This window comes from Ascaphus truei, chromosome 4, assembly GCF_040206685.1.
Source record: "Ascaphus truei isolate aAscTru1 chromosome 4, aAscTru1.hap1, whole genome shotgun sequence".
NCBI classification, from domain to species: Eukaryota; Metazoa; Chordata; class Amphibia; order Anura; family Ascaphidae; genus Ascaphus; species Ascaphus truei.
Window position 1 is genome coordinate 295,837,544 of NC_134486.1, and position 72,089 is coordinate 295,909,632.

At 42.2% G+C, this 72,089-nt stretch overlaps 2 protein-coding genes across 7 annotated transcripts in view; both read right to left on the bottom strand.

Moving 5' to 3' along the window:
- Window positions 1-9,520: 9,520 nt before the first annotated feature.
- Window positions 9,521-44,263, bottom strand: LOC142493531 (amine sulfotransferase-like). 4 transcript variants are annotated; one of them, XM_075597700.1, is made up of 8 exons: window positions 44,109-44,237; window positions 26,434-26,613; window positions 23,205-23,381; window positions 22,353-22,564; window positions 20,439-20,565; window positions 17,454-17,548; window positions 13,043-13,223; window positions 9,521-9,840 (listed from the first exon to the last, which is right to left on the bottom strand). In XM_075597700.1, exons 3-8 carry the CDS (start codon window positions 23,359-23,361, stop codon window positions 9,716-9,718), a joined length of 897 nt encoding a protein of 298 aa, XP_075453815.1. In that variant the 5' UTR covers window positions 23,362-23,381; window positions 26,434-26,613; window positions 44,109-44,237; the 3' UTR covers window positions 9,521-9,715. The 4 variants fall into 4 exon arrangements, 3 of the variants coding, with proteins under 3 accessions (XP_075453815.1, XP_075453814.1, XP_075453816.1); XM_075597699.1 differs by lacking the exon at window positions 26,434-26,613 and having other exon boundaries at window positions 44,109-44,263; XM_075597701.1 differs by lacking the exons at window positions 20,439-20,565; window positions 26,434-26,613 and adding an exon at window positions 20,750-20,819 and having other exon boundaries at window positions 44,109-44,263.
- An 8,041-nt stretch (window positions 44,264-52,304) lies between these two features.
- The window catches only part of ZUP1 (zinc finger containing ubiquitin peptidase 1), a 22,770-nt gene continuing 2,985 nt past the window's right edge, over window positions 52,305-72,089 (bottom strand). For 2 of the 3 annotated variants that reach the window (XM_075597696.1, XM_075597697.1), the window contains 8 exons: window positions 70,110-70,220; window positions 69,180-69,289; window positions 65,626-65,794; window positions 64,902-65,090; window positions 62,957-63,125; window positions 62,113-62,264; window positions 60,052-60,272; window positions 52,305-52,501 (listed from right to left, as the gene is read on the bottom strand). In XM_075597696.1, the coding sequence (XP_075453811.1) occupies window positions 52,454-52,501; window positions 60,052-60,272; window positions 62,113-62,264; window positions 62,957-63,125; window positions 64,902-65,090; window positions 65,626-65,794; window positions 69,180-69,289; window positions 70,110-70,220 (1,169 nt within the window). In that variant the 3' untranslated portion in view covers window positions 52,305-52,453. Of the gene's footprint in view, window positions 52,502-60,051; window positions 60,273-62,112; window positions 62,265-62,956; window positions 63,126-64,901; window positions 65,091-65,625; window positions 65,795-69,179; window positions 69,290-70,109; window positions 70,221-71,683; window positions 71,823-72,089 lie in introns of those variants that run through there. The other variant, XM_075597698.1, reaches the window with a different exon arrangement.

Sequence of the window (72,089 nt, forward strand, 5' to 3'; positions counted from 1 at the left end):
GGTTGAGATCAGGTGATTGACTCGGCCATTGCAGAATATTTTACTTCTTTGCCTTATAAAACTCCTGGATTGCTTTCGCAGTATGGTTTGGGTCATTGTCCATCTGTAAAGTGAAGCGCCGTCCAATCAACTTCGCTAAATTTGGCTGAATCTGAGCAGACAATATATACCTAAACACTTCAGAATTCATCCGGCTGCTTCTGTCTTCTTTCACATCATCAATAAACACTAGTGACGCAGTGCCATTGTAAGCCATGCATGCCCATTCCATCACACTGCCTCCACCGTGTTTTACAGATGATGACGCACTTACCAGAATTCCCTCCTATTGTCTCTGTACGTTCTCCCTACCTACCAATTAGACTGTAAGCTCCTCGGAGCAGGGACTCCTCTTCCTTAATGTTACTTTTATGTCTAAAGCACTTATTCCCATGATCTGTTATATATATTATCTGTTATTTATTTGATTACCACATGTATTACTACTGTGAAGCGCTATGTACATTAATGGCGCTATATAAATAAAGGCATACAATACAATACAATGTAGTATGCTTCAGATCATGAGCCATTCCAAGCCTTCTCCATACTTTTTTCTTCCCATCATTCTGGTACAGGTTGATCTTAGTTTCATCTGTCCAAAGAATGCTGTTCCAGAACTGGGCTGGCTTTTTAAGATATTGTTAGGCAAAGTCTAATCTGGTCTTTCTATTCTTGAGGCTTTTGACTGGTTTGCACCTTGTGGTGAACCCCCTGTATTTGCTCTCGTGAAGTCTTCTATTTATGGTAGACTTGGATAATGATATGCCTACCTCCTGGAGAGTGTTCTTCACTTGGCTGGATGTTGTGAAGGGGTTTTTCTTTACCATGGAAAGGATCCACCGCTGTTGTCTTCCGTGGATGTCCAGGCATTTTTGTGTTGCAGAGCTCACCAGTGCGTTCTGTTTTTCTCAGAATGTACCAAACTGTTGATTTGGCCACTCCTAATGTTCCTGCTATCTCTCTGATGGATTTTTTTTTTGCAGCCTAAGGATGCCCTGTTTCACTTGCATTGAGAGCTCCTTTGACTGCATGTTGTGGGTTCACAGCAACAGCTTCCAAATGCGAATGCTACACCTGGAATCAACTCCAGACCTTTTACCTGCTTAATTGATGATGAAATAACAAAGGAATAGCCCACACCTGTCCATGAAACATATTTTGAGTCAATTGTCCAATTTCTTTTGGTCCCTAGAAAAAGAGGGGGCTACATATTAAAGAGATGTAATTCCTAAACCCTTCCTCCAATTTGGATGTGAATACCCTCAAATTAAAGCTGATATACTGCACTTTAAGCCCATATTCATTATTTAACTGTAACTTGAATTAAGTTTGGTACACAGCCGAAATAACGAAACTTGTATCAGTGTCCAATTATTTTCGGACCTAACTGTATATCTTCCATATGAACTTCTACAGGGCATGATCTGATCACATAATTGAGTGCATTGTGGCTTTGTTTATTTTCGGGATTAGAAGAGAATCTACAAACATATAATCTATCCTTGTGTATACTTTATGAGGTGCTGAACAAAAAGAGAAATCTCTTTTCTGTGGATTCATCTCCTGTCACGATTGTGCTCGCCACAAACCTGGGTCGGACCGCGAGGCTGAGGTGGGGTTGTAAAAGCACCGACCTGAGACCGCGCAGGCTGATCCGGATTGCGCAGTTCGTAGTCATATGTCGCAGGATCAGGATTGGAGAAGACAGCGTCGTCGTTGTAGAAGCCAGGGTCAGGACAGGAGACATCAGGATAAACATTGTTCAGGCAAGAGTTCGGCAACAGGTAGTCAGGAGAGCCCCGCTTCAGCTTAGGAGCGCGGGGTTGGCCTCTGCGCGAGCGGCGACCATGGCCCATGGTACTGGTCACAGGAGATGGTAGGCAGACCAGAGTAGCACACCGCTTTGCTGCACGGGTGCACCAGTGCTACAGCGCAAGAGTCCTGAGCGGGCTAGGGAATCCTCTGTCTCAGCGCAGGAACCAGGACACGGCCTCTCTAGATTAGGGAAAGAGTAGGCCCCAGGAACCAGGAAGCTGAAGATACACAGGGAAACCTCCGCTACAGTGCAGGAATCCAGGAGACTGAAGGACACAGGGACGAAACCTCCGCTTCAGTGCAGGAATCCAGGAGGCTGAAGGACGCAGGGACGAAACCTCTGCTTCAGCACAGGAGAACAGGAGTGGACCGCTGCGTGAATATAGCAGCCGGTCACAGGAAACAAGGAGCTGAAGTGAACAAGAAGAGTACTCAGCTACAACACAGGAGACTGGAGCAGACCGCTGCGTGAATATAGCAGCCGGCCTTAGGAAACCTGGAGCTGCAGATAACAAGGAGAATACTCCGCTTCAGCATGAGAGACAGGAACAAGCGAGGGCTTGTGGCAGAACAGATAGTGACATCCAGGAAGGACTATGCTCGGCAAGGAGCATTATGGGAAAGCAATACTTAAAGGCCAGCGGGCCAATCCCCGGCGGGGGTGTGAAGGTACTGCTCCAAATGAGTGAATACAAGTCTATGTTGCAGTGATAGGCTGCACAGCTGCAATAGATACCAGAGGGAGTGTGTATTGCTTTGGTGAGTGAATCCAGGCTGCAGCAAACATCAGGAGAGGTGCTCCAGGACTGCACAAGTCCGCAAGGTAAGGCAACCAGTAAACCGCGGAGCGGATTCCTTACATCTCCATCCATGCATCACTCAGATCGAATTCTTTGAGTCCTTATAACGATTTTCTCTCCCCACTTCTAGATGCCAGGGTTGTATTTAAAGCAGGTTTAGATCTATCCTGATATTCATTTAAGGTTCTATTGAAGTCTCTTGCTAAGGTTATATGACCTAGATATTTTTTACCTATTAATCAGAATAATTTTGTGAAGAATGTTCTCTTGTTTTCATTTGGTGCGTAGGCATTGACCAGAGTTATCTGTGTATCTTCTAGGTCCCCTGTGAGTAATAAGTACCCTCCATCAGGGTCCCTTCTTATCTTATCTACCTTAAATAGAGAGTTCCTTGCAAGCAGTATGGCCACCGCTCTTTTTTTCTTCTTCTGCGGATGCTGTAAATACCTGGGGATAGTGTTTGTCCCAAAATGTTGGTGAGGAGCTAACAGTGAAATGTGTTTCCTGTAGGAATATTATGTCACCTGATAACCTTTTATATTCTGCCATTGCTATCTTCCTTTTTGTTAAATTATTCAGTCCCTTGGTGTTGTGTGATATCAATTTCAGTGCCTTTCCTTGAGCAGCGACCCGGAAGGTATTCTTACACATATTGTTGCAATGAAAACATTTAAACATTAAAGAAATGAAAAAACATACAGTATAGGGGATAATCCAGGTGACTAACAAAGCCTGGATTCGTTTGTTCACTTTTCGTAAACCTCCGTTCTCTGAGATCGTGCAGTAGCTCTAATCCCACACATACCTCTGAGTGTGTGAGGACCGTTCGGTGGTCACAGGCAGCGGGTCTGCCTAAAAAAATCAACTTTTAATTTTTAACATTTCTAACATCTCTTTTTTAAAGTATATAAAGCACTGTGATCAATGTTAATTGAACAAACACAATTCAACAGGCAAAACAATACATATAAAATAGATTAACTGAAACCTTATTTCGTTATGTTTTTACTCTAACGATAACTTTATGGAAGTCGACCTTATCTTAACCTTATTTATTGCTTTCCATGCCTTCTTCCATCTAACTTCTCTGCTTAATTTCTGCTTACTAAACTCCGTTTTCCCCCTACTTTTAACTAATCTAACGTCGCTCTCAAGTATAATGGTAATTCTAGTCTTCAGATTATCCGCTAGTCTAGGAGGATTCAAATATAACACTGCTTAACTTTATCTGGTTCTGTTATTATAGATTAGATTTCCCCCGCTTTTAGCTACTCTAAAGCTGCCCTCAAATATCCTGGAAATTATAACCTTCAGGTTAGCCGCTAGTCTAGGGGGATTTAGAAATATAGCATTGTTTATCCTTATCTGTGTAAGGAGCCGCAGGTCATGTTCTACCACCCGCGGCGTCCCCTTACCTTGTGCGCCCTCAGACGCCCCCGCACTCACCGGCTTCTCCAGCCCAGCTCCCCCTCCTCTTCCGGGTCACGCGCGTTGGCCCGCCTGCCTTACAGGGGGCGCGCGGACCCGCACTACTTACCCCCGGCACGCAGGAGATAGCTCCGCCCCCACCTATCGTGCCTGTGCACTGCGTGCTCCTCAGCCCCTGGGTCACCCCAGCCAGCCTCCCAGGTCCCTGCCTCCTATCAGGACCAGCCCCCGGGTTGCGCCCCCACTCCACCCTCCTCCTGATAGGTGCCTGCATACTTTTTAGCTCTGACTCTCCATTCCCTCAGTGCTCTGCATAGCTCCTGTACCCTTGGTGCTGTCTGCTTCTGCTAGGCTCCTCTCTTCTTGTTTCAGCCCCTGAAGTTCCTGACCTTGGATTGTCTGCGTACCCCCTCCAGATCTTGACCTTGGCTTTGGATTTCGACGTTGCGGACTTCTCTACCCCCTCGGATTTGGCATACGGACTTTCTACGACGCTGCACTCTCTACTCCTCGGACTTGGCTAAATAAACTTTGACTACGCTGTCTTCCCAATCCCCGGACCAGGCGCACGGACATTCGACCACGCAACTCTCTCCACTCCCAGACCCTTGGCTTACGGACACGACCATTCTATCCAGGATTTGGCAAGAACCACTACTCTCTTTTCTTGCTCCCGGTCCAGCAATGCTTGATACCACACTCCAGGCTACTCTCCGCTGCTGTGGGTGTGTGGTATCATCCCCTTCCACCTCAGTACCAGGGTCTAATCTGGTTTGCGGGCAACCCGAGCGTTACATTATGCAGAGCCCAATAGAATCAGACCCCCCTGAGGTGGACGATACCCTGACCGCCATTTCTAAACACTTCACGTTTTTGGATAATCAGGTTACCACCCTTAATCAACAGTATGCTACATTGTCCGCACAAATGCCTCAGGTTCATGCCACCAGCTCTGTTACTCGCCCCACTGTCTCCACAGAGGGAGCTGCCACACCTGAGTTACGGATCCCCACGCCAAGCAAGTATGCTGGAGACACACTTGCATGCCGGGGTTTTTTAAACCAGTGCGATATTCAATTCGAAATGTCTCCCTCTCGCTTCCCCTCTGATCGCACTAAAGTGGCATACGTCATGGCTCTCCTCACTGGGGACGCTTTAGCCTGGGCTCCGCCCATTTGGGAATTAAGGCCTGAATTCACGTACAATTTTGCACACTTTAAAAGGGAATTTCGGCAAGTTTTTGATACGCCTGGACGTAGGGATGCGGCCGCTTCTTCCTTGTTCCACTTCTCACAGGGGCGGAAGTCCATAGCAAGGTATGCTCTGGAATTCCGGACGATCGTGGCTGAAACGGATTGGAATGATGGCACCCTCTCAGCGGCCTTCTGGCAAGGTCTTTCGGAGTCCTTGAAGGATGAACTGGCGGCTCGCGAGAGACCATCGTCGTTGGAGGGACTAATATCCTTGTGTATTAGAGTGGACCGACGTCTTCAAGAGAGGCGGGCCGAACGTCAACGTCTTTGTGGCAGGACGGCCTGTAGTCGAGGTCAGGCAACAGTCCACACGTGTAGTTTCAGGATAAATGAAAACGTTCAATGGCTTTATTTCTCCACAGCAACATAACATGCGGGTACACTGTCCCTTTAAACAAAGCAAATCCTGCTCCCCATTGGGAGAAACTGACTAACACAGCAGGCCTATCTAGCAGGCTGGCTGGCTAAACCATAAGCAAACCGTAAGAGTCTTTTAAGCAGTCAGAAAAACAAAGGAAAAAGTCTTACTTTGGTTGCAGTAAGTAGTGTGCTGTATCCATCTGGCTAGCAGCACATATATCCGTGTGCTCTGGTCTGATAGAGCCAGCTACATTTAATATTCAAGGACTCCTTTTCCACAGGCTCCGTACCAGAGATTGGCGTAAAGCAGATGTGGTGCCTATATTTAAAAAGGGAGCTAGATCATAACCGGGAAATTACAGACCTGTAAGCCTGACTTCAAAAGAGGGGAAGCTACTTGAAGGGATAATATTCAGGAATACCTAATGGAAAAAAATTATTAGTAATAGTCAGCATGGATTTATGAAGGATAGATCATGCCAAACTAACCTTATTTGTTTCTATGAGGAGGTAAGTAGGAATTTAAACCAGGGTAATGCAGTTGATGTGGTCTACTTAGATTTTGCAAAGGCTTGTGATATGGTTCCACACGAGGTTTGTGTACAAAGTAAAGAAAATTGGACAAATATATGATCCTGAATTTAAAACTGGTTGAAGGATAGACAACAGAGGTTTGTCATAAATGGAACTTTTTCAAGTTGGGCTAAAGTCGTGAGTGGAGTACATCAGGGGTCGGTACTGGGACCAATAAGCTTTTTAACTTGTTTATTAATGATCTTGAGGTTGGCATAGAGAGCAAAGTCTCCATATTCTATGAGCATGATGCACCCACTGTACCAATGAATGGGGGAGGGTAGGGGTAGACACACGTGGGGACCACCCGAGGACACCCGGACACCCACAGGAACCCCCCGAGGACCCCCAGACACACGTAGAGACCACCTGAGGGCCCCAAGACACCCACGGAGACCACCCGAGGGCCCCCAGACACCCGCGTGGACCACCAGAGGACCCCAATGGTGCCCCCGGACACCCGTGGGGACCACCCGAGGGCCCCCAGACACCCGCAGGGTTCACCCGAATGCCCCCAGACACCCGCAGGGACCACCCAAGGGCACCTAGACACCTGCGGGGACCACCTGAGGGCCCCCAGACACCTGTGGGGACCACCCAAGAATCCCCGGACACCCGTGGGAACCAGCCGGGGACACCCGCCGGCCTCTTGTATTAATGCTGTGCAAAAAAACATAAACAATGCTTTTATTCATGGCTCAATCTCTTTTGTGCTAGCCCTTAGCTGGTGAAAAGAAATAGTGAGCTTTAAAAGTACGATTCACTTATCACTGCTTTGTGAATTGCACAGCAGGCAGGATCGCGCTATAAAGGCATTTATCTCACTTAAAAACACTTATCACTGCTTTGCGCATAGTCCTCAAAATGTGTATTGGGTGATTTTGAGATTTAGAGTCAACGTACTGATTCATATGAGATATGTAACACCACAAATCATAGCTATACGAGTACTGTATATAAAGCTTGTTATAATTAATTACCACTGTGTTATGTCTATTCACTAAAGTCTCACACAACATGTACCACACACTATAAGAATTAAACAGTAACCCATAGGACTCAGGCTCTCACCTCAGTGATAGGCCATATAATCTGAGGTAAAATAAAGAGGGGTTACATCCACATATCTTTTCTATTCATTTTTCGTATTACAATCAATTCACTGCGCCCCAAAAAGTCCATTCCTGCTTTTAGTTTTTTAATAAATCTAGAGCGCTATCGGGGTTGGCAAATAATCCTGATATTTAAATTGTCCCTTTCTTTAGGTAATACACAGATTGAGCTGTAACCCCAGAACAACATGGCTGAATCCTCTAACTGAAGCATGATTATGTTTGAGGTGGAAAATACAATTTACATAGGATGTTTTTTTCCCAAACATTTTTAAAACATGATTTGTAACCAGACCTTAAAAGATTGTGAAAGAAAAGTGTTTTAGCGCAAATATCTTCACAGTATCAAAAATCCTTGTGTCTTAAAGTGAATGTATCGCCCATAGATTGAATGCAGCTCCAAATACACAAACTGTAATAAGGATCTGTAATAAAATATACCAGGTGAATCAGAGCACCCTAATTCACTTTGGCCCTTCAAAAGATATATTGAGGTTTGCATTTGGTAATACAGTTAGCGCAAAGATTTAAAAAACAAACAAAACACACAATTGTGAGCATATTCAAGTCTCAGATTAACCTGCCTTTCCCCATAGTCACTCAGCATACAATGATTCCACTACAGCAAGGGGTAAGAACGTGCAAATTAGAACTCTCAGTGTGGCACTTTTGACTTCTTATCCAATTTAATATGGTTCCATTATAAGCTTTCAGTATTTCTTTACACAGATTGTACAACAAACCTACTCACATACAGCTATGGAAGGATGGTTACTAGCATTACATTGTGAAGCTGGTAGTTGCTACAAACTAGTTACACAAAGTAAGTTATGGTGCATCAACTGATGCACAAAAGGTCCAAACAGCTGTCTGTGACCAGGTTTGCTGACCATGCACTTTAATCCAGGCTATGATGAAAAAGCTGTCATATGGCAGGCATTAGGTTATAAAGAATGATGTTAGAATGGATAAGAAACAAAAAGTGACATACTGTGGGCCCGATGCACTAAGCTTCATTAGGCTAACGACATGCAATAGAGGCATTCCCCCGGTTATTTAGGTCATACTTAAAGATGGCATTACCGTATCCATACCATGAAATATAGGTTACTCTTAGGCAAGGTATGCTTAATGCCAGGTTATTGGAAGTTAATGCAACATAGTGCTACCTTACTGTACTTAACACAATATAGGGCTAATTTATGTAAGGCAATGTAGTTTTAATTTAACCTGATGGTAAGCCCATGCTAATTAGTTGGAGAACAGCCATTGTTTTTGCATATCATTAATTTTGTGGATATGCATTCAACGCAGGGAAAAGAATATCTGTTACTTATTTAGGTAACCTGGCTGCAGTGGAAGCATTGTATGCCATGCGAATATGGGGCAAAGCAGGTTTGTGGTCCTGTCTGGGGCATAGGAATATGCTCAGAAGTAATCTTTATCATTGCTGTATGCCAGTGGTAAGCAACATAATATACCCTAAGGGCCGCATGTGTGGCCATTAAACCCTAAAAAGGGCCACACATTACCCACATATACTGTATATGTGTTACACAGACAGAATTAGGGCAGTCCAGTCAGCATCGACATGCCAGCGCACTGATGGAAACTGTACCACTGCTCTACTTACAATTGGAACTAGTGATGAGCACGATCATTAGGCAGCAAAAGGAGTGGGAAGAAGCTATATCCACAACAGCAAGATCTCCACTCCCTCTGCACTGCTGAGAGCAGGCAGCTGGATTAACCCGTGGTTGGGGGTCACAGGTGAAGCCCCCACCATGGGCTTCATGTGGCCCCTAAGCTGCCTGTTGCCCACTAGTGCTCTACGCTGTCCGGTGGAGGGTTTGTGGCACTTTTTTACGCACCATAACTTATTTTGTACACCTTGTTTGAAATTCAGGTAGAAAGTGCATTATCTTCATGCAAAGAAAACACTAAATACTGCTGTGCTGTCACAAAGAAGTCAGGTAGAGTGTTTAACAGTTTAACAGTGGTTTGCTATGGACCTGATTTAAACAAGGCATTGGAGTACAGGCGCCCTGAAGGCAAACACTAGCTTGGTTTAAATCATCAGAAGATACTGTAAACAGCTGCACAAGTTAGCAGAATTAACTCATTTATAGTAACTCAATTATTTTTTATTTAATTTTTATTCATTTACTCATTATTCAGAATGAATGGGTTGCAGGCAGACACCCCTGACAGTGAAGGAATTGTAATTGTGCAAAATGACTTAAAGGAGCCTGGATTTAATTTGCTTGCTCCAGGAGCACTATCATTATTTTCAGTCCAATCTGTGATTTCCAAACAAAGACTCTTCCAGGGTTCATTTTTCTTCATGAATATCCCAGATTAATTTGAGCGGAAAATCGTTAGTCTTCTCCAGAAAAACCTTATCAAACCTCTCGTTCTGTGCCACAGTCAATATATTTTTCCAATCCCCGATGGTGCCTGGTCAGGGATACAGAGAGATGTGATAAATAGATCACATTACACACAGTACATTTACCAACCAGCAATACATTGAGAATTAACATTTAATATCCCAAATATTATTCTGTCTCTTCAGGCTCGTTATTTAAATCGAGGGGTTCCCTTAATCCAATCGTATGGATGGTGCAGTAGGTACGAAACACAGGAAGAAATAGAGTGAGCACTCAATACCCCTATGTAGTAATGATGGTGTAGATAGAGTGAATGAAAATGTAGTGTTTTAATTGATAACTTAAAATATAGTGAGCAAATCAACTAAGAACAGTGAAATTTTCAGATTTCATTCTGCAAATTAAAATGTCACCAGAGTCTGAATTTCTATAGGTATATGGTATCTCTTTATACCAATTGAAGGGTTCAATAACAAAGTGGTAATTACTGAGCTATGAGCCTGCCGCTTTCTAATAATGTACTCTCATAATGTTTGGCTACGGCTATTATGTGTAACAGGGTATGTCCCATTGTGCCTCTCTTTCCCCATAGTATATCTGTTATGTAAGTCCCTAATAAGTTCAGGGCATTAACAGGTTAAACTGTGGGCTCTTGACACCCCTTGTGCTCCTCCTTTGATGGACAGTAGTGCGGTGATGACTCATGGCCTGTGTGAAGCCTATCAGGGATAGGTACAGTCCATGGGCCCGCCCCTGCTTGCTAAAGAAGAGGTAGAGCCAAAACGTATTCAGTCATGCTCTGGAGAGAGAGGAGAGAGCATGGGCTGTCAGACTCTCCCATTGCGAGGATGAGCTGGCCCACCCCAGGCGTAGGCCTGGAGAACATCAGACTCATTGCCCCCTACTACCGGGGTATGCACCATCTAGAGGGATCGGAAGTCCTCTGGATATGCATTCACTGTATATAAGAAATGCAGTAGATGCGATACAATAAAGACCCTTCTTCATCTTTCACCTGCCTGAGTGTCAGTTCCTGGGTAGAGTGGAATAAGTATGCAGTGGTGGGAACTGACCTCAGGACACCCACGAGCCCTTTACTGCTGGAGGTGTACAGCACCAGAGATGAGAACTAAAGAAGAAGAAAGTAGCCTGTCCTGGTCTCAATGTAATGCAGATCGCTCCCAGTCTCCTGAACCAACAGGTAAAGCACCACACACCCATGTAGTAGTATGTAAATCTCCCAGACGGGTGGGGGGGTGTGGATTTGAGACAAGAGACACATTCAGCTATACCTGGCACTGTGTGTTAGACGTTTACATGCATCAGATAAGTGGGTGCCTAAATGTGGATATAATACAAGTAATAACTGTATGGTATAATACAACTCTCATAGGTATGGCACCTTTTAGTGTCTGCAATTCAAATTCATACATGCCTTAATAGGTCAATGGGTTGCAACGCTAATTGTTGGCCATTATAATATACTTGGTATTTCCACCATGAAATCACTGCAATGACAGTGAAAGTGATACTGAGATAATGAGCTGTAATACGGGAGTTATTTCTGCATGTAATTGACAGTGAATCTGGCGTTAACTTAATGAAATGAAAGCCTGTTCCTGTATGGGTTAGCGTAGCGTTTTATCATTTATTTAACACTGCTTAGTGATTCTGAGAATAATTCTTAAGCTACCCTCAGCCACGTGGCCCCTTCCTATAGAATCTGGGCCTGTCCTGCTGTCCGAATTAAAAGGCGCTGATTTTAAAGAATGCATCAAGGCCAGAACAGAACTAGAGCAGACCAGTCCCCACAAAACTCCACTAATGAAGCGCTAATGACAGGACGTTATCCCAATCATTAAAGGACAGTATTTTCTCTGAGATTAAGGCTATTCACAAAGCTAATTGTATGCAAAAACCACGGCTGTTGTATATCTAATTAGCATAGGATTAATGTCATGTTCATTTAGCGCTGCAGAGAGACAGAGACACACGGAGAGACACCTGTGCACAAGAAGGAGTACACCTGAGATACATGCCAATTTGGACATGCACAATATATTTAAATGACTTAAATTAGCATATTTCCCCAGTAACTCAGATGTGCTCCTTATTGAGCACAGGTCTCTTTTCACATGTTGTTTAAAGGTGTGTTTGGAGTTGTATACATGCATCTTCAAACTCCAGCAAAAAGTTGTCTGCACTGCCCTTTTCGGCCAAAAAAATCCCCGCACTTAACACTGCGTCCCTGAGCTTTGAAATGACCCATTAGCACTTATAAAGGCATTAACACTGTGTTAAGGAATTAACGAGCTCTGTGAATCTTGGCCAAAGTGTTGTGTTGAATCTATCTTTTGTGCCTGGTTTCCACGCAGGGCTGGGGTGCCGCTGCTCTTCGTAACCAGCAGGGTTGGTGCAGAACAATTGGTGTGTTTGTAGTAGTATCTACTAGAGATGGGGATTCATTTTTTTTGTGCCGTATTGGGATGTGCCTCGGATCGGCCGGTTCCTTTGGTCCGCGGCTTTCTGCGGATCAATATCTAATAGGGCGATCACCATCTCGAATTTTTATTTTAGAGAGCAATCCAAAATCTGTTGTCAGATTGTTCAAGAGAGAAATAGAGAGAGACAGAGAGAGAGAGATAAATACAGAGAGAGAGAGAGAGAGAGAGAGAGAGAGAGAGAGAGAGAGAGAGAGAGAGAGAGACAGGGAGACAAGAAGAGAGAGAGACAGAGAGACAAGAAGAGAGAGAGACAGAGAGACAGAGAAACAGAGACAGAGAGAGAGACAGAGACAGAGAGAGACAGAGAGAGACAGAGAGAGACAGAGAGAGACAGAGAGAGACAGAGAGAGACAGAGAAAGAGAGAGAGACAGAGACATATAGAGAGAGAGAGAGACAGAGACATACAGAGCGAGAGACAGAGAGACAGAGAGAGACAGAAGCAGAGACATACAGAGACAGAGACATACAGAGACAGAGACAGAGAGAGACAGAGAGACACAGAGAGAGAGAGAGAGAGAGAGAGACAGAGACATACAGAGAGAGAGAGACAGAGAGACTAAGAGACAAGACAGAGAGAGATAAAGGATCAGTACAGCCAAATACACATTGAAATAATATATATTCCCAAACTATTTGAAACTGTCAACCACAATAAGAAATTACAGTGTAGATTGAATCACCACATCTCCATATCCAGTACAGCTATTGGAATTTGGAACTAAAGTTTCTTCTTGTGTGAGCACATGCACCTGTGCCAAATGTACCTTTGCGAACGAAAGCTCCTTTCTTTTTGTTCAAGACGTCGTCCGGAATAAATGTATAATTTGCAACTGTATCATGTTTCATGTTTTTGAATGTGGCTTTTTCAATAACAGTTGCCAGTGCCTGTTCATCAAGCTCCTTTCCCACAAAGCGACAGATTTTTAGCACACTTGACCTCAGATCCTGAAATAGGAACAATATTTATGCACTTAAACATTTTCTGAAAACTGCATATGCAACGTTTAAATGTTACACTATAAAATATTTGGAAAAATGAATCACGATGTATACCTTTAAAAAAAAAAAAAGCCATTCCAAGTTGCTCATTCCACAGACATCCCTAAATCTGTAAGGTTGATCAATTATACCCACATTTAAAACACCAAATCCCATCTTTCCCTCCTTTCTTCAACACATTGTTGGAGATATATACATTATTGTTAAAAATGAGAAAATTACAGACATTTGCATCTGGCGAAAACTTTGCTAAGCTACGAAAAGTTTGCAAAAATTCACCAACTGACATAATATTACATACAAAGTACCTTAATACCAAATACACAGAGTATTAGTATTGTTTTAAAAAAATGAACAATTATTCTTTGGGGCTATTCATTAAACTGTGCTTGTGCTGATAGGGCATTATCTCATGGGAACTTCCACTGAAGTCAGTAGTAGATTCCGTGCAAAAGTGACCAGATTTGCACAATCAGTTAAAAGAATCAACTTTGTCTATGTTGCCTAGCCTCCGGCCGCTACTTCTTTTCTGGGGCCCTACCAGTGTAAGTCCTGTTAGGTGCAGGCAGTGGATGGGTTAATTCCTTCAGAAAGGCCTTGTGTGCTTTTGCAGCCTTAGAGCCATTGATGTATCTAAGGGCGAGCCTAGCAACAGCCAGAGAGTGTCAGCCTGAGGGGTGGATACTGATTGGGCCATATACTGGATGTGATGGCCTATCAGTATCCAGATCTGTCTTGTTATGAGACAGAGTTACAGTCACACCCAACGGGTATAAATACTGGCACTCTCACTGTTTATTGAGTACCAGCTACCCTGGGTCTCACTAGGAGGCCTCAGGAGGAGTACCATTACCATCACCAGGCCTAATAGGAAAGATATGCAATGCTGTAAGATCTGAAGCTGCAAATAAACACCATTGTACCATCATCAGTGTAATTCACTGTCTGAGAACCAATAAAAGGTGTCAGTATGGACCATTCTTCCACCCAAAGGACCCATGCTGACTGGCGGCGCTGCAACCACGAATAAGGTACCCGTGTAAACCCTGTCCTTGTTTTGGGAGTGCGTTACGTTCTCTTTTACATTATGTGTAGTGGAAAGCATACCCCGGAGTTCTTTATCTGTTGTAAAGCGGAGATAATGCTGGTTATTGAATATGAGACAGACAGACAGGATACTCCAGGCCTTTCTAATGACATGCACACAGTTTAGACAATGCAGTCAGGATTCTCTTGGTTAGTAGAAGTCGATTCTCCTCTTCGGAACAAAGCATGCACCACAGTTAGTATTTACATTGATAATGAAAGGAGACATCAGTTACATAAAGTTTTGTATCTATTTTCTTCATAATACATAACCACAAGCTTCGCATGCACCCTTTCCGTCCCTTTAATTGGTCAGTCATACATCAAATACATATAACATCTCACATTATTCCCCCTCACAGTGTGCATACATCAGTCTTTCTGCTTACAGTATGCACACAGACCCCTGTTACTGTATGTCTTTCACTGGGAATTATCTGCAAAATGATCCTCTGATGCCTATTATTCTCTTGTACAGGGGCGTGCAAACTTTTTTGCTGCGCCCCCACTGCCTGTTCTGCTCCAGTGGTGCCCCCCCCCCCCTTAACTCGTGTGGCGTCAAATGATGCCGCGGGTCATGTGAAGTCACGTTACATGACCCGCTGTGTAATTTGAAGCGTGTGACATCACATGACCACGCGGCGGTTTCCATGGACACGAGTCATGACGCCGGAAGAGTGAAGGTAAGTTTAGAGTTGCAGGGCCTCACACGATCCCCCGGCATTTCATTTCAATGCCTTGGGGAAGAGCGCAGGGCCCCTGCAACACCGCGCACCCCCCAGAAAAATGTGCTCTAGTACAGCAAAACATTACGGGGTATATGTACGAAGACCATATTTGAAGTTTTATTGTGGGTCAACTTTAGTGCGTAAAAGTAGTCCAAAACTTAAAAAAATGTGCGTCTTATGTATGAAAGACATTTAGCGACTTATACATGTCATGCACAATTTGTAATTTGATGCATTGTGTCATGTTGAATATCTGATTGATACAATTTAAATAAAAACAGAATTATATATTTTATATTTATAACTAGTGTTGGTAAATATAAATGATCAATGTAACATTAGTTATAGTAACTACATTAAGAAAATACATTTTGTTAACCTGTATAATGAAACACATTTTCTGTGCCAAATAGATGTGTTTGATGCAGAGAAACTTAATTCTGCTTATATAACTGGACATTTTAGAGTTTATGCCAGATTCAACTTGAACTATTTTGACGCACATTCTACTTTTTGGGGAGTGCTGATCTGCAAATCAACAAATAGTCTTTGCTCCAATATTTCACGATTCTGCAATTACGTTATATAATTTGAAGGAACTTTCTTAAAGCGATTTAGGATACGTTTGCCCATCTCTAAATTATTTATTTTACTTGATTTAAATGCCCTTTGTTGGATTAGTTTTACTCTTCTCTGATTACAGCATATTCTAGATTTTTAGTTGCTTAAGTTGTATACAAGGATCGCTTCTTGGCCTTTTGGCTAAGATCAGAATTCACTTCTTGGCTTGTGGCTAAGACCAAGTGCAGTACTAATCCTATCAGGGGCTTAAGTAGGATGCTCAATTGCACGCACTTGGTCCTAAAGCTAGTAAAGAGGTGGGATAAGCCCCAGGTCCACATGTCTCCTGCGCCTTTTGGCTATGGAGGGATGGTATTCTTACAACCAGCCCATTAGGGCTGGGGTGCTCCGGCACAACCCACAGGCTAGTCACCATCCCTCGAAAGAGGGAAAACGACCTGACGTGAACTCCATTGCGGGCCGGTTGGCCAGAGGGAGGAAGAGACGGATGTCCTGGGTTCACTTGACAGCAATCTAGCTGCTGTATTTAAAAACAATTGAAAGCGGAACTGAAACAAAGAAAAGAAAGGAATCAACAGGTTAAGTTGCAGTTAAATTTTAGCTGCAGCATAGTAAGAGGGATAGAAGTGTATGTTATCTACAATCTTCTGTATGAAAAACAAAAGGACCCTGCAATAAAGGCAGTGTGCTTATAGGAGAGAATAAATGGGATGCCATCTATTGTATTAAAGTATGTAACAGGATCTGCCTATAGTGGAAAGATCATCAATTCTGTCTTGGGCATATTGCGTTTTACTTTATGGTGGGGCATCCAGTAGCATATTGTTGATGGGTTTTGAGTTATATTTGATATTACTAAAAGGCAAATGAATAATGAGCTCACTGTAATAGTGTAGGAGCACTCACTAGTCTTCTCAGTTGAATAATAATATTGCTGTGTTTGGGTGCCCATAGTTCGAAAGTTCATCCTCGGAACTGTTCTTATAAATACAGGATAGCACTCCCAATTTAATTAAAATGATAGCTTACCTTATTGAAACATTCTCTTCAGAATACAAAACACACATATGACCCTGTCTCAAGTCCTGTACATGGCACTTCTACCCATTGCTCCGAGAAATGGTGTTAAGAGCTCATGGTGATGGCGGTCCATCATGGCCAGCGTCTACACATTAGGTCAAGTAAGCTAACCTTTTAAATGAATTTGCATTGCTGTGACTATCATGTACAGGCATACCCCGCTTTAAGGACACTCACTTTAAGTACACTCACGAGTAAGTACATATCGCCCAATAGTCAAATGACAGCTCACACATGCGCCTGTCAGCATGTCCTCAACAGCAATACCGGCTCCCTACCTGTACCCAAGCTGTGCACGAGAGGGGAGACTATAGAGCCTCTTACACATGCGTTATTAACATCAGTTATTCACGTATATGATGATTGCAGTAGAGTACATACTTCAATAAGTGGAAAAAAGGGAGTGCTTCACTTTAAGTACATTTTCGCTTTACATACATGCTCTGGTCCCATTGCGTATATTAATGCGGGGTATGCCTGTACTTACAATATGTGCTCATCAAGAAAAATAGTATATAGAATTAAAAAATGGGGGGTAGAAGTCCAAGCCCTGTGGGACACCAAATAAATGTGATCATTTTATTTATGACTTTATTCACTCTGATTCAAATTATTGACGGAGCAACAACGTTTTTAGAAACTACTTTTAGTCTGTGCACTACAATCATAATTTAGGTATATACTGTAAACAATCCCTTACCATTATCATTTCCTCATATGTCATAAAAAGAATATTGAAGTCTTTCTTGTTGGCGTACCAGCTCGTGACATGATCAAACCAAGAACCATAAACCACTGTAAGGAATAAAATGAATTTAATGACAAAGTAAAGATACTTTTCTGCACACCGCAGGCATATTAGTCACATGCAGGTCTGCACATTCCTCCCTAGCTTCAAGTGATTCAGGGAGCTATTAATGCCAGAAATTCTAATTGCGACCTGCTCCTTTTGCAACAATAATGAATGAACATGAGCGACTTCATGTACTAGTACAGAACCACCACATTCATTATGAACTGCTACCATGATAGTGTGCTATTTTATGCAATTATTGGAATAGAACATGGTGTATTGAACACACATACCTTGAAGTTATCAAAGTGTGTACATTTGCAAAATTGTGTTTGTCAATAAGAAATGTTTGTTGTAGAGCTCAGGTAATACATAAAGGTTAAATAATACATACAAATACTAGCATGTCTTGGTACTAATGTTGTTTATGAAGGAATTCATATTATTTCAGATAACCTAAATACAGGACAGATATACCAAACTATTTAATGGGCATTACCAATAAGCAAAACATTTATTTTAGTTTACCAAGAATGAGTGGTATTTTAGCTTGTGTTGCCTTACTGCCCATGGGGATCTTTGCAGAATGATGCAAATGGGATTTCATTGAAATTCAGAGATTCTCAGTAGCATGAGTTTAGTACTGTATGTGAAGTTCTGATCATAGGAAAACAGGACCGTGTCCTTGCAATGATGAGTGTGAAGTGATAGACCTCAGCTATAGCTTCAGTGGCAGCTCCATAGACCCCACACAAGTTAATTTCATCTCCATTTAAAAGCAGTGGTTTATTTACAAACGTACAATTCCACTTTATTTTTAAAGGAACAGTAATTTATTTTAGACTTTTCTGTTCGGCTTTTATAGCATAGAGAATACATCTTTGTTAAATATGGGCCATTATGCAAGCCTCCAATATTTTGTATCTAGTATGTCATGTCTAAATCAATTCAACCTCTGTGTACAAAGAAATTTCCAATTTGAGACTGCGCCGATATCTGGCTTCCTGGTATACTCAAAATCAATCATTCCCGCTACTCCAACCTTCTCAGATGATCCAACGGGGTAAACAATAAATATATAAAAACAAAAAAGGGAGTGCAAGAAGAAAGACTGATTAACTAAAAATTGTAAACACTTTATCAAACAAAATAAATCTATGAACACTTACATTACATATAAAACAATTGAGACAGCAGGATCCCCACACCGTGGACTGGTGGTGCCCAAGCAGTCCCTTCAGGCAGATGATAAACAGCAATTATACCAATAGCTAGATGGAAAGGAACAGCAATATAGGAAGTCCTGTGGCAACACAAGAAATGCTATGGAGCCTCAGCAGCGCGCTCATGGCTTACGGGGGTGGTTAGGGGAGGGGCCGTGTCCGGACGTCTGTTGTCACAGCTTCCTGCGTGTAGACCTTGATTACCTCAACGCGTTTCGTGCAATTCTACGCATCATCAGGAGGTTTGTCTAACGATCTGGGTACAGCCCTATATATACGGATCAGTGTTTTCCCATTGGCCCAGATCCATCAATAAATTTCATGATAAAAATACTCTCTTAACATATAAAACCAAACAATGACAATTGACTCACTAAATTTACAACAATAAATAAAACGACAAGCAACATCCCATACAGGAACTCCCATAAGGGAAAAAACCGGTGCACTGCGTCTCACAAAAAGAAAATAGTGATATGATAATCAAAAGGGTTTATTTACAGTAGATAAAAACATGGACAAAAAGTACTGATGCAGACACTCTTACACGTTTCACACGCAGGGTGCTTTATAAAGTATAAGAGAAATCAATATATGTACTTGAGAGGATTATGTCCGACCTCTGTGAACAGTAAATATCTAATTGGGATAGGGAGTCCCCTTGAAGTTACAATCAAGTGGCTGTAAATATGAACCAATCTAAATGTAATCTAAGTGAGCTATTCCAAATATATAAGATGGGGTACAATTTATGAGGATGTCATTTTTATGTGTTGTGAATTGTTTGTCGTTTTATTTATTGTTGTAAATTTAGTGAGTCAATTGTCATTGTTCGGTTTTATATGTTAAGAGAGTATATTTATCATGAAATGTATTGATGGATGTGGGCCAATGGGAAAACACTGGTCCGTATATAGGGCTGTACCCAGATCATCGGACCAACCCCCCGATGAAGTGTAGAATTGATCGAAATGTCTACACGTTGGACGCTGTGACACGGCCCCTCCCTTAACGAGCACACTGCTGAGGCTCTGTTGCCACAGGACTCCCTTTCCATCTGGCTATCGGTATAATTGCGGTTTACCATCTGTCTGAAGGGACCGCTTTGGCACCACCAGTCCATAGTGTGGGGATCCTGCCATATCAATTGTTTTATATGTAATGTAAGTGTTCATAGATTTATTTGATAAAGTGTTTACATTTTTTATTAAAGTCTTTCTTCTGGCGTTCCCTTTTTTGTTTTTTTTAACCTCTGTGTACAAGACATTAATTATTATATGTTACCAAAGTAAAAATACTCATCATCCTTTCAGGAACTTTTGCTTATTTTTAATGCAAAATGACAAATTCTGCCAGTTTCTCATGCATAGATAAATTGTGTACACATCTCTAATAGGAATCAATGAGTTGTACCTGGTTGTCACTGAGAAGATCATTTCATATTTAAACAATACATTTTACTCTGAAATGAACATGCTTCATTGTATGTTAAGGATATAATTATTTATAGTGCATGTTTTAAGGTGGCACTTTAACTTGGCCCACCTGCTTGGGACCTTGGTCTCATCAAGCTATTAAGTAATAATAATTATATTATAGTCCTGAGCAATCCTTTTGTTGGTGAGAGAAGAGTAAAAGAATTAAGCATTGCCCCTAAAGTAAATATTACCTTTCCCTGACAAATAGTTCTCCATGAAATCATCCATATTGTCTGTTTGCGGCGCTTTCACCACGATTTTATTGAAATGAAAATATGACACCAAAGTATCTTTTGGATTCCTGGTTACATAAATAACCTGTAAAGTGTAAAGGCAACTGTTACCTGAAACCATTTAGTATTTGCTTTTTAAGACATTTTCATACAAGTTACTAAGCATCAGACAAGTAGTTTCTTTCTTTTAATTAAAAATTCCTGGGTGAAAAATGTATTCCATTGATAGTTACATAGGGGAAGGTGTTGAAAAAAGACATGCGTCTTACCAGCTCTCCGGCATCGCCTCATCTCTGCGACGTCACAACGTCGTGTTGTCAAGACAACTATCAGAAGATGCTGGAGTAGAAGCCGGAGAGAAGGTAAGAGGCAGTTACAGAGGCCCCGCGCTCTACCCTGGCAATCTATTAAAATGTTGGGGAAAGCACGAGGCCTCTGTAAGAGCGGGGCTCGGTTCCGCGTCCCCATTAGAAAATGTTGTGCCCACTTGCTCTAAGACAAAGGTGTACATGTATCAATTAAACTGCAACTTTAATTCAACACAAGGGATAATAATGAAAGAAAAGTATAAACTAAAAAAAAAAAAAACAATCCTCAACAGGCAGTCTGTGACATATTGTAACATACCCCAGAGTGGTAATAGTATCAATATTGTTACAAGCAGCAATGGTAGAAAAATACTCGCATCGATCAGGCACAAGTATTCATAGTGGCAATTGTAACATCCAAAGCAAGCTAGCAGCTACAATACGGCTGCATAAGCCCTGTCCTAATAAAATAATTACCACTACTATTACTTGTCTTATTAATGTGTGTATTTTTCTACAATTCCTGCTTTGATCAATATTGATACTATTATCATTCTCAGAGGTTTGTTACAATACTTGTTGTTACGTCCCTCAAGGCTGGTTACAGACTGCCTGGTCAGGACTGTTTTTTCAGTATATACGTATCTTTCATTATTATCACTTCATTCTTCTTCATTGTTGTTGAATTAAAGTTGCATTTTAATTGATACATATACACCCTTGGTTTAGAGCGCAGTAAACCGTGACTATTTCTGCTCAAATGAACAATTGTTGATTCCTGTATGCACCTCTACCACCTCATTCACTTTATGTAATTAGCAGAGCAAGAGTTACATAATAATAATAATAATAATAATAATAACATGTTCTAGTATAGCGCTGCTAGTTTTACATAGCGCTTTACAGAGACATTTTGCAGGCAAAAGTCCCTGCCCTGTGGAGTTTATAATCTATGTTTTTGGTGTCTGAGGCACAGGGAGATAAAGTCACAAGGAGCCGACACCGGGAATTGAACCAGGCTCCTCTGCCTCAAACTCTCAGTGCCAGTTTCTTTTACTCACTGAACTACTCCCTCTGCCATCGTTTTTACCTACAAGCTGCCCTAATAATTCTCCTTCTCCTATGACAGCTGATTTTTTGTTGTTGTTACGATCACAATTACAAATCTTAGCTGTGCAAATTATTATATGTGACCATGTATGTGATTTTACCCAAACGATGCAAGGACTGTACATATATATCCAGTAGTGTAAAGTGGTTTTCTAGGATGCATTGCCAGGGCACAGACCCTCACACTGATATGGAAGCAGAAATAGTCTTATTTACCAAGCAATCCTCTGGCTTCTGAACACATTTTACAGACCATTCAAGTCAATGGTCTGCAAGGTGTTTTCCAGCACAGAAAAGTGTCTTATGACAGGAGAATGCTTAGTAAATATGGCACATTGTGTATTATTGATCATCTAGGCAATATTAATGTCGCCCATGCACCAAGCAATTTGAGATGGTCCAAAATACGCCACGCATAGAATTCAGAATTTGCTTTTTACAGTAGAATCCTTACTTTGCCTTTCTTGTTCCTCAGGTCATTAGGCATTAGAAAATAAGGTAGGTGGGAGGTAAAGTGGCGTGGAGAGGGGCGACTGTTAGAATCCTCCGTAGTGGGAAGTTTGGTTTCAAGCCATGGGGCCCTTTCAATGTTGTTAATGGATTCTGTTCCATTCCGGTGACCTTCATTCAAAATTAAACTCATAATCTGCTGCATCCAAATTGTTCCTGTAAAAGCAAGGTATAAATATGTACTTTATAAAAAAAATTCAAATATTCATTAGATTATATGCTGAGCTATAGTAAATGAGAATGTAGGTATAATGAGTGTTGTTGTTATTACTATTATATTGTAATGAAATAAAATATGGTTCTACAGCATTACACCTCTCATTTATTTAGAAGACTGTAAATGTGTTATTTACTAACCCATTATAAAACCATTACCTTTATTGGCTTTATGTTGCTATTCTTAAGAACTTTTATTGGAATAATATGAAATATTATGAAAACATAAAATAACATGAAAGCTACTCATACAGTAGGTCGTTTTTGTTTGAGATTAGATTAGTCATCAGAAATGAACCACTCTCCTTTATATATTATTTTAGAAGAAGATTTCAAGTCTTGTTGGAAGAATAAAAAAAAACTGTTCAACAGCTGAAGCTACAGTATGAAGATCTGGCATTTGTTACAATGAGGCAAAAGTCACAACTGTCTAAAAATCGAGTGATTTAAGTGGTTGCTTCTTTTTAATACAGTTGACAATGTCATGTAAATAATTCATGATTACTGTCCAGGTAGAATTCATTGTTGATTGGTTAATAACAAAGATGGGTCCATATGAAAAAAACAATAATACATTTACCGGATTTTGGATAAGTAACCACATAAATATCACTTTCTCTGATCTCAAAGTGCTCCAGTGAATCTATGTATTCTGGTACAAGAAGTTCAGTTTGCAAGTAAATTCCTCTGTGCTTGATCATAAAAGGGACAGCAGGCTCACTGGTGGCTTGGGACATTATTCTTCTACACCTAGAACCTAAAAAAAAAGAAATGATTTAAGAAAACTCACTTGGTATTAAAATGAGTACTCACAATAACAACGTTGTTCTGCTTTCTATGCTCTAATCATACTTTTGTTACCTGTCTTCTCACTGCCTGTTACAGGAATGTTGGCACAAAATATTGAGTACTGTATAGAGGTCAGGGTAAAGGCTTTTTATTGGAAACAGGCAGGGAGTTGACTACACAATTAATGGCTGAGCTTCCAGGACGAGGTGAACTGCTGGCTCACTCCCATAATCTTGATATCCCTTGTACTTTGCTTTTTTATTCCTTTACCATTCTGAAATTTCTGATTTGCCAGCTCTAGTTTTTCTCTTTTCTCACGGACTTTAAATTTGTATACTATACATATGTGTTTTATTCCAAAACACAGGAGCACAGATCTGAAATAAATATGGTACAGTAGCTACAGTATAATAAAGGAAAATTGTGCTGTGCTAACCGTAATGGGTGCGCATGACTAAATGGTGCACTGTGATAAAAACACTTAAACTTAAATGATATAGTGTATTTAGGTGGCTGCCAATCAGTGAATCTGACCACCCTGGTCAGATAAAGAAACTATAGTGAAAAACAGATACTGTGCTAAGCCTTCTTACTTTCTTTAGTATTTCCTACCTCTGAGGATTTCATTAATCACTAACCATAATGTTAAATATTGTTCTTATTATACAGTATTACACTGTTTGGTATGTTTTTCTCATATGATATGCTAAGTTCAACGTTGATCTTAACATCAAACATTGGAGCAACTGGACATTTCTATTGAGGACATTGTTCACGGTTGTATTACTAAGACACATAGTACAAGTGTTTCTGATTTATTCAATTATGTTTTTCCATTAGTTACAGTAGCAACACTTGTAATTCATTGCTAGTGAATTGTTATTTTAACAAGGTAGGTTCCAACAGGAACTTGAAAAAGTCTACTATATAGAACTCACTGTAGAAAGAAGGTAAGTGGTCTGATAGTCCGTGACATTCTAGATATCTCCACAAGGGGGTCAATAGACATGAGGCTGACCATATATAATATATATGTCCACATAGGATTAAAAAGTCAAAACAATAAAATGTTAATAATAATATACCAATGCAGCGGCCGTTATTTGAACACCACGCAGTGTATACATCGGAATACCCATGTCATGGTATGTGATTTCTTCCAACCGTACCGCCTAAAGACACGTGTTGACTCGGGTTTTTATCGGTTTCAGAAAATTGCATTTTAGCGTTGTCTGCAATACTGTCGAGAAACTCAAGTAGGCAATCGCTAGTTGTTGCCTTAAAAATCTAATAGCAATTCAACCTGTCTTTTATTGCCGTACAGTTCTGCGAGTGTGTGTGTAATTGTAATTTGAAGATTAACGTTTACGAGTTCATACTGTATAGTGTACATGGGAAAGAAATCCTTTCTGAGGCTTCTTAGCCATACACAGATTAAAAATGAGGACATAAAAGTATTTTGTACAAATTAAGTGTATTTGTACAGGATAAAAAAGGGAAAAGGAGTAATACAAAAATACAACGTCGCTTCTTCTTCCAAATGTGAAAAAAAAAATTCCGCTCAGGCATGTACAGTATGTCTAATTGTAACATGGTTGAAACGCGTATGCGTGTTATCACATTTAAGCGCATGCGTGTATGCCTCATTGGAACCTTGTTGAAATGCATATGCGTGTCATCACATTTAGGTGCATGCATGTATTTCAAGTCAGAAAAAAGCCCTTCTTGGGGATTTGGCGAGAATGACTCCTTCACACACATTCAATCTGAATTTCAAATCTGGAAAAAAAAAAAAAAAAACATTCTTTTTTTTCGACATGGGCTTAACAATTTTTGCCCTTCTTACAGTACAATCAATCCCTAGCTTTTTAATTCCACAGGAATATATACTGTACTTTATGAGGTGAGTGGTATACTATAATTTTTGTTTGAGGGGTGGAGGGTTCAAAAGATTTCTTTGAACTAATAATCCTATATACACTGGTAGCACCTCCCCCCTTCTCCCCCCACCTCACACACAAAGCCTAACAAACAAACCAACGTGAATTGAACTGCTTATCCACACCTCCCCCCGAAGCCATTCATTACAATGTTTGAGGCTTTGTTTACAGTAACTGTGTAGAGTCTTCTTGTGGCCGGTTTCACACACACATGCGCAAGCGCACGTGTGATAAGCCCTTCTTGGGGAGGATTTGGTGAGAATGACTCCTCCATACACATTCAATCTGAATTTCAAATCGGAAAAAAAAGGAGACATTCCTTTTTTTTTCTCCCCGAGACATGGGCCTAACAATTTTTGCCATTCTTACAGTACAATCAATCACTAGCTTTTAAATTCTACAGTAATGTATAATATACTTTATGAGGTGGGTGGTATACTGTAATTTTTGAGGGGTGGGTTCAAAACATTCTGAGGAACTGTTGAAAAGATTTCTTTGATCTAATAATACTACATACAAATCCGGGCTTGCAAAGCTGCTTGAAAATGTTAGTAGTAGCACATCCCCCCCCCCTCCCACACACACACACAAAGCCTAAAGCCAAAGGTATTTCAACTGCTTATCAACACCTCCCAAAGAAATTCATTTTGTTAGAGGCTTTGTTAAACTGTGTAGTCTTCATGAGGCAGGTTTCACACACGCATGTGCACGTGTGATAAGACCTTCTTGTGGAGGATTTGGCGAGAATGACTCCTCCACACACATTCAATCTGAATTTCAAGTCTGAAAAAAAAGGAGACATTCCTTTTTTTTCTTCTCAACATGGGCTTATTAAAGGACTGATTTTAATAAACCATTATGTGAACCATCTTTTTGATAAGTTAACAATTTTTTGCCATTCGTACAGATCACTTCCTTTGTAATTGTACTGTAATGTATACTGTACTGTAAAGTATATTACTGTAATTTTTCTTTGGGGTGGGGGTGTTCAAATGATTCTCATGAATTTAAAGAAGGAACAATTGTATTTGTACAGGATAATCGTGGAAAAATTAATGATACAAAAATACAGTAGGTCACCTCTTTTTCCAAATTTACAATCTTGTCTTTATCTTCTTTGTAATGGCTGTATTGCATTCTGTAGTTCTTTTGTCATTGAGAGAGGGAGGGGGGTTAGTGTAAATTACTGACTGTTACTACAGTATACACACAGTACAATACTTTTGCACATGTCCCCCCCCTTCCTGTAGTTCTGCAGCTCTAAAAAGAAAAGAAAAAAATGAGTGCATTAAAGGCATTGAGTATTTCACAATATTGGACTATAACTACTGTCAAACTACTGTATATACTGTACAGTATAACTATATAACTACAGTATATTTACAGTATATACTGTAACTCTATACTGTATACAGTATAACTATAACAAGTTATGGATTGGAGCACTGTATCTTTCCTGCAAGTATTGGGGGGATGGGGTAGTTCCTGCACTTTATCTTTGCCCAGCTCCAGACATGCACATGTAAAACAGAAATAGAAATAAATGATTATACAGTACCCAGCATTAAAAACATTAAACAATGAAACAATTTAAAACAATCATATTTTTTCATCTATCAAGCAATATTTCAAGCTTAATCCTACATGTGTGTCTGTATGATGGGAACAAACTTCTGATAGGCTTTTGAGCCCCATCCTCTCCCTACCTGTCCACCAATTGTATCTACTGTACTGTAGTAACTGCACAGTCAATCATATTGCAGGACTACATTTTCAATAATTGTACAAGAATTAAATTAAATTAAATAACCCTGAGCAAAGCGATTGATTAAAGGAGAACGGACCGATCTGCAGCTTACTGTAACTAATCACTTGTCTGTGTGCATATTGTTTTGATGCATATAGAGCAGGGGGGCGCAAACTTTTTCCCTGCGCCCCCATGCCGGCTGTCCCCTCACTCCCGCGTCCCCCCCAACCCCAACTTACCCGCGCTCCGGCGTAATGACGTCACGTTGCCATAGCAACGTGACGTCACATGACCTCGCAGCGTCATTTTGACGCCGCGTTGCCATGGCGACGCAGGGAGGAAGCCGCCGGAGCCACGGTAAGTTATGTTTACAGAGGCCCTGCAGCTCCCCCGGCACTTAATTTAAGTGCCTTCGGGAAGCGCGCGGGGCCTCTGTAAATCCCGCGCCCCCCGTCGGCAGTGTCGCGCCCCCCCTGGGGGTCGCGCCCCACAGTTTGCTCACCGCTGAATAGAGTACAGTATTGTTTTGAAAAAAAACAATATTTTTTTAAACACGGCAGCTTGAACTGCAGCTTTAAACTTAATACTGTACTGTGTAGTGCAATATAGTATACTGTAGTACATTATATTTACCTTCATTATAAACTTTACCAAACGGGTGGAGATGAGCCACTGTTACTCCCGTAGTCTGCATTATAATTGACAGGTGACAGCTGGTCTGCTACACCTGTAGTTGACAGATGATGAAGTTGGAAATCTTTTTGGTACACGCAAGCTTGCTGGTACAGTACTTGTACATGAAATTAGACTGAGGCTGGTAATTTTGCAGGTATTCTGGCGGGGACAGGAAGCAAGGATTGCCATTCACCAGGTTTTCAATGACGGTCGGACCGTTATTGTAAGCCGGTGCTTGCGCTGTTGTTGGCACATTGCTGGATTGAGATTGACAAATCTTATATGGATTAAACTCGACCTTTCTCCTTTTGAAGTTGCCATGATCAAACATACTGTAAAAATCTGGGACCACACCCCAATACCCTATTCTATCTCCGGGCGCAGGGTCAATGCAAAAAAAACATTGATCGCTGCATAAGGTTTTTCTTATCGAATGCTTCCACCCATGAACGTCAGGTGAAAATTTGTAAAAATCAAAGTTCAAAATTACATAATCATACATTTCTGCGACAGTCTCAATGTTATCTGCTGCAGCATTAATTGTAGAACATATTAAAAATGCATAACTACAGTCAGGTTTTTTATACGTGTGCGGTGTACACATGATGTCAAGTCCAGTCCAGTCAGCAATTGTACAGGGATAAGAATGCAGAAAAAAGCACAGAGCATTGATTTTTAAAGGTTTTTATTATGAAACGCCTAAATTTGATAACGTCTTCAAGTACCAACGTCAATTCACAATGGACCACTGTACTTACATTATCTGTTTTTTAAACACCTACAAATCAACACAGTAGCACAGTACTGTACACATTACAATTTATTAATTTCTGCCACCTGGCAGATACGCGAAGAATTGCACCCAATGAAATCCGTAACCATTAAATTAAACAGATCAACCGTGGGTGCCTGGCGGCGTGAATACCGCGTGGAGTACAGCAGAGTACACAAAAACGGCTCCGTGATTTGTTTGAATAACGGCCGCTGCATCTGTACTAATAAACAGGTGAACATATAATACACAGTGTGATTAAAAGTCCTCATGGGAGGCTACCGCCTAGGTGTGTATAGAATATAACATATACCTCTGTTTCGTTTAATAAGGCCACCAATTGTAGTATATACAGGAGGTGGGAGGTATAGTAGTATGATTGATAGAGACACACAAACACTTCTAAAAGGTGCAGCAGCACAGTATATAACTCACAGGCTGAATCGCCCAATAAAATGTACACATATCAATATAGCCAAACCAGGTAGTAGAATTCCTCACTGGATTTGTATAAATATACATATACATGCCACAGTAAGGATAGGATAATAATAGGTGTATATATCCATAGTACAACCACATTTGCTACTAGAGTGTCAGCCAAGGCTATGCAAATAGACACAGTGATTATCTCTCACATATCCAGCATGAGCAATCCCATAAATACAACAAGACAAACAAAGCTCAATATCAGAGATGCAGCATGTAAGAACTGATGTGTGGAATCTAATGCATAGAATATATATGCAGAGAACAAACTTAAAATATTTATTGAATAATACAACACATAACAGGCCTGCATTTATAGGCTATATAATATTGTGACAATAGATGGCATATGATAAATCTATCAGATAGAGTATTGGTATAGTAGATCAAAATTGCAATACAAGCCATATTGTAGTCTGCTGCTGCACCAAAGTGGCGGCGCCTCACTTCAAGACAACACCATCGTGATGTCATCAATCCCCGACACACGGTTCGCATAACACGCATGCTTCATCAGGGGCAGGAGGAGTCAATGTGACCAGCTAACCTTCATTTAAATACTGGCGCTTATAAGGGGCGTTGGTATGACTAATGTGCATAGCGCTAAGTAATAGGATACATCAGCAAATAGGATTCGAGGATGTCCAGGAATATAAACAAGTAGGCATCAAATTACGGTATATACATAAAAAATAGTACCAGGACCCGGGCAATGGGCTAGATAAAGGGCTATTAAAAAGAACCTTATGCCAGATAAGATACTGTAGACTACCTATCCACCCAATGTTGGAATATTGTAGGCTGACACATAATAATTAATAATACTTGTCAGAGCATGCCAACATATATTTAGGTCAATCTACACATATATAACAGTCAAACTATATAATAGTAGTAAGCAGGAGATTGAGAAATTATAATTATCAAGGCTAAAATAAATATATACATATATTATAATATAATGAATATAATAATTGTAACAATATAATTAAATAAATGAATAATGTACTGTAGGATTGTGCTTAGTCTGGAGGATCTGCCCCTAAGGTCAATACAAATCTAAAAGGTTTAAGACCAAAGAAAACAAACACACTGTCTAAATACTAAAAACCATATATAAACCTACAAAAAAAGTGCCTAAAATATAACTAAATGATAAAGGGTATGAAGGAATGTGAGCCCCTTAGGTGATCTGCCCACAAGTTCAATACTGATCATAGTGAATATTAATAACTATATCCCTGGATCCCCCTAAGAAATAGTTAAAAAGGGTAATGTGAATAACCAAATATGAGGCAAATAAAATGCCAAATAATATACTGATAACAGTGATACGTTGTGTGATAAGTAGTGAATAATAAATAATTAATTACATCAAGTGAATTAATATGTGTTAAGGTAAAGGTGCAATGTTAAGTGTAAACAAACCAAAATATAAATGTAAATGTATCCAAAGTTTAATATTAATTAATTAATAAATCAATAGCAATGTGTTTGTGCCTATATAAATATAAATCTATGTCTCCTCCATCACCTCAATTGATGCTACATGAGGAACTGTGATTTGAAATAAATATGTAGATGCATATTTCCAATGAAATTAAAGATATGATGAATACAAATTGCCTTCATTCAGGCCAAAAGGACTCCGAGTTTGTAACGTATCTTCCATTTACATTCTTTCTATGATAGGCATCGGTCCCAGTCACCTTTCCTATTACCTTGTGGGATATGTTCGATCCCTGCGAAGTGAAAACCCTTTGTATTGCCTTGATGTACCTGGAACATGTGCCTAGCCACTGGAGGGTCTATAGTGTTCCTAACAGATCCAATATGTTCTAAAATACGGGTCTTCGGGTCTCTAATTGTTTTACCCACGTATTTCATTCCGTAGTCGCATGTTTTTAAATATATAACTCCAGTTGTCTGGCAGTTAATAAAGTCTCTAATCTTGAAGGTGGCCTGATTCTTAGAATCTGAGAATTCTTTAGTATTTTTCATTACCCTAAAGGCCTTACATCGCTCACATGAAAATGATCCCTGCGGTTTAGTACCTACAGTAGCTACGTTTTCTTAGGTGTCACACTGTGTGACTGTGCACTAATCTGTCACATAGGTTTTTGTTCCGTCTTTAGGTCATACGTGGAGCCTGATTTAAAACATGATTATTTGAAACATCTAATAAAAGATGCCAATGTTTTTGAAAATGTGTTGAATACTGCTCCATTGATTATTAAACGTACTAGGTGATTAAGGGGTTAGGGGCCATTAGATTGTATTTGTTATTGTATTGTTGATGTCCTCAGTGGACATGGACGGTGATGAGGAAGGCCTTCATTCTGGCAGGAGTAATGTGCAAGTTTTATTAATAATAATAATATGTTCTTGTATAGCGCTGCTAGTTTTACGCAGCACTTTACAGAGACATTTTGCAGGCACAGGTCCCTGCCCCGTGGAGCTTACAATCTATGTTTTGTTTTTTTTGGCGCCCGAGGCACAGGGAGATAAAGTGACTTGCCCAAAGTCACAAGAAGCCAACACCGGGAAGTGAACCAGGTTCCCCTGCTTCAAACTCAGTGCCAGTCAGTATCTTTACTAACTGAGCCGCTCCTTCTCCCTAATTTATTTACTTTATGCTGCTGGTTGATGTTTTATTTTAAATGCACCATTATCCATATCTGAATAATGGTAATTTTGCCCATTACTGTACTGTATGTTTTAGGGGGGTTGTTGTTGTGGGGCACAGTATGTGGCTTGTGTATTGGTACAGTAGGTAGATATTTTAATGTTTATTGTGGTTAGAGGGATTGAGTGAAGGGGGTAGTGGCCACAGAGTGGGTGGTCAGGCCTCGGTGGGTAGTGGGAGGGGCTAACCCTTTCGTCACATAGTGGTTACTACCGCTAAGGTAAAGAAGGGGTTAACCCCTCCCAATGCCCACCCGAGAGGCCTAACCACCCATCCTGGGGCTATTACCCCCTTCACTCACCCCCTCTGCCAATAATAAACCTGATAGTCTGCCTTAACCCCTTCATTGCCTTAGCGGTTAGTCGCCAGGGTAATGAAACTGCTTACAATTTATTTTTATTTATAGTGTACGTGAGCAGAGGGTCTCCTGAGCTGAACAAAGTTTATTTCAGCCTTGGGGACCCTCTACTTACTGAGTTACAGGCCCCGTTATGGGGTGCCGTTATCCCCGCCATGTTAAAATCCACGTGGGATCTAAACACAGCAGAGGGATACCGACACCCCATTCCTGGGCCTGTATCTCAGGAAGTAGGAGGTCCCCGAGGCTGAATCAACTTTGTTCAGCTCCGGAGACCCCCTGTTCACGCACATTATGAATAAAAATAAAATGTAAGCAGCTTCATTACCTTAGCTATCCGCTAAGGTAATGATTTTTGGGGGGAAGGAAGGAGGGGTGTTTGATACTAGTGTGCAGGAACAAAGGATCTTCTGAGCTGAAAAAAGTTGATTTCAGCCTCGGGGACCCCCTTCTTCCCGAGTTACATGCCCTATTATGGGGTTCGGGTATCTCTTGCAATGTTAAAATCCCACGGTCACATGACCACACAAGATTTTAACATGTCAGGTATACCGGCACCCCAACTGGGCCCTGTATCGCGGGACGTAGGGGGTCCCCGGACCTGAAATCAATGCAGTTTAGCTACGGAGACCCCCTGCTACAATACTGTAGTATTAAAATTAAATAAAACCCCCACGATTGCCCATCTCTTACTGCGCATCTCTTACAGACAGGTAGACCCCGGTAGGATTCACACAGCAGTGACCCCCCGCTGTGTTAATCTGATGGGCCATTTAGTCTGCCGCGTGCCATCTCGGACCACCACGCACTATAGTGCATGTTTCAACCCTAGAAATGGTCAGATAACGGCCGCTGCATCTGTACATGGAAAAATAATGTGTAAATTATATGTTACAAATAGGGTAAAGCAAAACATATCTATATATATAAAAATGAAAATATTGTTTTGTTTGCTGAAAACATTGTATGTTTGCTGTGCTTATGGGCAATCTGATTGGTCCGTTGGTCTGTCACTCAGCCTCTGGTCAATCAGATTAGTCCGTGGCCCAGCCCCGCACCCGTACGCCTCTCATTGGCCTGTGTGGTTCTATGACCTCACATACCCAACTACCACAGCAACGCCTCCATCTGCCGCTTCCCCTGTTTGTGATACCACTGCACTGGATCCCCTCTCTCCCCCAGACACTACAGGATCCAATCCCACCTCTGCTACCGCCGGGTCTGGACCAGACCCCCCTGCTGTGAGTAGCGATCCCAGGAAGGGGAAGTGTGATCCCGCTGCTGACCTGACCATACACACACAGGCATATTGACATTCAAACTGTACACACACAGGCATGCACACATTCAAACTGTACACACACAGGCATGCACACATTCAAACTGTACACACACAGGCATGCACACATTCAAACTGTACACACACAGGCATGAGGAGGTTACTGGTGGGTGTTTCTCAGTCACTAATTTGCCTCTGTTTAGAATCCATCAGGGGCCTAGTATGTTGCCTGCTGGAAAACTGGGGCCAAAAAAACAACACCTGATTTATCCAAGAAAAGGGAAACAATGAAGCACTGGGGTGTTGTTTCCCCTACAAATCAGGTGATGTTTTTTTGGGGGGGGGCTTCAGTTTTGCAGTCAAAAGGATTTCGTAAATATGTGTAAGCTCTCTGCGCAGACCCCAGCAGGTCGTCTCCCTGTTACACAGCGGTGTGAGGATCTATAACAGCTGCTACGCTCCACCCTGTAGTAATATTAAAATATAACAGTTTACACAGATGTAGGTCAGGGTCCCCCTATACAAAGGTGCTTTGCTCCCTCCCAATGGTCTTACCTCTCTCCGGGGGAGCTCTTGCCTTGCTCCTCGGTGCTGGACATGGCATCTGCATAAACTGACTCCTCTGTTATTCATAAAACATTATAATTTAAAAAAAAAACTGTACAGAAGAGGCTGTGGCTAGGGTGCCCCCCTCATCTACCGCTCACCCTGGATGACTGTTGCAGGCTGTCACTGTAAGCCAGCACACAGAGAGGGGGCACTGGGATGGACATAACCCCTGTGACTCCTCCTTCAGCTGTGCACGCCTGAGATGACACTGCAGGCAGAATAGTAGTGTGTGTCTGAACAACAGGCAGAGCAACAACAGGCAGAGCAGAGCAGTGAGGTGTTAACCTTGACTTACTGTAGCACAGGTTGGTATTTGCATGCTCAGAGTAACACTATGAGACTGTAAGTTACAGGTCAGATTCCCCACACCTGTGCCAGGTCCCCACAACTCCCAAAACTGGTTCTGTAAGTCAGAAGAATCAGCCAAATGTGGCCAAGGGCAACCGCAGAGTGAAACCATAGCAGGGGCAAAACCCATCCGGGCACTTCCAAACGCAGGATCTATAGCAGGCAGACTTTGGGGGAGGGGGGGGGGGTGTCACATTCCAACAGACTTTGGGGCTACTGTGCATAGATAAAGGCACACACTCTCTCCCTCATGCAGACACACACACACACACACACTTTCTCACACAGACACTCTCATATAGGCACACGCTCTCTCCCTCATGCAGACACACACGCACACTTTCTCACACAGACACTTTCATATAGGCACACACTCTCTCCCTCATGCAGACACACACACACACACTTTCTCACACAGACACTCTCATATAGGCACACACTCTCTCCCTCATGCAGACACACACTTTCTCATACAGACACACACACTTACTCATACAGACACACACACAATCCCACACACTTTTATTTTTAATCAGGGGCAACGCCGGGTATATCAGCTAGTACACAATAAATCAATATAATGAATTTGTATAAGTGCAATAAGTGTTGAATAACCATCTAATTCTGAAGTCCTGCAGTCGGGAGGTCACTAGGATCGTCCAAATCCTATAATGATAGTCCTTAGAGAAAAATTGTCCTCTTTGGCGCTATTCTTCACTCTGTGCTCAGTCCAGTATATAAGAGAAAAATAAAGAAATACACAGTGTATAATATCATACAGGGCAAGTGACAACAACACCACTGTGAACAAGTACTGTAGTTGGAACCGGATGTGAATACCTAACGATAATTCACTTCAGATTATGATGTTATCAGGTGACATACCCATTAACCATTTGTACTGATAATAGGATACACCTTTTGTGTCTGGGGTTTTAGTCAGTCTTGTCCCTTTTATATAGGCACACAGTGCACATTAACACACAAATAAGGTTCTCATAAATGGATTTGACTCACAAATGGGTATAATCTGTTGTCAAATAACTCTGGAAGTCAGTGGTATTCCTCAGCACTGTATCATACTGTAGAAAAATAAAAATAACATAGCACAGATCCACTAAGGAAAAAGAAGAATGTCCTCCGGCGCATAGGCCCAAGCTAAATTGATAGACTTAGAGAAAAAATATAGGGAAAAACAATGTAATAAACAAGTTATTTAACCCAAGTGATTTAGAAGGCGCTAAGACACAGTATAGTGAATACAAGCAATAATATGTAAGGTGTTCAAAGAAATTCTCAACCTTCACAGGGAAATTTGTACGAATTCCCTCATAGGCAGTAGTAGATATCCAAATTGTGAAGGGAGCGATATTCAGGAACACCCCAAAAAAGAAACACAGTAATAGTGTAATAAAATCACACAGTGATTGGCTTATTAAAATCTTGGCTCGTATGAATCTTCTACTTACAAGAAGTATTGCTCCTGAGGAAGCTGACTGTGAGATCAGCGAAATGCGTAGAGCTAAGCCTGTACACCGCATGCGACCGTTCCTGTTTCAAGATTGTGGTGAAGAGTTTTTTCGTGCCGCCTTACCATCCGCTCCTGTCCTACCGGAAGCAGTCCGTCTCAGAAGGATGTGACGTCAGACGCCGGTTACCACGGACAGATCGAGGAGGTTTCACACTGAAAGACCAGACTCTCACCCCGCCTCAAAAGATACCTTTATATGCCTACACTTGATGTACATATTGTGAGTACATTTCTTATGTTTTTTACCTTATAAATCTGTGCCAATTGGTCCATACTATGGTCTTCCTTTGCTATTTTTTACATGACCACAACTCTGAACAAGAACATATCTGAATATCTTCCAATCCTGCTTTCCTGATCAACGCTGATTGTCCATTATCCTGCTAAACGCTGACTCTCCACTTACTTCTTGTAAGTAGAAGATTCATACGAGCCAAGATTTTAATAAGCCAATCACTGTGTGATTTTATTACACTATTACTGTGTTTCTTTTTTGGGGTGTTCCTGAATATCGCTCCCTTCACAATTTGGATATCTACCATAAACAAGTTATTGCAATTAATTAATAAAGGAATAGGTGCATTCACAGATAAAATTCAAATTCCATTTTCACAATAATATTCTCAAATTGCAACTTAGTATGTTAATAACTCCTTAGAAGTTAGTAAAAAGCTTGCGTCATCACGCAATGGAGAACGTGACATTATTGCGGTAGGCGGAAGCAGGGACATCCAAGAGGGGATACCAGCGTGCATACCGAGGCATCAGCCCAAGCTCCGTTACAGACGCCGGTGAGAGCGGTGAATAAAGCGGACCGAAAGGAAAGTGATTCCAAGGCCCCTTAACCAGGCTAAATGTGTTGGAAAGCGCAAAAGGATGAAGTAGTTAGTATGCGAGTGACACTCCAGGTGTCCATTTTTATATGTTTTATTACATTTTAATTTCTCAGTGGATCTGTGCTATGTTGTTTTTTCTTTTTCTATGATACACTGCTAAGGATATCCACTGACTTCCAGAGCTTTATTTAACCCCTTCAGGGCTTTGTCACATTTTCACTAGTCCATGGGACAATAATTACATATATTCTGCATAGGTACCTGCAAATTTGGTTATGCCTTGACGTTGGATGCAAACTTACAACGCTTTGGCCAAAAGGATTAACTAAATAACCCTTATTCATGAGATTACTATTTTATTTTAGCCTAATGGTAGGAGTGCAGAAATCGTTCTTTTTGTTTTTCCAGAGTTATTTAACAACAAAGGTGTAGCCCTGGTAAGAAATGGGGCTATATGTCTGACCTTCTCCTGGTATAAGCCCTGGTAAGGGCAGGCTGCCAGGAGTTATCATAGGTTTCCACCACCTCAAGCGCTGCCCTGAGTGGTGGAGGTACGTCACCTGACCCTGTGTGGAAGGCAGAGACACAGGGGCGGTACCTGCTGATGTCATGAAGGGCAGGGCTGTCTCTATTTAGTGTGTCAGTTCCTGTCAGTGACAGGCCAGTTGGTGTGTGTTAGAGTCTGTGTCTGGATGTACTGTCAGCACAGTGTGTGAGCTAGCTAGGTTCCTGAGGAGTAGGGCCTAGTGAGCTATAGGTGGACCAATTCCTCTCACCCTGTCTAGGGGGTGAGGGAAGAGCTAGCCCCACTCTGGAGGCCCTTGCTCCAGGGTGGAGGCAGGGAGAAGAGACCATCCTGGAGGAGAACAGTTTGTAGGAGAGAGACAAGCTGTACACTGCAGGACACCCGGACCGGCCCCGAGCACGACGGTACAATGACCTCAATGTGGCACGTTCTACTTATGGCCTGTCGAGCCATGGCCTATGCTAAAGACACCGCAAAATGCCTCTCCAGCAACCCTGATGGAGGTGGCGGAGGCGGAGGAGAGGGCTGTCCTGGTTCCCTATATCACCCCTGAGGTGGGGACCGAGGCCCAGCCAACCCAAGATGTCCCGGCAGATAAGAGCGCGACCGCAGTGAAGGTACCGGAGCGGGCCCGTTTCGTACCAATCCCCACTGGTAGTACCGCAAGAGCTGAAGGTGACTCACAAGCGGAGGAACCGTTCAAGTCGTCCTTGGAGGAAGAAGACGGCCTATCATCGGTGGCGATGCGCCTACCAACGAAACACCCCAGCTGTAATAAAGATGGTGTTCCACTTACCGGAGAGAGGGAGCAGACGAGTCCGGAGACCCCCCGATGGCGAGCGCTGGTGCGGCCTGAACCGCGTAGAAGTCCCACGGCCGTGGCGACTCCCAGTGCGGCGGAGACGGGATCCGAGATGGGTCCGGAGGAACCCACAAGCATGAGCCAGCAGCAGAGTGGTAAGGAGACACCCCCACCCCCTTACTCCCGCCAGGCGAAGACGGAACCTGCAGAGACAGAGCGAGAAGGGCTTATGGCCTACCTGTCCGTCCGCGATCCGGATGGTCCACCACCGCCCCTTCCGGTCCTCTGAAAACTGATCTCTCGTCCCTGAGTGGGGACTCTCTGGAAGGATTTCACCCTATGTTCCTGGGGCTTACCAGAGATGGAGGCACTGCACCATTAAATGAGTCGGAGGCATTCACCCCAGTAAACCTGATCCTGTCATCACCCATGCCATCGCGGGAAACTCAGGCCCTCCTGTTACCAACAGGTATGCACCACCCACAGAAACGTAGCCAGGCGCTAGTACAGCGTAGGGGGCCCGATCTGCGATTTGCCCCGGGAAGAGGGGCTACAAAGGTATACGCTTTTGTGAGTCAAATCCATCTATGAGCACCTTATTTGTGTGTTAATATGCACTGTGTGCCAATATGAAGGGGTCAGGATCTGACTTAAACCCCAAACACAAAGGTGTATCCTATTATCAGTACAAATGGTTAATGGGTATGTTGCTTGATAACATCATAATCTGAAGTGAATTATCGTTAGGTATCTACATGCGGTTCCAACTACCTGTTCACAGAGGTATTATTGTCACTTGCACTGTAGGATATTATAAACTATGTTTTTCTTTATTTTTCTCTTATATCCACCTTTAAGACCCACCTTAAGAGACACATTTGCTTAAAGAAGCATATGAATAGCACTGTGGATTATAATGGACACATGATACATATAGCTTGGCCCCCTGCAGACGCACTTACCTGAATGCCCTCCTACTGTCTCTGTATGTTTTACCTACCAATTAGACTGTAAGCTCCTCGGAGCAGGGACTCCTCTTCCTTAATGTTACTTTTATGCCTGAAGCACTTATTCCCATGACCTGTTATTTATATTATCTGTTATTTATTTGATTACCACCTGTATTACTACTGTGAAGAGCTATGTACATTAATGGCACTATATAAATAAAGACATACAATACAATATACTGCACTGAGCACAAAGTGAAGAACATTGCCAAGGAGGATAATTTTTCTATAAGGACTGTACTATACTGTATACACTTATGCTTGTAATACTGTAAATAATTCTACCATCTTTAACTCCGTGGTGTTAGAAAGAGATTTGGATTCATGGATTTCAAATGAGAAGATGTTTTCCATGTTGTCTTTGAAATTTGTTTTTCGTCTAAGAGCTAATATATTTGAGAAAAAATTCAACCTTTAAAAAAATGTCCCAAACTTTGTTTACTTTATTTCACTCACACAGGAACACAGTACTGTACTGTACAGTATGACTACAGTACAGGATGTACACATAATCGTTCTTAAAAAATTTTAAACTGTAGGGAGGCGAAGCGGCTGGTGGATGTGATCAGCGATGCAAATGATGAACAGTCCACCGCAGCAGTTCGGGCAGTTCTGGTGAAGAGTCATAACCTTGAAGTGACAGAAATATGCAATATATTGCAAAATTGGGTGGCGCAGTGATAAAGACAATTCAGCGTTCCATTGTTATTCAAAGCATTCTAATGCTCAATGCAGGCCTTGTGTCATATGCGCACATGTCTGTATGGTACACAACAGGGGACAGCTCATTTGATCTAACCTTGCAGCCAAAGCATGAAACATTTCAGTGAAATTTCTATGGCCCGGGGGAGCTGTTTATAGGTGGGGTGGAGGTGCAGCTCAAAGAGTCTGGCTTATCTACTGAAATGAGCAAATGGAAGGGGGGAAAAGAACAGTTCACTCCATGAGAGAGTAGAACTGTGTGAAATTTTAATACAAGTGGTCACTGCCTGAGACCCTGCGAGTGTGGAATATTTATTTTTATCTACAGCATACCGAAGGTGCTTTGCCCCACAAGCGTGAAATGTAGTCTTGTTAATATTGAATAGAAAATAAAAAATAATAACATTTCAGTGTGAAATGTTATTAACGGTGATCACATAAATTTATCGATCACATACAGTATGTGCTGTGCCAAACAAGCGTGAAATACAATAATTTAGAAACTCCCATAATAGTTAAGAAACATGAATATGAATAGCACATTGTTAGAATAGTAAAGCTGATAATATAAAAGTAAAAAAATTGAAAGTTTAAAATATAGTGGTTTTCGACTTCCATCATCTTCTGACGTTCGAGCTGACACTTTAATTTCTGATTTTTTTTTTCTATGATGCTTTAAGTATACAGGTATTGTAGTATGCATGCACACCAAAGTGCACCTGCATGAACGCACGCTATAATGCCCATGCGTGCATGCATTTACGGGCTATCGCGTGCACACAGTACAGTACTGTACACGTGTCATTGGGAATTACAGTTACTACCTGTACAGTACATTATATTTACCTTCATTATAAAACTTGCCAAACGGGTGGAATTGAACCAATGTTGATGCCATGTGTGTACTGTGCGTAGATCGATCATGTAGTTGGGATCAGGTTCATCTTGCTGACGGAGTTGATTGGTCCCTGCTGATAATGATCTTGTGACAGGTAACCAGACGGAACCATATAATTATGTTGAGACTGGCACTCAGTGTTGTTTGGACCGTACTGGTAGTAGTATTGGTATTGAGACAGGCATTCAGGCTGAAGCTGGTAAGTGGCACATTGGAGGGACCAAGTCAGGAAGTACGATTATTCAATGTGCTGGTCCTGATCTTTCTCCTTTTGAAGTTGCCGTGATCAAAAATACCCGCAAAAGATGGGTGCAGTGGCCAGAAACCTCCTTTGCTGACGGAACATGGTATTCTAATAAAGCAAATCAGTCAGATTATGTCGTACAGAATTCTTCCAATGACGAGGGTTTGGTGAATTTTTGAAGTATTCATACTTGTTAATGATATAACAAAAAACAAAGAAGTCCAAAGCTACATCCAACATGACAAAAATATACAGTGAAACAACCACATATCTCTTGAAAAAGGGTCATTTAGTTAAACCCTTTGGCCAAAACATTTTAAGCCTGCAAGCTACTTCAAGGCATGACTAAATATTGCAGGTCCTAACACTAACTGATTACAATTCTTATTTACCTCTATAGTTAGAGGAAGAATGATCACATTGGATCTGTCGCAACCAGCTAGACACCTCGTAAACTTGGAAAAATATTGTTTGTGTAGACTAATAAACCTTTTTGAGCGATTTGAGAAATATGCCCAGATACAGATGTAGCAAGACTTACTGCACCCAGCGACGTGGACAAAAAAGCCAAAATCCACGACTCTGGGGACAGTGTCTGCCGTGTTCATGCTGTGGGGGGGTTCCATGCTTCTGAATGGGACCCCTGTAGCATTAATCCTTTTGGGTTGTGTGACGACGGCAACAAAGATGGTAAGCTTTACTACATCAGTAGATAGATAACATATTTATCTGGAATCCCGTTAGTATTTATGGAATAGCTAAATAAAAACAATTTGAAACTAAAATTGACATATACAGTACATATACAGTACATGCAATCAAAGTGAACAAAGTGGTAGTTGGAATATCAAAACACATACTGTGCAGTATCTGAAAAAAATTGCATAAACAAGCGATAACACTATATCACACCTCTAAAAGCGAATGGTGATAAATAACCAAGTGGTAACAATACATACAAACACGTGGTTAAGTGTCCAATCATAAATAAGAGTCTCTTAATTAATTAAATGTCCTGCAGCCTAAAAAATCTGGGTTTCTTTCAAAAAACCCTATGTGGAAATTGCAAGACATAGGTTTATAACGCTTGCGCTCACAAAGAACTAGGCGGGATCCCATTACTGAGGTGGGAAAGTACAAGACTGCGCACCCACAGCAGCGGAGGCACGCCTGGAGAGTGGATAGTAAGCGTAGCCAGGTCTGGGTAGGAGAGATCTGGTTAGTTGTGATACTTGCCGAAGTCCAGGGGCGGAGCCAGAGGGATGGTCTATGTCCGTTGAGCTGTGATCAGTGGTTGGAGCCGGGAGAGTGGTAGTAGATCCGATAGCCGTGGTCAGGGATGGAGAGGTGCGGGTAGTCAGATGCAGAGAGGGCCCAATTGTCAAGCCGGGGTCTTTATCCAGAGAGGGTCCTAAAGTCAAGCCGGGTCGGTACACAAGGGAAGCAGCAGAGAAACACAGGAACAAGGTGCAAAGCACAGCAATCGCAGGAACACAAGGCTACAGAGGATTATGCTCAGCAATGAGAGAATGAGCAGGCAGGGTTTAAATAGGAAACAGGAACCAGTAGCAAGGGGGGCGGAGCGGAGGCGCAGCCTCTGCGGAGACCAGGATAGGCTGCCAGAGACAAGGAGGCAATACTGGCACTTGACACGCAGCTGGGGAAAGGTGCACACCGTTGTGTGCCGCGTGTGTGAGGTGTGCAACGTGACCGGGGGGCGGAGCCAAGCTCCGTGGTACAGCGTGAAGAGTTGCGGGTGCGCGCACACTCTGTAACCAGAGCGGGGAGGCGCGCTGCAACAGGAAAGGAGGGAACAAGCCACAGGGGACGTGTTCCCCGATTCCTTACAAGGTTCTCTTGGGTGCAGGTTGTGGATCGAGAATCTTGGCTATCTTGAGCTTAATGCATGGAACATTACTCTTGCAGAATAAATAGTCACTCAACCTTGTCTTTGCTTCGGGTGTATTACTCATGCATGGAGACATAAAACAGAAAAACGGCACATTGCGCAGTCTGTCTTTCCACAATTAGAAATAGAGCCTATAGAATGGATACTCACATTTCCACTGTGCTGAATCAAAGCACGTACAGGTGCGTGGACGAGTATTGTAAAACTTGCCTTAAACATCTGGGGCTATCACAAACATGACTCTGGTACATACTGGGTACATGCTGCAACATTTAAGTGAAATTTCTGCAGAGACTAATGTCCCATCGGATTAACACAGCAGGGGTCCCCGCTGTTAATCCGATGGGCCATTAGTCTGTTTGAAGAAAAGTCACTGGAATGTTGCAGCATGTACCCAGCATGTACCTGGGTCTTGTTGGCAATTGCCCCAGGTTTGTTTTAGAATATTCGTCAGCACTACAGTACATAGTTTTATTTTCCTTTTGCAGGTTTTTGTTCTTTAGATACTTTCTCCCTGGATCGAGTGTCCTCAAGGTGAGTATGAAAAAATATCTGACAATGCAAAAAATGTCCAAATGGCTGACCCATCTCCCTTGCTGCCCACGGAGGATGAGGAGGCCAAAGATGAGGACCTTCATCATCCTGGCAGTGGAAAGTACAACTTTAATTTACTATATGCTGGCTGGGTAATGTTTTATTTTTAATGACCAAATGCACTATTATCCAGATCTGGATAGTAGGGATTTTACCCATTACTGTACTACTGTACTGTATGTGTTGGGGATAGAGGGGGTGGGTAGTAGGGTGCCCATTCATTGCCATTGGGGTTATTTTTTCTCCCATTGAAGGCATAGGTAACCAAACTGGCAATCAATAGGTGTATTGGATAGTATTGATTGTTGTATACTGTTTTAATGTTTATTGTGGGTAGAGGGAGTGAGTCAAGGTGGTATTTGGCCCATCGTGGGTGATGAGGCCTACAAGGTGGGTAGCGGGAGGGGTTAACCACTTAATTCCCTTAGCGGTAGTAACTGCTAAGGCAATGAAGGGGTTAACTCCTCCTGCAACCCTCCCGGTAGGACTAAGACACAGACACTCTCACAGACACAGACACTCTCAGACAATGACACTCTCACAGAAACGGACACTCACTGAACACTCTCACAGACACAGACTCTCACAGGCGCAGACACTCTGACACTCTGACTGAATATGTCCGGTCTGTCCCCCCCAAAACAGTCTGTCCCACCCCCAAAAACAGAATCTGTCCCCCTCCACAACAGAATCCTTCCTCCCCCACCCCCCAAAAAAACAGAATCTCTCTCTCCCCTCACCTTAGTGGATGCTCTGATGCCTTCTGCTCTCAATGGATGCCTGGCTGCTGCTCTCTGGCCTCTCCTTCCACAAGCAGCTGCACAGTGTGGCTCAGACAGAATTGAAACATTGCTGCTGCGCAGTTGCTTGTAGCCCCGCCCATTCAACCATCTCCTCCAAACCAGGGGTGAGCTGAGGACTGTCTGTGACTCATGAAGCAGGGAAAATTTGCCGTCCCCACAATCTGCTGCCTTAGGCCTGGGCCTAACAGTACTAAGGGTAAATCTAACACTGAAAAATAAAAAACAAGGGCGCTGTAGCAGACTAAGATGTATTGTACTAAAACCAAATATAGATATATATACACAATAATGTATCACGTTCAGAGCATAAACATTGTGATGTTAAGACAATAAATAAGTAGATAAATGTAAGCCAGAAACTATTGCCTGATAAGTGGTAGTGTGGCCAATCACACACGCTGATCTTGGGAGCGAGTGATGCACTTTCCCTCTGGATCACCGGTATTACGTGCAGTCTCCGTAGCGGTTGCTGGAGCCGATGATGCAGCTGAGGATAGACCTTTGGGATACATTGGCTATGGTAGCTGTCATTAGCTGACTATAGTCAAGTTTGAAAACAGCAAGCCAGACATTTGAGCCAGATTGGTGGTGGCCAAGAGTAAACATCATAGTACTGCACTGCCCCCTGATCGGAACACCGGAAGTTCGTCAGAGGAGGAAGCAGACGCTAAGCAGGATACCAAGCGGGACGCTAGGAAACCAGAGGCTGCTTCTGAGTGAGTCCGGGAGATCATGTGACACCTCCCAAGTGAGACAACCCGTGGGGCAAGCGTAGTGGACGGAGAGTCAGCTGCATCATCGGTTCCAGCAACCGCTACGGAGACTGCACGTAATACCTTACACATCTAGTGCTATACTACATAGCCTTGCTTACGGGCCAGGGAGAGTTGTGGTCCATGCCTTTACTACTGGTTGTCTGATATAGGGGTATATACGTTGAATGTTTGTACATTTTTATTAACTGTGGACACTGCTCCTATACACATATAGGCACTCTCCACAGCTGTGTCTGATTTAGCGCACTCCAGTTCCGACATCCCCCACCCTTTGTAAATCTAACACTACCTGCAATGTTAATCTCAGAACTCACACAGAACCCCTATATATATTTAAGCACTGTACTGTGTATTTGTGTCATTGGATGTAGCACTGAGCTCTGTCTGTGTTTCATGTTCTGTCTCTGGTTTTAAATTAATCTCAGAGCTACCTGAAAAGTTACATTTCTCAAAAAATGCAAGTTTGAGCATTTTCTTATCGCTTCCTTGGTTTGTCTGAGCGGGAGTGCTATTGATCGGGAAGAAACAGGTCTCGAGCAAGTTTGGCATGTTATCGGAACTTTATGAATAGCTACACGTGCAAACTCGCTTGAGAAGTGCCCAAAACTAGCGATAACTCACTTATTGAAGCTACTAGAAAAAGCCCCATAGAGTCTCAAGACATTTTGCATTGTACCACCAGCAGGATAGCAATATGTTATGCTTTTTAGGTACAGAATACGTTTTTGGGTTGAAAAAAAAGCAGCAGCACTTTCGATCTTTTAACAAAAAAGGGAAATATTCTTGATATTCCAGGTTGAGATCTTACAACCAGAGGGACTTAATGCAACAATAGATATTAATGTATTTCTGGGTTAGAAACAGAAAGAAGATGTACAGTACAGTATGTAATGATGAAATAAGGATACCTGGCGCTTTAGAAAACCATTGTGTCCATAAGAAACAAAAACAGTCTTTAAAGAATGTCCCAGAGTCCAAAACTTGAAATGGATGGCTGTGGTTTTTCTTCACTGCTGCTACTTTCCTATTCACAGGAGTGTCTCTTTCAGGATACAGTGGAGACAATCTGTGCTTTAATCCCTTTAACGTCCATATGTACCACGAGTAAAGGGATTAAAGCACAGATTGTCTCCACTGTATCCTGAAAGAGACACTCCTGTGAATAGGAAAGTAGCAGCAGTGAATAAAAACCACAGCCATCCATTTCAAGTTTTGGACTCTGGGACATTCTTTAAAGACTGGTTTTGTTTCTTATGGACACAATGGTTTTCTAAAGGGCCAGGTATCCTTATTTCATCATTACAGTATTGTATGCGGATTTGAGATAATTTGCATTGTGGGAAGCCTTTGGCAGCTTTGGCCTCTTGTCATCACAATTGGTTAGTTTATTGCACATTATTGCACAGGTATTTAATTCACGTGTAGTTCACACTTTATATAGGTTAAGCGCTATAGTTAGGGTTAATTCCTTCTTTTTTCACAGTACAGTATGTGTTTTTTGCAATACCTCTAGAAGCATTCATCCATTGTTCTCCTGCCCCCCACCCCCCCACCTACTTCCTATTTGTAATTGTTAGGTTATATGGAATGTAATGTTGTTGTATTGCTTGCATTATATATCCTATTGTGGATTCCCAGACATGGGATCTATATTTGTTAAACAGTAATCACACCTGGGTTAAATATGAGAAAAATATAAATATATTTATACGGTGGTGAGAAAAAGTTTGATAATTACGAAAATTCCATAGTTTTTCTAGGATAACCTTCTTGAATAAAAACCATTTTTTTTTTCTTAAATATCCAATAGGGTTTATATTAACCAATTCCATATCTTTTGAAACAAAAAGATGTATGAATTAGACAAACTATGCGAAATTGAGAGACAGAATATGTGCAAAAGTAAGTGAGACCCTGGTTTTATTAGCTAAATGTACTGTATGTTTTTATTTATATAGCGCCATTAATATACATCGCGCTTCACAGCAGTAATACACGTGACAATCAATTAAATAACAAATAATAGAAATTACATACAAAGGGAAGAAGTGCTTCAGACATAAAAGTAACATTTAGGAAAAGGAGTCCCTGCTCTGAAGAGCTTACCATCTAATTGGTTGGTAGGAAGAACATACAGACACAGTAGGAGGGCGTTCTGGTATGTGCGTCTACATGGGGCTAAGGTTTATGTACAGTAGTGTGAAAAAGAAAGTACACCCTCTGTGAATGCTATGGTTTTACATATCAGGACATAATAACAATCATCTGTTCCTTAGCAGGTCTTAAAATTGGGTAAATACAACCTCAGATGAACAACACGACATATTACACCGTGTCATGATTTATTTAACAAAAATAAAGCAAAAATGGAGAAGCTATGTGTGAAAACCTAAGTACACCTTATGATTCAATAGCTTGTAGAACCACCTTTAGCAGCAATAACTTGAAGTAATCGTTTTTTGTATGACTTTATCAGTCTCTCACATCGTTGTGGAAGAATTTTGGCACACTCTTCTTTACAACGTTGCTTTAGTTCATTGAGGTTTGTGGGCATTTGTTTATGCACAGCTCTCTTAATGTCCCGCCCCAGCATTTCAATCGGGTTGAGGTCTGGACTTTGACTGGGCCATTGCAACACCTTGATTATTTTCTTTTTTCAGCCATTCTGTTGTAGATTTGCTGGTGTGCTTGGGATCATTGTCCTGTTGCATGACCCAATTTCGGCCAAGCTTTAGCTGTCTGACAGATGGCCTCACATTTGACTCTAGAATACTTTGGTATAAAGAGAAGTTCATGGTCGACTCAATGACTGCAAAGTTCCCAGGTCCTGTGGCTGCAAAACAAGCCCAAATCATCACCTCTCCACTACCGTGCTTGACAGTTGTCGGGACACATGCATTGTGTGTTTGGTAGCTTATGACGGGCTGCCTGAGCAGAAGGCTGACCTGAGGAAACTGCAGCTTTTTTGGCATACTGCTGGGTATTTTGATTTTTCTTCAGTTAATGGGGGTATATAAAGCATGTTTTTTCTTTCATATGTTGACACAGCAAAAGACAAAAATACCCAATGCGACAAAATACATAGTTAAATATTTCAATGCTAGTATTCTCATGAGTAAGGGTAATTTAGTTAAACCTTTTGGCCAAAGCGTTATAAGCCTGTAGCCATTTCATGGCATGACCAGTATGCAGGTCCTAACACTACCTTTTTGTCTTTTTTGATACCTACAGTAGTGCTCTTCCAGTTTTTCGCCTTCTCTACTGATTTTATTTCCAGACTGATTACATTTGGTAATAAAAGCAGATGAAAAGTCTCCATTACTTATTTTTTTATTTTGTCGTAACATATCTATTTTGTTATGTTAGTTTCATAGTGTAAGAAGGATTGTGGGATGTGAGAAGGTAAATCATAATTTTTTTAAGTTGGTACAGAAAACAAATCAAGATTTAGATTAGATATGGCCCAACGCCCGGACTTCTGATAAGTGGTTTCCAAGGACGAATATGTTCATTTTCTTTTATTGTTTTTCCCTGTAAGCTTTCGGCTTTCTAATCTTATTACTGCCTAAAAAAAGCCATCTAGGAGGTTAATTTCGTAGCTAGGAATTCGCAATATGAATCGTGTCTGAGGGTAAATACATCATAGCAGGAACACATAGCCCAAGTCTGTCCTCCATTTTTAACCTGTCTTTGCCTGAAGCTTATAGTTGCAACAGCCTCTAAAAGAATAAATTATTTGGATCTGCAAGGGGGGGCGGCAGCAGGAAGAGAGGGTGGTGTGTGTATAATATATAACACCAACGTGTAAAAAAAAATTAAAAAAATGCACAGACTTTAGGGAGTCCCCTTTTATGTAGGCCCCAAAGAGTGTTACTTACTACATCTCCACTTCTACTGGCAGTGTCTGGTTAAACCATCCTTTATGCAGCATATACCCAGCATACACAGTACTTGAAAACGAGGCAACTCTCAAGGGGTTTTTTCCTGGTAAAATATTTCATAAATACAATTTTGTATTTAAAACAAAATGCACCGCACCACAACTTTGTTGCCCCTATACTTCGATGAACCTTTTTCTGTGTGTGCAGAAGCCCTGTAAGAGCTAACACCAGTGAGCACTAATGCCAATGCAACTACTTGTATTCATTTATTTTAAATCATTTCTATTAGAAAGGGTGCATTGAAATCGTGGTTTACAAGTATGTCCTAATATACAATACAGATGACAAGGCATTTACATAAAGATAATCCAGTTAGATATCAATAAAGTACATGTGATTTGTGACCTGGCATGATCCTGTAGGCTAGTTCATTCACTCTATAAGCTGCCAACACTGACCCTTTTGAAGTAATGCCAAGGACATTGTGTGCCATTTCCTGGTAAGTCTATTTTTGTGTCCAACTATTGATCAGTGCATAAAAAAGGCTCATTTACCACAGAGCATCAGGCAAATGTGATCAGGTATTTAGAAGTGAAATGCTAAAATCCTTTTACCAGAGAATAGCAATCACAAAAAGTGTCAGTTGTCTTTTATTTACGCTTTATGATCTTGGAAATGTAGATGCACGTTAACAGTTAGTGTGTAATGTCTGAAGAAAGTAAGTAGAATGGTGTGTATTTCAGTATTCAACAGTGCATAAAATGAGCAATCCAAGCTTTTTTTTTTTAACAGGTTTGAAGCAGGGGATCTCCGGTGCTGAAACCCATTCATTTCAGCTCTGGCGACCCGTGTCAGGATCTGTGATCCTCGGCGTGCTCCTCGCTTACGCCAACCTGCGACCGGGTGTTCCACTTCTCCCACAGCACATCTCGCCTGCTGGCGAATACCAGCATTCCATCTAGGGGTGCGCGCGGATCACACTCTGCACTAAATGCCGTCCCCGCCTCCAGACTATGCTTGCGCGGTGACGTCACGCACCCGCTATGCGTGGCACTCGCACACATGCGCAGAACCTTCCTCGCTCCTCTGCCTATACTACACCTGTTGCTAATTCCTCTGCCTATACTACACCTGTTGCCAATTCCTCTGCCTATACTACACCTGTTGCTAATTCCTCTGCCTATACTACACCTGTTGCTAATTCCTCTGCCTAGTATACACCTGTGCTGATTCTCTCCAGCCAAACACAGCCAGGCATACTATGAGTATGCTCTCCTCTCATTGGATAATCTCCCTTTATATGCTCAGCTGCCACACTGGCAAATTGGCCGAGCATAAACCTTCCTATGAGCGAAGTATTCACTGCTGTCTTGCCTCCACAGTCTTGTCCTGTCTCCAGATCCTTGCTCCTGACCTTAACTTTTCCTCCGGACTCCACTCTTCTTTTCTCTTGACTTCGGCTACGTACGACCGTCCGCACCTCTCCAATACGGACCTCGGCAAAGTACCACAACGATCCACCTCTCTCCAATTCAGACCACGGCTAAGTACCTCCTACAATCTGCTACTCTCCAACACCGACTTCTGCAAGTATTACTGACCATCCAGACCTCTCCTATCCCGACCCGGCTACCTCGACCAATCTACACACCAGATGCGCGCTCACGGCTGTGGGTTGGTGTAATATCAAATCCCTACCTTGGCCCCGTGGTTACACCTTGTATGTGGTGAGCACTCCGTTACACCCTGCTTCCAGAGAAACTTACCTCCGAAGGGGGTGCCATTATCTCCTGCATTTTAAAGCCTACGGTCACATGGGCCAATAGGAAGCGGCACGGATGACATCAAGGCTTGCTATTGGCCCGGGAGATTTGAAAAGCAGTCATATAGTGAACCCCGGAGTAGCTACCGGCACCACAAAGTTAAATGCCTTGAGAAGCAGGGGCTCCCTGGAGCTAAAATGAATGGGGTTCAGCTGCGGAGACCCCCTGCGTCAATTCTGTATTAAAAATAAATGGATTGCCTCTAACTTTTGACACAGGATGTGACAAAATGTGACTGCACAAATCTGCATTAAGTCAAAAACACGCATGAAATAGTATCAAGCGTATTCTACTTTAATGTAAGATGGAAAAAACCCTGCGCATGAACTAAGACAGGGTGCGCAAATTGGGGGCGCTAGATTTTCAGGGGGGACGGCAGTTATAGAGGTCCCACGCTCTCCCCCAGGCATTTAAATAAAAATGCTGGGAAACCGCGCAAGGCATTTATAAACACACTTACGTTCCTGTCCAGCGACGCATCGTCATGGTAACTTGGCATCAAATGACTCCGCGGGGTCACGTTACCATAGCAACGTGACGTCGCATAACCCCGTGCATCATTTGATGCCGGGGCTGAACGGGGGGGGGGGGGGGGGAGGGGCAATTTGCAGGTTAAAGTGGGGACGCTTGTTCTCCAATTTCTTCAGCATACAGGATACTGTGTCCCAGTGCACTGGTTATTTCTCAACACCCGGTCGGCTGCCACTGATCGTCCACTCGACCTCTATGTGGCTCCTCCGATAATTCGTAGGTTTAAGGAGGACAGGCTGTGGGAAACATAAGGCGAAATAGCCTCCAGCCATGGATATCGGATTGGCGATCCTTCCGGCTATCCTCCCAGGAGTACAGCGCTGCGGCACAGTCCAATAGCCACTCTCGGCTCCTCCCTCAGTCTCCTCTGCTTTCTCCCATTGCCGCGGCTCAGCAGCCGACGCCTCAATGATTTTTGAATTTGGCGCCAAACACGGAGGGCAGATGAGTGATAGGAGCTTCCACGGTTCAGGATCCTCACCTTACGTGTTTCCCCTGTCTACAGGCTTCCTCAAGGGTATGATTGATTGCTTCATCCTACTTCCTTTTATACTGGTCATAATGAAAAAAGGCATGGCTTCTTCCAAAGCGACACTGATATAATTTAGATGCGTGAAATCTTGATTGCTTCTTTTATTATCTTAGCACATATCATGCTTTGGTTTTTGGGGTTAAATATTTGTTCAGAAATGATTGGAAACCGGTAGTGCTACAAGAAGCCAGTCGAAATTAATGGGAATTTAAACCATCCTGAAATTAAACAGACAATTTCCTATTCGATCCTTTAGAAATCCTGTTTTAGGGTAAAAATCTACTCATTTAGAAGCTCTGTATTTAATATAGATCCCTTAGTTCATCCGCCTGCTTTTTTTTGTTTTTGTTTTTTTAGTTTGTTTGTAGGGAACTGGAGACCCCTAATACTCTGGCTGCAGAACGTCTATTTTTAGGGAACTTATAATTTCTTGAGATATGAGGTAACTTTACACACCAGATTTTATTCACATTTACTTGATACGTATAGATATCTCACTTTAGCGCCCCATTTTTGTCACTATTGTACTTTAATGTAAGAAAGCAAGACAAAATAACTTTAGTTTTTTTTAACTTTTAATATATACTGTACATACAAAAATAAAATAAAATTTGTTGTGGCGTTTAACAATCACACTTTGGAGTTACCAAGAATTTTTCCAATTAAAACACATTTATATGAAATATTACAAATTGTAAACATTTTCTCTCGCAAAACAAAAAAATAAAAAACCCTACATTCATGGTATCCTCTCAGCTCTGAAGATCTTTGAGGTTTGTAGACGAACCTTAGAGAAAAGGAGAATCATAACTGTATTAGAGTTCTAGTTGTAATATACAGCATTTACATCCTGTACAGCACTTGCTTTTTTTTACCCCCATAAAATACACCAAGCAAAAAAAAAAAAAAAAAAAAATGGCAAATGTTTGCCTTTTTCTAGAGCAGGGGTAAGCCAACTCCTAGGTCCTCAAGGGCTACCAGCAAGTCCGGTTTTCAGGATATCCCTGCTTCAGCACAGGAGGCTCAATCAACTGATTGAGTCACTTGTGTTGAAGCAGTGATATCCTGAAAACCTGACCTTTTGGTGCCCTTTGAGGACCAGAGTTGGTCACCCCTGCACTAGAGGATTCATTATAAACAAATTATCATATATTTTAAACATGGTCATGCTCTGAATCACCAGCAAGCAAAACAGATCTTACTGAAATATTGCCAGAGATCCAATTCTAGAATCCCTTTATTAAAAGAGTAGGCCATTTCAGCAGTGTTCCTTTGCATTTCACGAAGCAGCTTATGACACCTACAGTACAGTACTCAGACAATTACAGTAATGTTTGAAAACTAATTGAGCTTTCCAAAGTATTTTAATGTTTCACATTTGTTAAAGTTAGCTGCGGTCACAGGTATTGGCCATGTCTAGCGAGGGCTGTTAAATTGTTACCTTAAAGCAGCAGTATGGATTAACTTTAAAAAATAAATATATATATTTTTTTATTACGTTTGAAGCAGGGGGGGGGGGAGGGCTGTCTGAAGCTGAACTGTGTTAATTTCAGCTCCAGGAACCCCCTGCTTCCAAGGATACTTACCTCCAAAGGGGGTGCCAGTATCTCTGGGGAGTTTAAAGGTCCAGGTCATGCAGGCCAAAAGGAAGCCGCACCGTATGAGGTCACGGTTTCCTATTGGTCCGTGTGACATTTAAGCCTCCATTAGATTAGACGCCATTTCTCTGCCCGCAGGGATACTAGCACCACTACTGAGGTAAGTATCCCTGGAAATTAACACAGTTCAGCTCCGAAGACCCCCTGCTTCAAACCTGTGATAAAAAAAATGAAATAAATAATAATAATAATAATATATATATATTTTTTAAAGTTAACCGTATTGCTGCTTTAACACTGAAACCTATTAACATTTAATGCAACTGCAGATATAAGTGAATTGTCCACAAATGAACATCTGGAAGAGGTCAGACACGTCTATAAAAGATCTTTGCCTTGCCACTTGAATTTGCACATCCTCATGGAAAGTTTGTGGCAATATACATACATTTTTTGTATTTTAAAAAGGAAATTATTTTTTATGGTGATTAATTCTCATTCAAGTAGCACTCCAAGCGACGTGTATTTGCAATTTGTTTGAAATAGCTTTGAAGCAGGGGGTCTCTGGAGCTGAACCACACTGATCTCAGCTTCTGAGAACCCTGTGCTGGAATCTGTATTTTCACACAACAAGGATCCTATGGTATTAGAAGAACAAAAGAAACACATATTTTCAATGGCGAGCCAGCCAGGATCCGAAGGAAGAAGGATCCGGTGATTATAAAAGGACATTTTGAGACTTTACGGTCTGTATACGGGTCCACGGGAGGTTGACAAGAGGTTCCTTGGACAGCAGATTCCGGCAGAAAGAACCGTGACCATGGAACGAACTTAAAGGGACCCAGCATGAGGAACTCCATGGTCAAAACGCCAAGCATGAGCTTTTGAGGAGGGGGTCCACCTTAAGGCACTTAATGGGGGATAATACTAGTGTGTTTGTTTCCCCTCTGGATGGTCCTGTAATACAAGCTTCAGTGTGCGTAAGTAACGTGATATTACTCAACTATTCGCTGCAATGGTTTCAAAAGGTTTTTTTTCTGTGAATAAGTATGGATTTTATTCAAGTGCAGGCTAAGAAATGTAAGGTTCCTCTGGTTCCGTCCACAGATTCTGTCCACAGATTCAGGCTGCGTGGATATCTGGTTATAGAGGTTTTCAAACAAATTGATGAAAATACATTTGATACCCATAAAGAGAAAAAAGAAAGTTTGGTCTAACATGTCCCCCTACAATGATATCAATGGGTATAGGGGGAATATCTACCAAAAAGAAAAATACCCCATGTAAACCTTTAACTATTGTAACAAGCCTGGTCATATCAAAATACACTGCAGAAAAAAGGATGCAGGATATGTAACAAGCATCACTCCACAATACTGCTTCCCCTACCCCCCAAACAAAGCACAGAACTGCAGTTAACAGCACTGCTGCAGCCCCACAGACACAGCACTATGCTACAACTATCCATCATGATTAAAAAATAAATAAATATTAAATATTAAATATAATAAAATAAATTTAAATATCAAAAATAAAAACAACAAATAATAAAATAAATATCATTTAAAAAAATACAGCTAGCAGCAAACAACCAACAAGCTGCAGGGTTTAAGCAAAATACAGCAGTATTTACAAACATTTTTTCCCTCTTCTTGTTTTGAAAAATATGTGCTCCCATTGGTTAACACTACCTGTCTTCAGATTGGCTGCTGGGATCCAATCTGTGATTGGTTCCCTTGCGTAGCACGTGACGCGTCACGCTACGGATCACCAGAGGCTTGTAGCTCCGGCCGGCTGACGCGTCACAGCACGTAGTCAGCCACGGAGGGAGGAGGCAGCGGGGACCACCAGAGTGCAGGTAAGGGGCTGGTGGCCAGCACACACGCGGCCGCACGCCGCCGACCTCAGCGGGTCCTCAGCCTTAGCCGGCCAGGAAGCCGCAGATGGCAACTGACTGACAACTGCCTGCTCGTGGAATCTTTACGACAAGACTGATTGCCCATCAGGAGTAACACTGCGGGGGTCCCTGCTTTTGAATGGGACTCCCGCTTGGTGAATCATACTGGGCTGCATCAGTCAGGAACATCTGCGCAGTGGGAGTGGCCCAAATCAGTCACTCTCTCTGCGCACCTCCAACAGGCGATCGTGCTGCTTTCATTTTAATAACATAGGATTGAAGCAAGGGATCTCCAGAGCTGAATCGCATTAATTTCAGCCCAAGGGACCCCGTTTCTAGAGTTACAGGCCCGTAACGAGGGAGAGTTAAACTTGCCGGAGATACCGGCACCCCATACTTGCCACTGTGGATACCTCTGCAAGATAGAGGATTGTTGACTTCTGCACATCATGCGAATGAGGATAATGCGTGGGTCAAGAGATGATGCCACAGTTGGATGAGGAGGATGAACCTTCATCCCCGCAAAAGGTAAGCTTAGCTATTTGGCTACTAGTGCTTTTGCCCAATTGTGTGCGTGGTGATGGGGGTAGAGGTAGAGGGGGGTGGGGATAGGCTTAGCCACCCGCCCCGGGGCAACTATCAGGCGATTTGCTGGAGGGGTTAACCCCCTTCATTACCTTAGAGGTTACAACCACTAAGTTAATTAAGGGGTTAACCCCTGCCACAAGGTCTAACCACCCTCCTGGGGCAACTACAGTACACCAATCATCCATCCCATTAAAACACCAGTAACCCCTTAATTACTTTAGCAGTTACTACTATTAGGTATGATTAGAGGGGGTGGGTGAAGGGGTAGTTTCCCCAGGATGGGAAGTGGGAGGGGTTAACCCCATCATTACCATAGCAGTTGTAGCCACTAAAGTAATTAAGGGGTTATCCTCTTTCTGCAACCCTCCTGGTATGCCTAACCACCCACCCTGGGGCAACTACCCCCTTCACCCACCCTCTCTACAAAACAGGTACAATGCATTAATCTCTTCATTACCTTAGTTAGCCGCTAAGTTAATGAAGCTGCTGTTATTTTAATTACATAGTATTGAAGCAGGGGTCCTCCGGAGCTGAAAAGCATTAATTTCAGCCTGGGGACCCCCTGCTTCCCGAGATATAGGCTGAGTATGGGGGTGCCGATATCTCCGGCAAGTTTAACTCTCCCTTGTTACAGAACATTTAAAATGAGCAGATACCGACACCCCCATACCCGGGTCTATATCTCGGAAAGAAGAAATTAATGTGGCTCAGACCCAGAGACACCCTTCAATTCATTGTTATTATATAATCGTACCTTTGTTAAAATAGCTTTGCGATCGCCTGCTAGAGGTGCGCAGAGAGATCGACTGATTCTGTCTACTTTCTGTGTATCTCTTCCAGACTGAGATAGATATATATATTTTTTTTAGTTCCTAAAGAATTTAAAGGGAGGTTGGATAAATGAAGGGTTAATATTCAATTACAGCTCTGCCGTTTTTGCCTACAAGCAGCATGAAATATAAACCCAACTCCCCTTCCCTTTCTAAGGCCTGAGTCCCGCTGTTTCCGGCGGCCCGTGCGGCCGCGGACCACCAGCCCCTTTCCTGTAGTGTGGAGGTCCCCGCTGGCTCCTTACTACTTGGCTGACTGCGTGCTGTGATGCGTCAGCCGGCCGATGCTGCAAGCTCCTAGTGATTTGCAGCTCTGACGCGTCACGTGGTGCGGCAGTCAGCCAATGAGGGAAGGAGGGGAGGGAAGGAGCTAGATGGGAGGCGGCTTGGGAGGGAGCAGAGAAGGAGCTGCGGGGGAAGTGTGTGTGAGTGTATATGTATGTGTTGTGTGTATGTGTTGTGTGTGGGGGTGGTGGTGGGGGGGTGGACAGCACCATGAACTTCACGAAGTTTTACCATGCCCCCCCCCCCTCCCACTCTTGGCTCCCTACAGACCGCATATCGCGGTCAATTGCCTGTCAGCGCGCCGCCTGTCTGCAGTGCGGGAGCGCTGACTGAGGGAGCGGGGCCTTAGCCTAAAGTGTACTGTATCTATGCAATTCTGAAAGAAATTGGCTAAAATACAGTACAAAAATAATGCATGTCATTTATTTTTTATGCATTAGAAAGTATTAAGAGTTGTTAAAAGAATAAAAAAAATTAAAAAAAAGTGAACTATGAAATTATAATTTTTTCGGCGTTGTTCATTTTTCTTTCCCCAAGAGTGGGAAAACAAACACCAGTATAGATTTCATCATTTTTTTTTTTTTAGGATCACATTTGATTGTTTGATCGAATATCAGAAAGTGTCTGTTTTTAAAGAACTCCCAATTTACTGTGATTCTGTGAGACTAATCTTTCCTTATTGCGGAGTGAAATATATCACTCTAAAGCACTGAATCATTTAAAATTTAATAAGGTTAAGAAAAATATATCTAGAAATGAAAAATATTTTTTTCATTTTGTATTCTGTATAGCACAGTTAGCTATATGCCTGTCATTAATTAAAAATGAGTGATATTGAGTTATTGAATACATAATCACTGTAGAAGTTTAAAAGTACCACATAGGTTTTTTTTTAATGTCAAAATAATTGTTTGTTTTAAGGGTGATTTGACATTTTATATTATGTATTATATAATTTAAATATCTGTTAGGACACAGAATATCTGCGAGAAACTATTAGTACTTAAACTAGTATAATATGTTAATATTTTGCAGATAGGGTTGGCTAAGGTCACAGCACAGGTTCATCGTATTGGCAGCTGTCTGGGGCCAGGACGATGCCAAGTGGGGGAATATGCTGTTGTGTTACAACAAGGCAAAGGTTATATGAAAGAATAGTTGGAAAGGTAATTAATATTAGAAGGAAATTGTGATTACAATTTAGATTTTTAGGTTGCCTGATAGGGAAGAAGATTTTAGAGATGTTTTGGTTTTGTTATTAAAGGTTTCTCTGTTTGGATTGAGGACAGGACAGGGATCTGGTTTATTTCTCTAAATGAAATGGCTCTGTCAGGTTTTCAAACAGACGAAACAGGCAAATTGGGAAGATATTTTTAAAATGTTAAAGAAATGTAGCAATACTATTGTTACTGTAAAATGTTTGTAACACAGAATCCAAGATTTTAAATAGAAAGTGTGTGTGTGTGTGTGTGTGTGTATGTATGTGTGTGTGTGTGTGTGTGTGTGTGTGTGTGTGGTCACACACACACTATAAATAGGTGTAAATTATATACAGGAAACATAGGTAAATATAAGCAAACAGATTAGCCTGCTAAGGACTGATATTGCACTTTGATCTTGATCTCCTCCGGTGAATTATGGATTCAGTTGCCTGTAAGAGACTCCAATTTGAAACCCCCAAAATGTTCTTTCCCCCGTGGGTATAAGATTTACAGGTTCCTGGTATCTGCGACTCATTTGGGAGCCAGAGATGTCCCATATCCAAAAGCAGCTACAAAAAGACCCGTTTCCATAGCAACCACTTCTTCCAAAGATGAAAGGACCACTCCATGATCCGAGACCAGAGACATTTTGGACTAAGACATCTTTAATCACGGGAAGTGGACCTTTCGCCAGACAGACAAGGTCTACTCTTTAAGGACAATGACAGATAAAATGGACACAAGTATTATGTGTTTTTTTTATGCATACCACCAATAACAAGTACCAGGGTTGATGGGACATGCTTGCAAGTAGAAGTGTCCGTGAAAACTAATTAAATGTTTCTCAGTCGTAGGGGAAGTTTGGGAAAGTCAATTTCACAAGGTCTCATTATCTGTAACATGGTACAAGGGAGATGAAATAAAGGTAGTATGGTACTGCGAATATCAGGAAGGATTTACCTGGTATCACAGTGGTATAATAGTATCCCAGAACCAGACATTGTTAAGAAAAGAGGTATCTTAATTATGTGTAAATACAACAAAAGAGAACGGCAATGTGGTGATTTAATGAACTAAACCAGGGGATTAGGTGAGCTGGAACTGCAAATATGTTAAACCTTCATATTCTAGGCAAGGATACTTACATACTATAATGTTACTGTAAGTGGGTTGGGTTGTAGGCTTAAAATATTTTGGCCAAAGAATTGAACTAAATGACCTTTGCTTATTAGAATATATACAGATAAGTATTTAACTATGTCGAGTTAGATGTAGCACTAAGCCTTTTTGTCCTGTAATGTTACTATGATAGAATCACCATTTACAGAAAAAGCTCCAACACAAATTACGCTAGACACAGCAATACTAGGAGCAAGGTGAAGTACAAATTGGTTACTTGGATAATTAACCCTAGAGATTGGTTGGTTTCTTCCAAATATGCCAATTGTACAACATACACTGAATTTCAAGTGCAGTCCATACGAATGTGGGTCACACTTGATATTTTTCTTATAAAATCAGAGAGAACAAAGGGACACTACAGCCACCATATTAGGAGGTACTAGTATGAGTGTTGTATTAATGAATTCAATAGACATTGAAATTGTCAGAAACAAATTAAGTAAAATAGTACGACACGACACAGGGGGGTGGACAGAACTAAAACAAAATAAAAGGATTTAAAAAAAAAAAAAAAGTGGAGAAGACAAGAGATCATCTCAAAAGGCACTAACTTACCTTGGCCAGCAACTATTTATTATACACTACAAAAAATTTTTACATTTAAGTCTCCCCGCACCCCCCTTTAACTATTAAACATATTTATACATTTTTGCATGTGAAATAGAATGAACATGCATGGAATATTCCACTGAATTACATAAAACTGTGGTTGTTTTGATTATTATGCCAGGCAAACAGACTTCCGAAATACTTACTGCCTTTTCTTCTGGAGAAAGTGCACCCTCTACTGCCACTATCTGGTACTGCTTATGTTTCAAGCTCCCCGCGTATTTACGTAGTAGTTTTAGAGAAGCACCGTCAATGTTCTGCTTTAACAGTTTTTGCATATTTTGAGAAGGACATCCAGGGTCAAATATTAAAAGGCAATAGGTTTTATTCTTCCTTTCCTCTATTCCCACAATCGTACGGCTGTGACCTACAGCAACCACACAAACAAAGATACAAACAACTTATTAGACCTATTGTCTGATAATGCTTGCATTACATTTTTTTCATATCAATTGTATTTACTGTGGGTATATTTCAAAAAGTGTTCAGCAGTATCATAACCAACTTTTCCTGGATAATAGTTGTTTAAGGCTAATAATATTCAAATGTACTCTAAAATGTGCTCATGACACTAACAAATATCTATATGGCGATATCTTAAGCACCTTATGAAATCTTTAACAAGGAGAATAATTTGAAAATGGAGGAAAGCAGGAAACAAAAATAATAAATAAAAATAATAATAAAATAGTATGTTTTGGTAAGCACATAAAAGAATGACACGTAGGAAGATGAGCTTAGTACAATGTTCACAGGGGCGATTGTACTTCTCCATGATGTTAAAATGTTTTGAAACACAAAGGCTTCAAGCAGACAAGTTAGAGATGTTTTTGTAAAACGATGAGGTTGTATGAAGGTTCCCTATTCTGTGTAAACTTCATCTTATGGGACAGTGTGTTTAACCCATTTACGGTCATGAAAGCCCCAAGGGCGAATAGCAGAGGGGTGACATGAGAAAGTGGGTGCCCCCCCATTTCACCTTTGTGTGTGTAGGTTAGCCCCGATTGGCTGGCCTGTTTCTGGGTGTCATGAGATAGGCCAGTTAAAGCAGCAATACTACTTTCAAACTTAATTTTTTTATATGTAAAGCGTGTGACAATGTATAATTCTACATTCTTACCTAAGATGGCAATCGTTTTGTGCTCCTGTTATAAATCTGTAAAAAACCTGATTGTGTGCCCAACATAAATTAAATGCCGGGGGACCGCGCAAGGCCTCTGCAACCTCTACTTACCGAGGTTCAGACGGCCTCAGGACGCGTGACCATAGCAACAGGGTCATGTGACGTCACGCCAAATTACGCCGGGGATCACGTGACGTCGCTCGAGGTAAGTGGGCGGCGCACCACTGGACCAGCACAGGCAGAGGGGGCGCAGCAAAAAAGTTTGTGCGCCCCTGGGTTAGGGAACCCCAGAATTAGATTGTGAAATTCTGGGGAACCCCAACCCTCGCCACTGTCTCTCATCCCCCTCTCTTACACACACACACACCATACTCTCTCCCCCCCTCCCCAATACAGAGACACACACACACAGTCTCTAAGGGAGTCGGGCTCTAGCGCTGATGCTGCCTCTCCCTCCCGTCAGCTGGAAGTTGACGGCTGAAGCAGGGAGAGGAAAGAGCAGTGATCGGGCGGCTGCTGTTGTAGTGGATGCCGGGTCACTGCTATGTGGGGGTGCCACCACGCCTGGAACAGCTGGGAGAGTCGTCCCAGCTCTCCCCCCCTGGCGGCCACAGATCCCCTGATGGGTGCTCGTGGAACCCCAGGGTTCTCCTGTACCCTGTCAAAAATCACTGGCCTAACATTATGGCCGCTTCACTTAGTGTAATTCAGCAGCTACAATGTGTCCTTATATTACTAAGGTGATATTAACTATTGTTACCGTTTAAAGCTCAAACTGCTGGAAACATTTGCAACAAAAGTATCCCATAGAGGAAAGTGTTACAAAGATCTTGCACTGCTGGGGAGGTGGGATAAAGCCTGTTACAGAAATCAAAGGATGCTTTAAAACTCATTAAAAATGGCATTAAGAGTTGGGAAAAATAATATCACTATCATCAAATGCTACAGAACAGATAAAAATTTAAAATCCACCATTAATTCTCACGTTTTGCGACCTTAAGAAGGGGTTTGTGCAAAGCCATGTGAAATAATGAGGGTCTGGAAGTGACATGAATAGATAATAATCTGAAGAGGTGCATCATACCTTGGTGTTGAAGGTAAATGGCAGGTTTAGAGGTACAAACGATCCTGCCAGTTCCTTGTATATCAGAAGCGTAGTAGTTCCAGATCCACTCAAATAAGAGAGGGTGTGTTCCGGATGGACTGCTAGGTTTGTGGAAATCAAGTATCCGACACCTATGTGAAATAAATTAGGTATACACAATGTTACGGGGGTCACTTAAAGACCACATTTACGTACACTATATTATTCTCGTTGATACCTGAAGGACTTCCAATATCACGTTTTGGACTGTAATATCACCTAAGAAGGTAACTTCGTACCCACGTTTTCTATTTGTGACATTCGAGTATTCTGTATAATGAAATGTGCAATATGCTGGTACCTTGCAACCTCAATGTGCAAGAGGGGAAAGAGATATGTGTTGCTTGCTCTTCCTGCAGCCAATGGTTTACATATGCAATCCCTTCACCCCCAAACTTCCATGGATCATGGTCAGTGATTTAAGTAGGAGAAAGTCCCTCTCAATGTACCCTGCTGCCCAGGATTAAAGATAAATCTTGAATTCCAGGTCTGATCAGGACATTGCCCTCACTTGAGAAGGAGAGACAATAAACAGGGAGGATGAGACGAGCAGGGAATTCTGGGAGGGTCTCCCGGATACAGCGGCAATCCTTAAAACTATAACTTTTTTTAAATCAGTAGATTGAGATTTTGAGATTTGTTTGAAAAGAATATTTAAAAAAAAAGGTAGAAAGCCCGATTTTTGGTGGGATTGCACTTTTAAATAAACGACAGTAATAAAAACAACAAAACAAAAAAGTGCTGTAATAGGACAATGCTCCTGTGAAGCCTTCAGAGCACTTACTTAAACTGCAGAGATGTCAGCAGGGAATACATTTCACATGCTCCAATCCAAGCTTTGGTGCCTTGTAATCTGCCATTAAAATGAGAGGCACCATGAGGATCGAAGCCTTCCTTCCAGGCATCTTCAATCATACACTGAATTTTTGGAATACAAGGAATTGACCTAAAATCTGTGTAATAAAAAGCAAATTTCTATTTAACATGGAGAATTCAAGTGACTCCAGAAACATTAATGGTAGTAGTCTTTGGCCACACACACACACACACACACACACACACACACACACACACACACACACACACACACACACACACACACACACACACACACACACACACACACACACACACACACACACACACACACACACACGATCTGCAAATTAAACCTAATTTAGGTGGAAGTATTCATATTATATTCTCATATTTGGAAAAAAAAAAAAAAAGATAAACTTCTCACCTCTAGCTAGATTCCTACTCTTGTTCATGGTTTCCTGGTTATAAACAGGCAATTAACAATACAGGCATACCCCGCGTTAACGTACGCAATGGGTCCAGAGCATGTATGTAAAGCGAAAATGTACTTAAAGTGAAGCACTACCTTTTCCCCCACTTATCGATGCATGTACTGTACGGCAATCGTCATATACGTGCATAACTGATGTAAATAACACATTTGTAACAGGCTCTGTAGTCTCCCCGCTTGCGCACAGCTTCGGTACAGGCAGGGAGCCGGTATTGCTGTTCAGGGCGTGCTGACAGGCGCATGCGCGAGATGCCGTTTGCCTATTGGGTGATATGTCCTTACTTGCGAGTGTACTTAAAGCGAGTGTCCTTAAACCGGGGTATGCCTGTACACAATTTCCCCTGCATTCAATAGGACTTATTCTATATCCGTCAAAGTGGCCGATCAGGACGTTTTAGGGATAAAATTCTCAAACTCTCCCCCTCCAGCCATCCTAATGACATTGCTGCAATTGAGAGTGGTGAAGACTTTAGACATTGTTGTTTAGGAAGCGCATCAAATTCTAGTACTGTACTTACATACTCTCTTAAATTAGCTGATGTACGTGCATCACAAATGATATCCAGGCAACAATGGTGTGTATGTGTGTATGTGTGTGTGTGTCAAACAGAGATTGAGCTTTACAATAGGTAAGGGGATTATGCATTCCCCACACCTTGAGACATTACCACAGTAGAGCGAGAGCTTACGTCCAACAGCACTGGGGTAAGAGCCATGGTTATTTTAAGTAACTGAACTGTCTTACGGGAATACTGTATGCCCAGAATACATGTATTATACTTCATTTCATTTTGGAATATAAAGTGCCATGCATAACATTGCTCTATTAAACAACTTCCGCTTGGAGGTTTGCAACAAAGTGTATAACACACTTATTTGTATTACAGTATTTAAGTGGTGATTGAGAGCAGGTTAAGTTTCTTATCTTGACCACTGCCAGTGGAAAACACCCAGGCTATCACTTGCCTGCTAACCATGGTTTATAGCGGCCACAATACCACAAATACAGACGAGACAACGAGTCTTATAAAACTTGCCTTAAACTAGCTTTAAAACTAGCCAGGTGCATGCTGACACATTTCAGTGAAATTTCTGCAGAGGCTAATGGCCCATCGGATTAACACAGCAGGGGTCCCTGGCAGTCCCATTCAGTTTGAATGGGACTGCCAGGGACCCCCGCTGTTAATCCGACGGGCCATTAGTTTCTGCAGAAATGTCACTGAAATGTTTCAGCATGTACCCAGGTCTTGTTGGTGATTGCAACTGGTTTGTTTTAGAATAACCATCAGCACTACAGTAGGTTAAAATAACTGTTGCAAAACTTACACAAATGGACATGAAAGGTACTATGCACTCCAATGACTTGTTTGCTTAATCAAATACTATAGTGCAGCTATTCAATATGTAAAGACGATAATACCTTGCAAGCAGTCTTTGTACGCGTCGTTCAACAAGAGAGAAGACAGCAGCATCTGGAAATTTCGGAAGCCGCAGCCCCATCCTTTGTCTCCCAAGGAGGCGCTGAAGTGGTCCAGTTGTGAGCAAAGCCACACACGGCTTACTTCAGAGCCAGCGTTGTGGTAATACCTGCACAAAGCTTCCATAACGCCTTTAAAAGCAAACAAAGGAAGAAAACAATGACAACTTGTTGGTGGATGCATATTGTCTCAAACAAAAAGCAATAATGCAATTGCTAAAAATAAGGATTTTTAGGTTTACTTCATTATGTATACATTTGGCAAATAACTAGCATTTTCACATTTACTGGGGCTTCTTGGAATTATTTTTGACTAGACTGGATTTATATGATCTGGAAGGGGTTCTATGAATTGTCAAGTCTAACATTTCCCCAATAGAAGAACTGTATATGCTAGAAGGACATTTCAGAGAGAAGCGTAGAATTTATTTTTCTTGATTGAAAATAACACATTCAAGTTGATTCCATTCCCAATATCCTAAATGCATCAGCTATTCAACCAAGTAATTTAAAAAAAAAAAAGAGATACTCAATGTGAGCACTGGAGCTGCAGCCATGATTAAAATACATTTTACATTTTTTTTTTAAATCCCCAATGACCGTGAATTGGAAAAAAGCCCCACGAGATCATGACTTCACTAATTACAGTAAAAAAGAAAGTACCTACCTGAAGTCTTTGTACTGCCGTCATCTATACCATAAGCTAACGATTCCATCATGTCTGCCTTCTGTCTGTGAAATTCCATGGGTTGCATTCTTCCGCTCGCGACTGCCCTTTCCATATTCTGCAGTGATTGCTGCTTGTAGCCCCCAGAGTTGTCTAAACCGAACTGCCTCTGGGTGGAGAAAATGTAGGAAATTTTAATTAAACGATTATACCAACCAACAAATAAATCTGCAGCGGAACATTAGGACTTCAAAATATTTTGAATGGTAAAAAACAATAAGCATGTACAGCTGCAGATAGGATTATGTGATCATATATTGTGTAAAGGAGGAGGTCTCAGTATTGCCAAATCCCGTTTATGGAATATTGCATTGAATTACTTAAGGTTGCATTTGTTTTGATATTAAGCAAGGCAATGTAGACAATTCCAGGAAAACCCAATGTCTTATCTCAGCAGAGAGAACAAGTATTTAGTATTGCTTCAAGCTCCCGACACTTTTTCAGAGGAGTTTTGACCCCACCACAGGGTTGTTATCTGAGAACCTGGAGTAACTGCTAAAATGACAACATTTGAACTATTCCTCTCATGGTAGTTGAGCTCCTATGAGTAACATTACAATCAGGTTTCCCTTTTATTACTTTCCCACTGATACTACCGCCAGGAATAAATTGTGAACTTCAGTTACATACCAGAGTTAAACAGTGTTGCACCCTTTAGTTCTATATACTGAACTTCTAGGCAAGATCCTGAACTCTGCGTAGCTAGGAAGAATAGAGCAGAGAACAGTGCGGCCTGCGTTCGCAGGCCAAGGAAATTAGGTGGGCGGAGCTTTGTGTGGCTGAGGGCTCATCCAATAGGAGCAGGGGAGGGGCGAGGCGCCGTTAGGCAGGAGCCACTAGTCGTGTTGCGGGTGTCGGGGGGGGGCGTGGCTGCGCACTGTGACGGTGGGTGACAAGCGGGACCGGCGGGTAAATGAGGTGGAGGCTGGAGCAGGTACCGGGGAAGGGACACACAAGCGCGAGGGGGGGATCGGATGTGAGATGCAAGGTGATGGGGGGAAGGGATGTGAGATGCAAGGTGATGGGGGGAAGGGATGTGAGATGCAAGGTGAGGGGGGGAAGGGATGTGAGATGCAAGGTGAGGGGGGGAAGGGATGTGAGATGCAAGGTGAGGGGGGGAAGGGATGTGAGATGCAAGGTGAGGGGGGAAAGGCATGTGAGATGCAAGGTGAGGGGGGAAAGGCATGTGAGATGCAAGGTGAGGGGGGAAAGGCATGTGAGATGCAAGGTGAGGGGGGAAAGGCATGTGAGATGCAAGGTGAGGGGGGAAAGGCATGTGAGATGCAAGGTGAGGGGGGAAAGGCATGTGAGATGCAAGGTGAGGGGGGAAAGGCATGTGAGATGCAAGGTGAGGGGGGAAAGGCATGTGAGATGCAAGGTGAGGGGGGAAAGGCATGTGAGATGCAAGGTGAGGGGGGAAAGGCATGTGAGATGCAAGGGGGGGGGAAGGCATGTGAGATGCAAGGGGGGGGAAGGCATGTGAGATGCAAGGGGGGGGAAGGCATGTGAGATGCAAGGGGGGGGGGGGCATGTGAGATGCAAGGGGGGGGAAGGCATGTGAGATGCAAGGGGGGGGCATGTGAGATGCAAGGGGGGGGGAAGGCATGTGAGATGCAAGGGGAGGGAGGGATGTGAGATGCAAGGTGCAGGGGGGAGAGGGTGATGTGTGAGGTGCAGGGGGGGAGAGGGTGATGTGAGAGGTGCAGGGGGGGAGAGGGTGATGTGTCAGGTGCAGGGGGGGGAGAGGGTGATGTGTCAGGTGCAGGGGGGGGAGAGGGTGATGTGTCAGGTGCAGGGGGGGGAGAGGGTGATGTGTCAGGTGCAGGGGGGGAGAGGGTGATGTGTCAGGTGCAGGGGGGGAGAGGGTGATGTGTCAGGTGGAGGGGGGGAGAGGGTGATGTGTGAGGTGCAAGGAGAGGGTGATGTGTGAGGTGCAAGGAGAGGGTGATGTGTGAGGTGCAGGGGGGAAGAGGGTGATGTGTGAGGTGCAGGGGGGAAGAGGGTGATGTGAGAGGTGCAGGGGTGGAGAGGGTGATGTGAGAGGTGCAGGGGTGGAGAGGGTGATGTGTCAGGTGCAGGGGGGAAGAGGGTGATGTGTGAGGTGCAGGGGGGAAGAGGGTGATGTGTGAGGTGCAGGGGGGAAGAGGGTGAAGTGTGAGGTGCAGGGGGGAAGAGGGCGATGTGTGAGGTGCAGGGGGGAAGAGGGCGATGTGTGAGGTGCAGGGGTGAAGAGGGTGAGGTACAATAAATAAACTATGGTATCTTAAAAACGAATGTTATTAGTTCTTATTAGGAATGTATTCAATGTTTTTCTTAAAGTGGGGCGGGGCTAGGTAGCGAGTAGCTTTTTTTGGTTGGGCGAGTAGATTTATGGGTAATTTGTCAAGCCCTGCTTATGGACAATTAGTCTACTGAGTTTTTGGCCGTGGGGGAGCTGTGGTCAGGCTGCATTTCAGCTACAGTTTCCTTTAGGCAAAATGTTAAATTAATGTGGCTCCATCTGTACCTTACCCATGTTTAATTTTAGTGGCATTTATCCTATAATATACAGTATTAAAGCAGTTTCATCACAGATACACACTGCTGGCCTCCCTCACTTAGAGATGGTCCATATATGATCTGCACTTTATACTCCATCACGGTTATTTAGATGGTAAATGTTCAATACAGTATTTATTTAATCCCCTCCAAACAATTGTACTTCTTTCTAGTAAATATCATAATGTATAAAGCAGCAATCCAACCCCAAAGTAATGAATTTGTGACCCTAGCAGCCAGCTTTGATTTCCTTTTTTATTTTATATTTACCAGCAACCAGATCTCACAAACTAGACAGTCTCTGGAGCTGGGAGTGAACCAAAGCCCCAGAGACCAGAGATATCCAATACTGAGCAGCACAGATTGTTGCTTTGAGTACGGCAGTTATTGGTTTACTTTGCATTCTAATCTTTACGTTACAAGTTTATTCATTTGGATAATAGCAATTTATTTTCATATGTTGCATTTCTGACAATGTATCCAGCACTATACATACATACGTAGAATTAATCATATATATAACGCTTGCTGCCGGCAGCTCACAAATATAAAGTAACTTTGCCAAGGTCACAAAATTCTGGAACTAAAGATTTAAACCAGATTCTCCCATTTTGCCCTCACCACTGGCTACTTCTCGCTCCCCGAACGTTCAGGTATGTCCTGTTATAGAGGTCCCGCGCTCTCCTCCAGGGCATTTAAATGCCGGGGGACCACGCGAGGCCTCTATAACACACTTCCCTTACAGTGACGCTTCGTCATGGTAACCCGGCGTCATTTGGTCACGTTGCCCTGGTAACGTGACGTGACATGACCCCGCACGTCATTTGACGCCGGGGCCGAGCAGGGGGCGCGAGCCACAGAGGAGAGCAGGCAGGGAGGCGCAGGGGGAAATTTTGCGCACCCCTGCATTAAGATATAGAATGTCCGTGGAACAGAGCTCTAACAAAACATAGCACCTGTAATTTCTGGAATTCTGCCTGCTCTCTTTGTGACTCTTCAGCTCTTCTTCGTCCGTCTTCCTCATCCTGGAGCCGTCGAGCCAATTCTAGATCTCGGACATTTTTGCCTGCAGCCCGGGGCGAAAAAAAAATATTACATTGCGATGTAACAGAAAAACAACACTAACTGAACTACATATAAAAAGGGAGGTTGGTGAAACCACAAATTCAGAGATTTAAAAAAAGTAGCATGGGTATATATTATAGGTAAAAGCTGTTAAATTGCAGGCATTATTTAAATCCCTGCTCTCTGAATAGTTAAAATTCCGGGCATTATCCATTCAGTAATGGGCCAGAATGTTTGGCACCCTGCCAAGTTGTTATTTCCAGCCAATCAGTTTCCTTTGACTGAGAGCTGCTCTCAGACAGGGGAGGTGATTGGACAGGAGGCAGCAGCCAGACAGTAAATCCTCCCCCTCCCTCCCTGCAGAGAGCACCTCGTAGGACACAGGGAGAAGGGAGTTTGTGTTTGTATATATAGCTGCAGTGAGTGAGTGTGTGTGTGTAGCAGCAGAGTCTGTGTGTGTGTGTATAGCTGCAGTGTGTGTGTGAGTAGCAGCAGAGTTTGTGTGCGTGTGTGTGTGTATAGCTGCAGTGTGTGTGCGTAGCAGCAGAGTTTGTGTGGGTGTATATAGCTGCAGTGTGTGTGTGTGTGTGTGTGTGTGTGTGTGTGTGTGTGTGTGCGCGCGCGCGCATTTATAGAACTGCAGTGTGTGGTTGTCTGTACAGAGGGGGCTGTTGAGCTTGTGTCTGTGTGTGTGGAGGCTTCACAGTGTGGAGGGCTACAGTGTGTATTCGTGTACATCTATAGCTGCAGTGTTTATAGGAGGTGCCTCATACATTGTTGGTGCTATATAAATAAAATGATATATACTAAAAGCGTGGTACCTTCATCAAAGCGGCTTTCCTCCAAATGCAGGTTTACATGCTCTTCTAGGATCTGGCAACTTGTGCAGACCAGGGAACACATGGGACATTCATATTGTCGTTTGGTATCACCTGATAAAATGTGAAGGTCAAGTGTGTTAGTTGGTAACAAGACCTTGCCAATTAAAATAAACAACTGCACATTAACCATTTCGCTGTAAGAGGGGCTTTAAATGCTTTTCAACCCTTGAAAAGGAAGAGAGCGAGTGATTATTATTGGTAAAGCCCAATGTCACCCCTGTGCCATATTGAGCACACTTATGATAACAATTGTATTTATTAGTACAATTCTGCGCACACACACACACTAGATCTGAGAAGACAAGAGATTAAATATTATTGTTTGACCAGAAGAACTTGCTCTTGGCTAAAAAGAGTGATCATTGGTTCTTGAAATAGGTTCTCCGCTCTTGAAAAGAGTGTCATATACTGTATGCGTCCTATATTCAAACCCATTTCATTGTTACTAGGCGAGTCAGTAATGAATAAAAGTTAAAGGGTTCAGTGCGCACTATCCCCAAAGACTCTCCCCAATGGTGTTGTAAGGATCCTTCGCTGCTCCTATTCTCCCGCAATCAACGGGGTCACTTAGAAACAAAACACAAAAAAGGGAGCAGGAGGGAATACGGAGAAAAAAAACTAAATTAGTGATGATGCAAAATAATTTAATAATAACACAAACATATGACACATAAAAATAAAGAAACGGGAAGGATCACAAGATCGGTAATTCCTCTTCTCAAAAGCACCCATCAACACGTGGGAAAACCCCCATACAGACACCAAATAACCTCCCCACTATCTGTCAATCCAAAAGAAAAAGGAAGGCAGACATGGACAAGACAAAAGCTGCTCAATAGCACAGATAAGGCTAAACAAGAATTTCAGGTTTAATAAATGCTAATTACATGTAACATCAAAACACAAAAGTAGCATTAACAAGATACATGGCCATATTTACGAAGTTGTGGTATTCCAGAAGACCCATTCCAGCACAGGTTAACACCTACTATCCATTCATTTGAGACCTTCTGGCGTCGAACAACTTGAACAGGCGATAAGCGGTCTCCTGGCACCAGTCTTGTGGAATAGCACTGCTTAGTAAATATGGACCATAACGTCAGTACCTTATGTGATGGTGAAAGTCATGCTTTTTATTGATGGGATTAGTTCCAGTAAAAAATAAGATTTAAGAACATTCATACTGCCGATGAGGACATCACGGGAAAGATATTGCCCTTGTACAAGGAGCTTTTTTTCCTACACATGGTCGCTGTCACAAATGGTTAATACTGCGAGAATTAGAAGCATTCCTCTGAATGTACTCACACTGGTACATTCTGAGGGACACTTTGGTGACCTTCTTAATTTAATAGCCCCCAATTATCCTCTCACTCATACATAAGTTATCTTAGTTTTCCATAGACTTGCATTGGAATGAGGGGACTTAGAGTAATAGTAGGAAAAGGGGTAACATTTATACCTGGGAGTTTCATTGGTAAATAGGAAGAGGTGCACCTACTGCAGGCTCATACCTTTTACCACATCGATTCTACATCAATCCCTGTGTGCCTCTAATGTGCCTCTGTCTTGGGATCATGAAGTGTGCAGGACAGAGTGGAGAGGAGGCCCTCAGCCATGTCAGAGGAAGAACTGTGCGACATGGGTGTTTCCTGCTTCTTCTTCTTCTTCTTAGCAGCCTGCCAAGTTTTTCTTCTCCAATTGCAACTTGCAACTTTGAGAAACAAAAATAACACAGCAATGTGCTTCTTCCTGCGAGCTTCACCTTGGCATGGAGGAGGGGGTGATTGATCTTTGCAACTAAAATCCACCCCTCCCCTCCCTCCCCCCCCCCCCCCCCCTCAAGTATTCCCCTGTCTTCCGACCAGAAAGCATATTAAGACGATCGTGCATACTTTACTAAAGAAGAAGCACATTTCA

Coding starts and splice junctions, on each gene's coding strand:
- LOC142493531 (XM_075597699.1), bottom strand. CDS start 23,361: ATGTCCCAAGCCACCAGTGAGCCTGCTGTCCCTTTTATGATCAAGCAC. Junction 20,566..22,352: donor TGAGGAACAAGAAAGGCAAA/GTAAGGATTCTA, acceptor TACACTTTACAG/GTTATTTATGTAACCAGGAA. Junction 17,549..20,438: donor GAACTATTTGTCAGGGAAAG/GTAATATTTACT, acceptor TATTCCTTACAG/TGGTTTATGGTTCTTGGTTT.